Raw genomic sequence first — 60,948 nt, 5'->3', positions numbered from 1 at the left:
AACCTCAATCTACACTGTTAATAATTCAGAGTTGCAGACCCAGCAAGCACGGTCAGGACCTGGATGAATTAGTGACGTCTCTATTGGGGCCAGATCAAGTCAAGCCAAGACTAGTCATCTGGCCCAAAATATCACATGATTTCAACCAACATAAATTCTGCCCACTAAAACGGACGTCCCCGGATGAATCAGAGAGAGTCTGATCGAGGCCAGATCAACTTAAGTAATCATAAATAGTCAGACCTGGCCCAGAATAAGCTATAACTGGTGAAGACGTCCTGGAAATGACGTAAAGATCATCCCCTGTGATCTGGCCTAGTCCTGAACGTCACCAGAGTCACTGGAGGACGTCATCATAACGTTATCTTGACGTAATTTGGCTTGCTGGGTTAAGAGTCCATATGGAATGTGGTGGACCCCCTGTTGATGTGCTTTAAGCCAGTGTTTCCCAAAGTGGGGTCCGGGGACCCCCAGGGGTCCTTGAGGGAGTTCCAGGGGGTCCCCAGCTAAATGATAGTTTGGAACCAAATGGATTCTGATGGGTCTGTAACTCTGAGAGTGTACAAATGGAACCACTCTCAGAGTTAAATTAACATTGATTAACATTGATTTTACAATATAAATTAGGAGTCCCAGAGATAGAAATGCCATTTAAATGGGGGTCCGTAGCCCTGAAGGCATATCTTTTCAAATGGGGGTCCGCGGGCTAATTAGTGTCAATTTGGGGGTCCTTGACATGAAAAACGTTTAGGAACCACGTGCTTTAAGCTCATTATGGGATCATTTTTTTGTGGAGCTGTTTTTGTGCTTTTATGGTTTGAGTGTGTGTGGTTTTTCAATCAAGTGTCATGTGGAGTCTGTGGAGCGACCCTATAGCTGGATGTTTAGGGTACTGTACTGTACATACTGTACCACATGTTGGGCTCTAAATGCCTGCAGTGAGTCCCTGGCTGCTTCCATCCAATGAAAGCCTGGGTATACCGAGGCCAGGGACGTGCAGAGAGTGTTAGAGAGGCAGGGGCTGAAATCCCGTTAAGAGGGTGCACTTTTGGACAAGAATTGCGAAAATAGCAGATCTACAAGCTCAGAGCTTGTAGATCAGCTATTTTCGGGGGTGGGGCAACCCAGCACTCTTTAGCTAGTGGAGATGCGGCGTGTAACGACATTGCATTTATAAACAAATTTGTTCAAAGCAAAAATACTGTGTTCAAGTTCAGGAGACTTCGGGGGAAACAAAGCAATTCTCCTGAATGCTGCCTTCCGGCATGGCATGGAAAGGAGAGGACTGGCATTTCTTTCACCATATAATAGTAAATGCAGCATTCGTGGTCTGGAAAGGGCAGTTGTTTTACAGACAAAAAGAGACACGCACACTGCTGTATGTTTGCAAACATACAGTAACATAAGCCTGTTACAGCCCCAACAATACAGTGAATACTGTACTGTGGGCTGTGGTTCATATGGTCTGTGACAGAACCTGCTAGAATTAGATTCAGAGCTGCATGGGTGTGACTCCTACACACCTGCATCAAACGAATCGATGCACAGCAAGATTAATCTGCCACCCCCACCCCACCCCTACACACACACACACACACACACACACACACACACACACACACACACACACACACACACACAGGGGTCCGTGAGGGAGTCCCAGGGGGTCCCTAGCTAAATAATTTGGAACCAAATGGACCCTTATGGGTCTGTAACTCTGAGAGTGTACACTCGGTTAATAACATTGATTTTACAATATAAATTGGAGGTCCCAGAGATAAGTCAAACTGGGGGTCCTTGAAATTAAACGGGTTAAGAATCACTGCTAGAGCCGTATATATCTTCTCTTATGGGGGTCCCTGGCATATATTTTCAAATGGCGGTCCACAGGCTGATTAGTAATTAGTGTCAATGTGGTGGACCTTGACATGAAAACGTTTGGGAAGCACTGATCTATCTACTTTTGAGCAAGTCACAATTACACTTTAAAAAACTATGTATCTGTTGACCTAATAGTTATCCCACGGAAATAGGTGGACTAGCATGATGAGTGACGTTTGGTAAGTTTGGTAACAGACCTTTGGTATTTTTCGGAACAGAAAGGGTGGATCGAGGACAACAATACAGTGGAGAGGTGGGTTGGATTATAGGCTGAATATCAGCGGATGTGTTACAGGCAGATTCAATCAATGTGGCGCAAATCTTTGAATATATATTATTTCAGAGCTTAAGTTTTTAACTCAAATCTTTGCTTCTGAGGGGGTCCCTGGAACTACATATTTTCAGACGGGGGTCGGCGGCCAATTACATATATTTTTGGGAGTCCTTGACATGAAATTGTTTGAGAACGACTGACATAGAAACGAGGTTTTTTAGAACACTGTCAGGATTTGTAGAATCGTCCTCAGGTCTAAATGGGTTGAGAGCAGCAGTGAAACTGTGCTGTGTGTTCACACAGTGTTGTTGTGTAAGAAAAACATCAGAAATGTATACTTTCTCACAAGAACAAACATACGTTCTCCCACACAAGGACGTTTAATGACCTTGTGTGGGAGGTTCATCGTCAACAAACCTATACAGCACCTCAAACAGACAAAGGTACAGATGATCTGAAATGATGTTGGGAATGCAGTTCATATGTGTCTGGGAAGCCTTTCAGAAGAAACAGTTAAAGGGATGATGAGCGCAACAGAACCTGGCAGAGTGTGTAATAATCTGTCTAGACCGGTCAGTAAGGCTTTTATGAAGACACAACCTAATATGGTCTCTTGTCGGGTGGACATCTCATGTCAAATATATGTCAAAACTGTTGCTGTTCAAAAAATGAAAATAGCAAAAGTAGCAGATCTACAAGCATTGAACATTCAAACTAAATTAAAGTAATATAATAATAATAATAATAATAATAATAATAATAATAATAATAATAATAATTTAAAAAAAAGAAAGCTGACATGTTTCGACTCCTTCTTAGACTTACAGTACACAGTACTGCATACAGTACATGCCCTGATGAAGAGTGAAGACTGATTTTATATCTGTCCTCTCCTCCTTTGCAACCACTTCATTAAGTAGCTTTGTGTGTGCCTGCCTTCCTGCCTGGCTGGCTGCCTGGGAGTACGAAAATAGCATTTGGTTGGTTTTCAAAACCAAGTGTCACTGTTGTCTACTGCAGCCTAACACACACATACATATTAACTGTATATATGATGATTTCAGGTGTATCAGTACAGTACAGTAGAGGGACCCCCTGGGGACCCCCACATGGTAACACTGTCATTTCTCGACCGTTTCGGACGCGGGCCGGCTCGCCGGAACCGGCCTGGCCCCGTTCCTGGGGGTCTGGGGACCCCGCGGGGACGCTCACACGGAGTTGCACCACTTACTTCACACAGGTGTGATTTTTTTACCTTTCTGTAGTGCTCGGATCATTCCTCTTTCTTGTTCTATAGTGCCATTGATCCTTTTCGCTTGTGGCCCTTTGGCTGACTGACCGGCTTATTCACTTACACAATCTGTTTCCTGCCGTGAATTGCGTGTGATTGACAACTATAGTTTACCATTGTTTTGGCAATTTGATTGAATATTGACATTTTTCTAAGGAAACCTCACTTTTTAATTACCTAATAATAATAACATACACTCTTACCAGCTTGTCAAAACAATTCCATTTACTATTTTTCACTGTTTCTTTTATATAGAAATAAAATGTATATTATGCAGAATTGAGTTCATGCAGCCTTTTGGCCCGTCCCTCAACAATATTTTTTGTTTCTCATTTGGCTCTTTGGGGAAAAAATATTTCCCACCCCTGCTTTAAATTAAAGTAGAATCGAATGTGTTTTCTTCACCAGAGCCAAACAGCATATTTAAGAGCAGCTTTTGTTAATTATTAGGGACTTAAGAGTTATAAAACAAAAATATTCTTATAGATTCAATCAAACTTTTCATAGAGGGTCATATAATGCTTATGCTACTCTAGCCATATTACACATGCTTCAACACTTTTGACTTAACAGTAGCTGTGAAGACGCAATAGCAGGCAATGTTCCTTTGGGAGAGTCTAATTGATGGTTGGCTCGAGGCAAGGAGGCAGAGTTATGAGTTCCCTTTTACATGTCGGTGTGATGTGCTCTGCTTCCCGCTGTGAAACCCGCTGGTGTTTCTCACCCACTGCGAGAGTGGAGAATGTCTTTGCATTATTTAACACCAGCCTCCGGGTGCAACCTGCAAGCCAATTGGAAAATTATACTTTCTTTCTAAAGGAAAAACATAATAACAACCTGTTATGATCTCTGTTGGATTTCATTTGTTTGGTTTTTTTATAGCTCTTTTTTTCCCTTGGACCACACACACACACACACACACACACACACACACACACACACACACACACACACACAGAGACAGTGTTGATTTCGTCGACTAATACTATGACAACAAATGTTTGTCGACTTCACCTTTTTTCACTGCAGAAAACTAAATGAAAACTAAGCTATGATGACCTAAAACTAAAGACTAAATATATTGACAATTTTGTCAACAAATAAAAACTAGTCTAAAATGTTAGGAAGGGACTAGTGGACAAGAGAGACTTTTGGTCATAACAACATGGGACTAGAACCTGTGGTACATGTACCCACTGGTGGTACTTGAGCCCCCTCTGGTGGTTTGATTGATTGATTGATTGATTGATTGATTGATTGGATATTATAACTTTTGTTTCATGACAGTACAGTTCTCTGGTACAAGGTCAAGAGAACCACTGCACTAGAGCGTTTTGGAAAGGCCCATTTTGTTTTATTCCTTCACTTGTTCAACAACCTGGTATTAAAGAGCATAAAGAAAGATCTTGTGTATATCCTCCTTATTAGGATTATACAGATTTGTTAAGTGGCAAATTGTGTGACAATGCATCGTAGTGTAACTAGTTAACTTTTTCCAGGGAGTAATCAAGTAATGTAAGTCATGGCTTTTTTCAAAAGTAATGCATTTTCATGATTTTTCAAAAATAGCAGACCTACAATCTTCTATTTTTCACTAGCTTAAATTATAACATAATGCTTAAAACACCAAAGAGGGATTCCCGTCCAGAATGGGTTAACCAGAACAAGAACAACTTCCAATAATGTACAAGATCTGACTGCATGAGTAAACAACATGAAGTCAACAAAGGACAGCACCGTAAACGGTCATGTAAATAGAGTGCAAAGAAAAACAATTAAGGGTGCTATTATGTTTTCTGATTAAAACAATGTCTACTCTGGAAGCACACATTATGTGCATCAAACCTATAAACCTAGCATCTGTTATTGGCATTAGTTACAACACATCTGAAGGCATGGCATCAAAAGAAACTTTGAATCTGAGAAGAAAAACACCTCATACAGTCCACAGTAAGAGTAGATTATAGCATAGTGTTTTCATTTAACTCAGAATAATTATACAAATGGAACCAAATGGAGGGTTCAGCTCAGAGTTTCATCATTCCATCATTACGTATAAGAGCGCCCCTCACTAGTCACTTCACACGGGTGTGATTTTGTCATTTTATATTCAGCTATTAGTGTAGCTTTTCATCTTACACAAACATTACATTCCCATTGACAATGAATGGAGATTTTACGACCGATTTGTCTGAGCAAATCATCTTTTCCGTCCTATACACAAACAATAATTCCCATTGAATTATAACAATTATAATACCAAGATACAGTCAGGCAGAAAATAGCAGCCTAGACAATGGGACTAACAGGACACTGCCAAAGACATCAAGAACTGCCAGCATCTATCACATGGAAGTCCCACACTCAGGGCTGCGGGAAGGTACAGTATGTACAGTAGCAGGTGCTGAACGTTTAGGAGGGGGGGTACGCACATTTTGCGTGCATTTCCATTTCCATGCAGAAATGTGGCTTTTACTTTCCCTCTCCACACCAAGTTATATGAACAAACTGACACAGGCAATTAACCCATTAGAAACCCATTAGGGGAAAGAGTGTAAGTGTATAGGCTATGGCAAGGCTCCGATTATCAAAATATAAATGATAAAAGCCTATATATTATTATTATTTCCCCCTTCCTGTCTGAGGAGGGGCTGTGCCTGGGGGGAGGGGGTGCTCCAGCCCCCCCAGCACCCCTACTTCCCTCAGCTATGCACATGCACACTAACATAGATGTAGCCTACTGTATAGTGGGTACCAACGGACTGGTCAGATGTATAGAGAACCGGGATGACACACACACACACACACACACACACACACACACACACACACACACACACACACACACACACACACACACATTTATTAACAGTTTGCAGAATTACAGTACATTTCAAGACAAACTCAATACAAAGACTGTTAACTGTGAGTGGACGACCCAATTACGCATTACACTTGTTTACAACAGTGTCCACCATGTTCAATTCATCAAAACATTTAGAGACGTACAAATAGACATTTCTATATAGTTAAAGAACAGAACAGGAATTCATCATAAAGGAAGCAAAAAGGGAAAAGAAGCATACAGTGAGGGGAAAAGGGGGGGGCGGTGGGGGGGAATTCAGATTTTATGGGGGCCAGTTTCGAATTGCAGCCGTCCGTAGGTGCCCTTTGAGAGCGGTTTTGAAGGAGCCAAGGGATTCACATGTCTTAATGACTGTTGGTAGGGCGTTCAACATTTTGGTGGCATAGGAGCGAAAATAATGTAGTCCCTTGTTTGTGCCGAATCTGGGTTGTAGGCCTACATGGTTTGTTGCACTCCCTCTGGTGTTGTGGGTGTGGACTTCGTTTACATTTACACACAGAGAGAGAGATACCGTTAGAACCGGTTTTAAAATATTTTCTTTTTCTTTTTAAACAGTAGATTGTAATGAAGCATTAGCTAATCTCCCCCCCCCCACACACACACACACACACACACACAAAACAGGAGGGAGGGAGGCGACAGCAGCAGAAAACCTGCTGTTTTTATGGCTGGTGGGCGTAACTATACAGCCCAAACAGTCCGTAGTAAAGACGGTGGCGCTTCACGCAACACAGTCACAGAGAGACAGTGCGCGATGAGTATGAGGCTTTTACGCGCGTGTGTGCACACACACCGAATAGCAGCAGCCTACTGCCTACCTACCTTAACGACTGTCACTGAATAGCCTAGGCTATTATAATATGATCGGTGCAATCGTGGTGGATCTGGATTTATGAAAACAGAGACTCACTGGGACACATCTATAGATCTGCACGTCACAGAATAAGGATTCGAACGACTGTTGGCCGGGATTCTCTAGAGGACACGGCGTTGTTTTGTTGCGGTAAGAATAGATGCGATTCTTTCTATATATTATTTGGCTTTAAACTAACTGGCTTGACAGGCATTCCTCCGGGGCGACGTTGCATAGACTAATTATTACCACGTGCTATTGATTTGAAATCAACGAATTTCATTTCAGCAGTTTTTCATCATTTCATGTACCTAGTCTACTGAAAGTGCTTCTGACGCGCGGCAGGTTAATCGCAACCTTACCGAACCTGCAGCAGTATATTATTATTTGACTGATGGAAGCATATTGTTCAGGAGTTGCCGTCTAGTTAAGTTGTGTGTGTGTGTGTGTGTGTGTGTGTGTGTGTGTGTGTGCGCGCGCGCGCGCGCGGCATATCGATTCGTGTCCCAATAATAACAGACTTTTATTGAATACTGAAAAGAAGTTACAATTCGGAAACACTTACCGGTAGGCTATATATGTCCACTTTCAGCTTATTAGATTTAGTGAGAGTTTATATTAAAATCTTAAGTTTATTAGGCCAGAATATTGCTATTTCGAGTTTTCTTTTTCTTTAACATACGTAAATTATATGCCAGTTGTTGAAGTTTAGCTTTGAGAGAACCAGAGTTTCTTCACTCTCAAATTAAGCTAAACTTCGAAAGTCGAAACACTGATGATATGACTGCCAGGTGTCGTGTGTGCGTGTGTGTGTGTGTGTGTGCGTGCGTGGGAGTAAAAGTTCAGCTGTAGGAAAATGGAGAAGAGTAACATAGAAAGGTTTCAATTAATGGATGCTTTAAGCTTTAATTATTTGCACCAGCACTGCAGTGCTTATGCATATTAGAAAATGATTTTAGAGTTTCAGAGTTCATGCTCCAAAGTTCGATTATGATGATTTTGATGTAGTATCTCATTTATAGATCCTAATCTACATAGATCCAATTTACTTTAATGAGCTAATTTGATATTATTTATAGAATGAAGAGTTTTGTTTAACAATTTCATGATTTAATTTTAACTATTTCTCCCCTCTCACCAAATGACTCCACACCACAGTCCTCAATTAACTTAGGCTAATTAACTTAATTGTCGCATTGTTTTTTTTCCCTAGTTTAGTAGCTCACTAGTTCAATCTTTGTGCCTTTAACCACGCAGCAGGCCTCTATATACTGTTGCTAAACGTTGTGAGCTTTAACACATCTGCTATATTTTCAGAATATTTTGCAGAATGTTAGCCATTGTTCATGTGCCTTTTGGGCACTGGGGTAAAGCACTTTGAATGGCTTCGGGCCAGGGTTCATCTCATGTTGGCTTGTGGTGGACATTTTTGTCAACATTCCATTTTTGCCACAAAATGAGTGGACAATAATATTACCAGAAACACATAAATAGATAGCCCTGAATGACCATAACAGCGGGTCCATTTGAACACTCAGAGTTAAGGGAGTCTTTGCAAATAAAACATTTGAGAACCACTAGTATACTATATGGACTCCTAATGTGACAGAAACCTTGGAGAGTGAAGTGGGTGTTATGATCAAAATAAGAACATTATAATGGTGTGTAAAACAGAAAATCAAAATATTTGCCACGGACAAGACCAATCATTTTGAATGCCTTTGTGTGATTGAAACTGTGACTTACTTACAGTACAAGTCTGTTGGATAATGCACCATGCTAAAGGACGTACATATCTAGATTGAACATGCACTATATTTATTTAGATCTGTGGTTCTCAAACTTTGTAATTTCAAGGACTATACCATAACACAGACCTGTAAAACCCCCCGTCCAGGAACCATGAGGGGTTCCCCCCCCCCCCCCCACCTCCAGGAACCCTGGGGGGGGGGGGGGGTCTTCCACTTTGAAGACCTCTGATCTAGCTAGATGGTGTGAGCGCGCGCCAATGTTTTCTGGTCACGTGATTCACAGATCCATCTGTCCCCCTCCTTTGATTTGATCTATTTGTATCTGTGTGCGTGCGTGCGTGCGTGCGTGCGTGCGTGCGTGCGTGCGTGCGTGCGTGCGTGTGTGTGTGCGTGCGTGCGTGTGTGTGTGTGTGTGTGTGTGCGTGCGTGTGTGCTGCCTCGCTTCACAAAACCGTTGAAAGACCATCCAATGCCAATATAATCACCACAGGTCAGGAAGCACGCTGCTGTGTGGAGCACTGCGTGCACTGTGGTCACCATGCATGGTGCACTGGTCACATTTATATAGGGCCTTTATCCAAGGCGCTTTAGATAGATTGTGCATTACATTCACCCATTCACACACACATAACATTCATACACGGATGCAGGCGGTGGAAACCATGCAAGGCACCAACCTTCACATCGCGAGCAATTAGGGGTTCAGTGTCTTGCTCAAGGACACTTCAACACTAACTCTGGGGGAGCCCACAGGGTTCAAACCATCCGGCCACTCTACCCCTGATCCACCGCCGCCCGTTAAGATCCATGTGGGTTAACCACACGAATATTACCATGAGCATTATGCAAAATGTAATAACGAGCAAACATTCCGTAGACTGGATACTTCTGCGAAAGTAGCAAATCTATACAAGCTCATGAGGTTGCTGTGAGGTGGTAGATCAGGACATTTCGGTGAAGAGATTATAGGGCCGTGATGAAAACGAGTCCCCAGGAGTGTTTTGCGCAATCATTTCTGAGTAATAAAGTATTCAATCAATCAATTAATCAATTTGATGTAGAGAGCAAAAAAACGAGGAGACTAGTATAGACCCCTGGGGGAACCTGTTTACCGGTTAAGTGGTTATAGCAGGTTGAATCTCAGCACTATACCTGATTACAACTGGTTTTCTGAACAAAACAAGTCTGTGATTAATCTTCTTCTGTTTAAAGAGTCATCTTTTTTTGCCAGGTGCTTGAAAAGCATCCTGACCTACATTCACCACAACAGTATGTCTAGAAGCCACCTCTTCATGATTTTCTGCCTCGTCTCTAGGCTGCCATGTCTAAGCCAATGGGATACCATAAAACCCCATAGTCTGAACAGCATAAAACCCATACTCTAAGCGGCGCAACGTGAAGCTGTGAGCTGAGGCAGAGGCTGCGTCACACACACACACACACACACACACACACACACACACACACACACACACACTGATTATACTGTTCATAAACAAGAGCTTTCTGCACCTGGCAGTTATGACTCGTCATTCTTGTTTTTACACTATTAGGATTAAAGTAATTAGCTAATGAAGAAATCCTACGACAGACGGAGTGATATGGCACTCTCCTGTCGTAAAAAGGCTGTTTCTAGTAATAACATAAACGCAGCATCCTTGAAGCCGCTGATTAAATGACCACCACGCTTGAACAATGCCTATTGACATGCAGGGCTTTCCCCCCCCAAAAAAACACACACTGAGAGGGCACATGATGCTAAATGCTAATGCTCGGCTGCTTTTTCAAAGACTTCCACTCATAATGAGATTAAGTTGCAGTCAAACTGAATTTAAAAGCAGATGGTCGCCCTGTCACCCTGCACAGAAGACCTCCCCCACCCCACCATGTCCCACCCCCCCAAAAAAAGACAGAGCACTGTTGCTGTTCAAGGTTCACTGTTTCTTCGTTGTGTTAGATCTTGTGTACTTACTGGACTACCGGTATATAATATTCAACAACAATAGCCGTATAGCCATAGCCGTCTTCACAAAATGTGATGAGGTAAGTGGCCATGACCGTTTTTAGCCCAAGTTTTTAATGCAAAACGAATGCTTGGAATGGGTTGAGAATCATGAATAACCCTTAGTTTGACACGTCACATGCTACTTAAAGCATCATTCAATTTTTTTTTTCAATGGTAACCCAACGTTCAACCACTGAATTTACCATGATCCACAATTTATATAATAATCAATTTTGAATTTTGGATGACCCTAAAGATCATAAAATACCTTGAACGATTACCATTGCAATTTATTTTGGGTCAGATTGACCGGCCTATGCAGGGGTTATGAGCCAGTGCTGTTTCACCCTGCAGGGATAATACTGTATGTCATCATGCATGTGGTATGAATGATAACTGGTTTTACTGCTGCGCTACACACAACCAAACGCATTCATCTATTTTACTACCGAGCTACAGCTGAGACCCTGCGATTAACAGCAGGGTCTTGTTACAGTATGAAGCACCCATAGAAAATAACCCCCCCCCCCCCCCCCCCATCTTTATTTGCATTCACATTTAACAAGACACTCTTGAGCACAAACAATAGTGGATGCGCAAACTTGTGGAAAACTCTACAACAAGTGCTTCAGGATACAGGTCACGGCGGGTACAGGAAGCATCGCCCTCTCCATATATGGCGACTGCCAATTATCGCAGACACACTGAACATAATTTTGCCAATTCCTTTAGCTCTCGACTTGGGCATGCCTGCAATCACACACAAACATGTTTGTATTAGCTACTATACTTCACGTCACAATTTATTTCATTAGTTCTTTAATTGTTTGGGGCTAAACTAAAGGTGCAATCTGAAGTATAAATCATGCATGACTCCAACCCACTCCCTAAATCTACCCTCCTAAACTACAACCCGCCCCCTAAATCTAGCCTCCTAAACTACAACCCACCCCCTAAATCTAGCCTCCTAAACTACAACCCACTCCCTAAATCTAGCCTCCTAAACTACAACCCACCCCCTAAATCTAGCCTCCTAAACTACAACCCACCCCCTAAATCTAGCCTCCTAAACTACAACCCACCCCCTAAATCTAGCCTCCTAAATGCCTAATCTCTAAAACGCTAAAAATGGTCTCACAATGTCTATTTCTCAATATTCTACTATACTGGTTGGGGACGCACGTCTCACACGCATGTGAGCACACACACACACGCACGCACGCACGCACACACACACGCACGCCCGCATGCGCGCACACACACACACACACACACACACACACACACACACACACACACACACACACACACACACAGACACACACACACCAAACGCCCCCCCCCCCCCTCCCCCCGTATGTTCATAGTGTGTCCTCCAGAAACGGAACCAGATGGCTCTGGCTGTTACAACGCGGTCTCCCTGTGTGGTCCTTCCTGCAGGTCCTCTAAACACTAGTGCTCCAATGGCTCCGTTAAGAGTTGCATATAACCTGTAGGAAAAGGTTCTGATGAGAAACCCACCCGTCCATAAACTCTGCATGGTGATCCATCCACACAGCAACTGCCAACATGCACCTGGTTGCTATAGCGCATTGGTTCCCAAAGTGGGGTCCTTGAGGGAGTTCCAGGGGGTCCCCAGCTAAATGATAGTTTGGAACCAAATGGACCCTTATGGGTCTGTAACTCTGAGAGTGTACAAATGGAACCAAATTGACATGAAATACAAGTTGTGCACGTATATAATAATAAAAATCACACCCGTGTGAAGTGAGGGGCGCTCTTATCATCGTACATCATCATGCATCATCTCATACTGCCAAATCAGAATGCCTGTTGCCAGAAAGTTACGTCATATTTGGTGGACATTTGACCTAATTTCTCAAATATTGAGACGTGTGGGGACAAAAGCTGTATATAGCGCTCCTCAAAAATCATGTAAAGTGAGTGATGATCTCATCATCATCATCATCATCATCATCACACACACACACACAAACGCACGCACGCACGCACGCACACACACACACACACACACACACACACACACACACACACACACACACACACACACACACACACACACACACACACACACACACACACACACACACACACACACAGGCTCAACATATTGATACATATATATATTAGCATGCTCAGTACACAGGAGGTGAATTGGCTCCTCTCCGGTCCCCACAGTGCTGTGGTTTGTGCCTGCCTGGAACTTGAACCAAGTCAAGTCCCTACAGACTGAGCTGCTGCCTAGAGCCTACAACCTCCAAACATGACAGTGCTTTGAATTATCCAAGTCCTGTTGCATAAATTCTTCAAATGCCTTCTGCAGGAATATGAATCATGAAAAAAACAGCACTGTTGAAGTGATATTCAGAAGTGATTTTCAACATTTACAGGCAGCACAACAAAGCTTTAGCATTGACATTCATCAAAAAAATGCTTATTAATGAAAGGCACAAACCTAAGCTTTCTGTATTTTGTTTTGTTATGTATTCGCAAATTTAATTGGAACAAAATGGTTTCGTTATCAGAGACAGTTTTTTTGTTGGACTGTAAATGTGAAATAGATACACAGAGGGGGCTGCAGTGGAACATGAAGTGAGTAGAGCAGTGGTTCTGTTTCCCAAACCTCTTCTGGATTAGAGCCAACGTGAAAACATGGAAAGCGTTTGTGCGGCTGTCACGCTAAGTGGTCAGATGGGTGGGCCGCCAGTGTTGTTTTTGGCAGCAGATTTTGATTTTAGTCTTTGGAATAGTTTTCCTTTAGTTTCAGTCACATTTTAGTCACCTTGAATGTTATAGTGTTTAGTCTATTTTTAGTTGACTAAATATCATAAGATTTTAGTCGACTAAATCTACAGAAGATTTTGTCAACTAAAATGTATTTTGGCGGGCCTTGATGCCATCATAATGGCTGTAGATCGGCTATTCTCAGCATGCAAACCAAGTGTAAAATGACATACTGTATACTGGATCTCTTGTACACTAGTCCCTTCCTAACATTTTACTAATAGATTTTATTTTTTCACGGAATTGTCAATATCTTAGTTTCTTAGAGAGAATCTTAGTCTTAGTTTTAGTGATCACAGCTTAGTTTTCATTTAGTTTTTGCCAGTGAAAAACTGTTTTAGTTGATAAAATCAACACCGCCATCATTTTCATAGCATGTTTATTGAGGGGCGCAGGTTTAATGTTTGTGTTGTCTTAACAAATATTAAAAACTCCATTGACAATGTACAGGGTTTAATGTTTGTTTTGTCTCCAACACAAACATTAAATGCCATTAACACTTTAATTGCCCGGGGTTATTTAATCCAGGGGTTCCCAACCTTTATATTTTCACGGACCGGCTGACGGTTCATAAAATGTTCACGGACCGGCAAGGGGGGGGGGGGGGGGGTGTTCACGCTACCAAATCCTCAAAATAAGCTCGGATCGAAGTTTATAATTCATGAGCACAATATGGGACCATGTCACAATGTACTTTACTTCAGTACTGTACTTAAGTAAAATTTTGAGGTATTTGTACTTTACTTGAGTATTTCCGATTTCATTTTACTTCTACTCCACTACATCTCAGAGCCAAGATGTTTGCTTTTACTCCACTACAATTATTTGAAAACTTTAGCTACTAGTTACTTTGGAGATTTTTTTTTTTTTTTTTAATTAGAAAACAAAATCACACCCGTGTGAACTGAGTGGTGCAACTCCCCTCTCTCTCTCTCTCCCCCCCTCCTCTCCTCTCTCTCTCTCTCTCTCTCTCTCATTAGCAGGCAACAGTGCAACACTAATACTATCTCTCTCTCTCTCTCTCTCTCTCTGTTTCTGGCAAACAGCGCCCCTTGTCACATTCTCTCTCTCCCTCAGGCCTGGGCTATACGTACTCAATCTTTAATAAAACGGATATTTTCGTACTCCGTTGTCGTATGGGCAGGGGCCCATATGACAAAGATATCTGTGTCCACACATACAACCCAAAACGATCATTTTTGACTCCAACAAGCATGCCATGCCAGTAGGTGGCGATAAGAAATATGTAACGCAATAGAAAAATGTTCTGAGCATGCGCGGTGAGCTGGTTTTCTTGGAGAAATCCCCCACGTAACCCGGTAGTACGTGCAGACAGGGCTCCGTCTAGTGAGCAACTTTATAACTCACGTTCTAATATAAACACATACCCAGTTTTCCCAGCTGCCTTGCTAGCCTACTGGACTACTACGCACACTTGTAATATATGCTTTGCTTTGCTGGTTCGCGCCCCACTGCCGCCACTGTTTCTACAGCTGCAGACTTTTTAATAGTTTTTGGATTAAGGTTGCATTAAAAAGACTGGATTAAGGTTGGTGAAGGATGTGTTGCTCCCCTGCTTGCATACATAACCGCAAGCAGGGGAGCAACGCATCCTTCACCAACCTTAATCCAAAAACTATTAAAAAGTCTGCGGTTGTAAAAACAACGGAGGCAGCGGGGCGCGAACCAGCGAAGCGAAGAAAAGCAAAAATTTCAAGTCTGCGTAGTAGTCCACTAGGCTAGCGAGGCAGCTGGCAGAATCGGGTTTGAGTTACATGTATTAGATGGTGAGGACGGTGGGTGGCGCTAACTGCCATCGTGTTTGTTGTCGTTTCTATTGTAACCTCGCGTTCACCCCGGAAGTTGTTCGTTTTTCAACCCATGAACTGATGCGCATGCTCAGTGTTAAAAGCAACAAAACGAACATGCGCGACTAGGGAGGTGACGTCATCCTTCCTCAAAAACTCCGTTTTGCATGACTACACAGCTCCACCATCCGGATCTTTTCGAAAATCTCCACTTATTTATCCGTTGCCAAAAACCTCCGTTTGAGTGGCCGAAAACGCCGTTTGCGTCTGGCTGAAAGGCCCAAACGCACATAGAAATGTGCGTTTCAAAAAACACCCAGAGTCGTGTAGCTGTACTCTCAGTCTGTGACTCCACACTGGCCACTCCCATATCCCATTCCAGCACACCCAGTTCCATTTACACACCTGTCTTCAACTACCTCATCAGCCCAGCAGTGAACACTTCTCCAATCAACCTGCTCCCTAGTCCCTATAAAACTGGACTCAGTGCAAACACTCATTGTCAGTTCATAACCTGTTGTCATGGATGTCCTGCCTGTTCCTGTGTTGACTTGATGTCATTCTGATTCATGCCTGATTCCTACCTGCATTCCCCTGTGTAAGAAATATCCTTTATTAAATACTTTATTATTCTACTCTTGTTTGTTGTGACTTTGCCTTGGGTTCAACTCTCTGTCTACATCCGTGACAGTATGAACTGACCATAAAAATGAACCCAGCAGAGTTACAGCATTTTAAGAAGAAGGTGGTGGATTTTGAAATTGTGGTTGATCAGCTCATTGCCTCACCACCTAACCTGCGTGCTGAACTTCAATGGCAGATTTCAACCCACCAGCAGTGGTTCAAAGAGAAGCCATGGGTTGGCCATTTTGTTCCTCATTTGAATGTTGTCCGTGGGAGGCTTAATGACTTTGAGACCGGATCGCATCTTGCTCCCCAGCCAGCTCCCCACACTATACGGCTTGGAGTTACGAGTCTGCAACCCATCAGCCCTGTTGAGCAGAATACTGCGGAGTCTGAGTATGTGGACTTGTTTTCATATCTACGCAGCCGTGTGAAGATACCTGTTTATCCCGAGCATGTTCAAGTCAAGGAACCATAGATTGGCACCTGTCTAGCTCTGGGAGGTCCCCGTAGTGCCAACAAACGGGGGAAAGTCTCCCTGGATCGCCAAACCACCAAGTCCACCCGGCCAGCCATTGCCAGTTTAGCTCCGCCTCCTACCCAGCGACCACCTGTATCTGCTCCTAGGTCTCCGGTCTCGGCCTGCTTCCAAGCCTGCCCTTCGGTCTGCCATCAGTGTCACTCAGCCTGCTGACACCCAGCTAGCAGCTTTGCCTCCTGCAGCCCCAGCTCCTGCAGCCTCAGCCCTTGCTCCAGCTCCTGCAGCTCCAGCTCCCGCTGCTGCAGACCTGTTTCCTGCAGCACCGCCTGCAGCACCGCCTGCAGTTCCAGCTGCAGCACTGACTGCAGCTCCGCCTGCAGCTCCACCTGCAGCACAGCCTGCAGCTCCGCCTGCAGCACCGCCTGCAGTTCCAGCTGCAGCACCGCCTGCAGCTCCGCCTGCAGCACAGCCTGCAGCTCCACCTGCAGCTCCTCCTGCAGCTCCACCTGCAGTTCCACCTGCAGCTCCACCTGCAGCTCCGCCTGCAGCACCGCCTGCAGCACCGCCTGCAGTTCTACCTGCAGCACCGCCTGCAGTTCTACCTGCAGCCCCGCCTGCAGCTTCATCTGCTCTGCCTGCAGCCCCGCCTGCATCTTTGTCTCCTCCGCCTGCAGCTTCGTGCTAACGTAAGTAGCATTATGGCTCGATTGATCGAATGCACTATAAAAACGCAATTGGCACAAATACGCGGAAGCTGTTAAGTGGTTTCTTCTCGACAGCAGAGATTTTTCAGTGTTTAACGTCGCTAGCAGTGAGGCTCTTAGGATGGCTGTTGTCATTCTGTTTATCCATCTGTCTGTCCAACACATTGGTCCCAATTTAAATTACATATCTCGGCAGATTGCAAAATGCACTGTTTTCCTGTCAAGACACTTTACACACAGAGCAGAGACCCAACATTTCCCCCCCTGAGCAAGCATTTGGCGAAGGCAGCAACTGGCAAAGAAAAACTTGAGTTAAGTAAGAATGGAATTGGCCTGTTATAGCTGTTATATACTCCTGAAAGGTTTAGAAGCCTATCGTAGCCACCTATCAGGGTGGATTATGAGAAATCAAACAAACGCGTCTTGATCACATGACTATGGAGAGCATGTGTACCGATTTGCGTGAAATTATTAGAAAAGGTGTTTTACATATGTCGGCCTCCTGGTGGCGCTATAAAGAGCAGGTGTAAAGAATTCCAGGCAAAGGTTTTTCCTTGGCCTCTAGGGAGTTGGCATACAAAGTTATCCACAGATCTGTGCAGTTAGAGGTAAAAACACTTTTTGGCGAGTTATAGCTCCACCATGAGGCTGAGTTGAAAATGTTCACGTGGCATTTCTTCCTCGGCCTAGTGGGAATGTGCGTGCACAATTCCACGGAAATCACATGATGTGTTCATGATTTGCAACATTTTGTTTGAAACTGAGCACTCCTGAGCACTTTGGAAGCCAATCTTAGCCAACCAGGATGGAGTCTGAAAAATCTGAAAGACCCGTTTCGTTGAATGGCTCTAGAGAGACCGTGTACCAATTTGCGTGATGCTTGGACAAAATCTGTAGGTGTACTGTCCAAAAACTTGTTTTGCACAAAGCGGCCTCCTGGTGGCGCTATAACAGGCCGTTCTGGAAATTCTGGCGCAGAGGTTCATCGTTGGCATCCAGGGAGTGTGTGTCGACCAGGTTAACGGTGCCGGAAATTAGCTGTTCACAGACGGACGGACGGACACATGGACAGACGGGCGGACGGAGTGCAAAACATACTCTCTCCCCATGCCTTCGGCCTGGTGGAGACAATAAAAGAATATACATTTTGAATCATTCTTTTTTTTCCTTCTTTTTTCCCTCTCCTTCCAACTGGCCGTCTTGGTGCCCCCAAGTTGAAACCCAACTGGTCAAGGTCACAGTGTATATAAGTTATAGTATAGTGTGAATCCACTAAGAAATGTTTCATCATTGATGTGAGAGCCTGGGGCGTTTCCTAGATAGCACATAGCATCACAAACATCAGCATCCATCATGATTCTGTCCTCCTTTCATGTGTTGGTTTCTATAGAAACAGCCGTTGCCGATGTAGCCTGCATGCCCTTTATATTACATTGTGTGAATTCAGCTGAACCTCCGTCCTGAGGGAGGGAGGGAGGATAAATTGTTAAACTGTGGAAGTATGTTGTTAATCTTATTGAATAATGTGATCATGTTAGTAATACAATATGTACATTTTATAGGCACGCACACACACACACACACACACACACACACACACACACACACACACACACACATCACACACACACACACACACACACACACACACTTTCTGTTGCTTCTCAAGAGCAACATGTTATTTAGTCTTCAGTGATTCAGTCAAATTGGGGGTCAAATCAATTATTGATGATCTGTTTTTTTTGCCAACCTTAACAGAAGAGCGATAGAATAGAAGTGTTAAAAATATACAGTAAGTCTGCTCATCCCCCCCCAGTGGGAGTAATGGATGTACAGTATATCGCTACAATAGCTGAGCCTCAGGGTCTCACATTAATTCAACTGCCCTGTTACGTACACTGGCAAATATCACTTGACAATCGACACTTTCCTTGCCTTTATCTGTTTGGATTTGGAATTCAGAAAACACTTACTGGCATTTACGTCTTTATTTAACAACATACTGGAGAGCCAGAGATCCTGGGTCATCACTCACAAAGACAGTACATGTACATACAAATATTGAACATAAAGTTTTACATAAATGTTGTCAATTAAGTTATCAATTTATTTAGTTAATACTGTGCCTCAATATCTGAGTAGCAGGATAGCGTAGATTGTCGTACAATTCTTGTAACACTGTGAATGGTGAAATCACAAAAGCACTTGAGTTGAATTAACAATTGCCGTCCAGTTGCCATCATTCAATATTGTTCTCTAGACTAAAGCGAACAGGACGTACTTTCCCTCGGAATCATGCACGATTCAGAGGAAAGTAAACGCTGCTCGTATGACACAACTACTCAGCCTATAACGACTTCCAGTGAGGCAATGGCAGAACAACTTCTCACCTATAAACCAAGCTGATCTTCTCCTCTGGGAGGGAAAGGGGGGTGTCTAATCTTGATGACTCCTCTGGGGAATAGAGAGCAGTTAATCAGCTATTGATCGCTGGTGTGGAGCCTCATTTATTGATTCCACTGCACCACAGGATGAGGGGAGGGGGGTCTTGCTACAGACCTAACACATGATGAGTTGTCACATTATGTCCATCCTCGTTTTTCTTTTATACAATGTAGCGATCAATATGTTAGATTAATGACTTGTTGATGTGAGACGAACAAACAGACAGGTCTGACAGACATGCAGCTCCTGTCCTCTTCAGAAATATTTGTTCAACATTAAGAACATATGGTAGACAACAATATACCATTTGCAGACTGTGGCCATCTTGCCATCAGAGTTTGGAAGCACTCGTTTTTCCGTAAAGCAATGTCCTGCTGCCTCCTGTATTATGTGTAAATTCAAAACGGGTGGCATGCTACGCAGGGCAGTTGAGTGATATCTAACGAGCACTTCCAAACTGCAACACTTAAAAAAATTATCACCTGCAAGGACAGATAATAACATTGTCTACAGTGGATTTTTATGAAACAAATACTTTGCAGATAGAAAGAGAATAATTCAAAGTAACTTTCTGCACAGCTGCAATGTTGGTGAGTTTGACGTTGTGTAATACAATCAGATAGGACTTTTCTGTTTGGATGAATCGGCTGCCAATGGGAAGTTGCACCTTTTTAGCACCTTGCCATTAACTTATATGGTAAGATGGCCGCGGTCTGCATATGGTCCATGGCACCCCAAGTAACAGACTGTTTGTGACATTGTGACCTGGAAAGTGCCGGAGGTGTCTCATACTAGCCCGGAGCTCAAGGCTCAGAAAGGTTTTTTCCCCCCCTGTGGCTATCAGAGCCTATAGCCCCTCTCGGAACACTACATAAAGTTTCTGACATTTGGATGACTTTACATAGGGTCCCTATGCATCTATCCCACGCGAAATGGTATACAGACGTACATACCCTCGGAAAAGGCCAAGCTGCGGCTGTCTGGTGGTGGTGAGATGTTTCAAAAGAAGCATATATCGGCTATAGGAGACAACGGAAACGTCAGTGAATTTTAATTTGGCACAGAAGCCGTCAAATTTTGTTTGACCGTTTTGGCTGCTGTGAAATTCTCTCTTCCTTCCTTCCTTGACTTCCTTATTGACATCCCATTGTACCGCCTCCAGCACCGGGGCTGGCTAGCTGTGCGTCCCTACGTTCCTGCCACTGATCTTCTCTGTCGCTTCTTTTGAAACATCTCACCACCACCAGACGGCCACAGCACGGCCTTTTCCGAGGGTATGTACGTCTGTATACCATTTCGCGTGGGATAGATGCATAGGGACCCTATGTAAAGTCATCCAAATGTCAGAAACTTTACGTAGGGTTCCGAGAGGGGCTAATCAGAGCCCTGAATTAGGAAGGACATCTGGTATCTTGTTAGTTGTTACCTATCATCCTTCGCATTGCTATTTCTATGCATTTGATGTATTATCTTGAGTTTTTCTTGCATACTGTAAATCGATCTGGATTAAGAGCGCTACTGTAAATGGGAATGACAAAAATACTTAATTGTTGTCTCATGTACCCCCGCCTCTCTCCATCCACCCACTTTTTTTAAATTTGATGTCAATCTTACCATGGTTGCCTGTTTAATTTTAATGAAGTAGCCTGATTTTATATCCACCCTCCCCTCCCCTCCCCTACCCTCCCTTTTTTTTAAACCTTTTTGCAGTGCTCGGATCACCATGGTCTTTATCTATCTGAAGCGTGGTGGCAGGCCCTTAAAGGTTGTGCTATTGCGCTATAGCAGAGAGAGAGAGACAAACAAAAGGTTCTTTGAAAAGTCCCCCTGTGTCTCGATATTCAAAGCTCTCTCCAATACTCTGAATTGGTCTAAAGCACATTGACCCTTAAATCATTCGACACTACAGTGATTTACTGGTTAACAGGAACCACAAGGAGAAGGAAATCTGTACTTCAGTTTCACGAAGCCAACATTATCCCCCCTCAAGGAACCCCCTCAGGGTTCCTTGAGGGGGGTCCAACTGGACCTTTTACACTAGGGTCTGTGACTCTGAGAGTGCACAAATCTCAGAGATATATGGAGGTCCTTGAAATGTTTTTGTTTTTTGTTTTTTTTAGTTTGCGAACCACTGTTGTTACAGAAATGCCAGACTGGGAATCCTAAACACTGCAGCTGTGATGTGAGGTGTCATATATCTGACCACACACTCGCTGGTATCATTCAGTGAGCATTTCCCTCCTGTTTTGACTACAGTAGTACAGCATGGTTTCTGTCTCCAGCAGGGAGCAGAAGGAAGGGGGTTTCCAAATTGAAGCACTAGTATTCTTGAGGCTTTAGTCCATCAGCCAACATCATGATGGTGGAATTCTTGTCTTGTCTTCCACTTTCCCAAGACATTTTAGACCAGAACATTTTCAGTATATGCGGTCAAATTCACACTGCTGGACATAGTGTGTGAGGGCAAGACATCTGTTTGTTAGTAGAAATGAGAAAAGTAGTTTCTCAACAACAAAAAAGGCAATAGGCCTATGTTTCTGCTTCCACTGTCTTTACAATATACTGTACTGTATATTAAAACAAGGAAGAAAAATGTTCTATTTGTGGCTTGCCAGTACCAGACCACTGATGCTAGAACAATTCACCCCCAAGACTAACATACGCTGGACACCACATACAGTAGGTAATTAATCATAATGGTTTATAATAGCAAAATGCCAGGAAGATTGACCGTTTACATAAAACATTCCTTTTGCGCAGAGAAAAATAAGAAGAAAGCCTTGTTGTTTTATTTCAGATGAACCATTATAGGGGTCAATGGAAGATTGCATTCAGATTTACAACCCTATACTTTGTTGACCATGGGGTCTATATTGACCCCTTCCTTTTTTCCTATCTACATCAAAGCTGCCAGATCTATTTCTGCTGAAATTGCGCCTTAGTTTTAGTCAGAGGGCTGTATATTGCGTGTCTTAAGTACCAGGTCTTATTACTTAACTTAAGACCTAGAGGCGTGGTCAATGCTCTTTGGCCACTCAGAATAGCCAAATGGCATTGATCACGCCTCCAGGTCTTAAGTTAAGTAATAAGACCTGTTACTACGCAAAATACAGCCCTATAATATAGGAACTAAATGAAAACTATATTCAAGAGACTATATTATAGTCTCTTGAATATAGTTTTCATTTAGTTTGTCACATTTTAGTCACCTGGAATGTTTGTCTTGTTAGTCTAGTGTTTTAGTCATCTAAATATCATAATATTTTAGTCGACTAAATCTACAGTTGATTTAGTCGACTAAAATGTATTTCGACGGGCCTTGATGCTGTCGTAATTACTGTTTTTACACTTGCTGACAATAGCTGATCTACAAGCTCACAACGCATCGTAGCGTGACGCGTTGATCTGCTATTTTCAGCATGCAACCAAGTGTAAAATGACTTATTGGATCTCTTGTCCACATTTTTGTCTATTTTTTTATTTGTTGACAAAATTGTCAGTATATTTAGTCATCATGGCTTAGTTTTCATTTAGTTATCATTTCGTTTTCGTCAGTGAAAAAATGTAGTCGAAAATGTTTTCGTCTTACGAGTTCTAGTCGACGAAATTAAGATGCCCAGAATGGCTATAGGGGTTTATGTGGTTAAACGCAAAACCCAGCCGGACAGGTGGAAATGCATTGAAAGATAACGGGGCAATCCCACAGCGAGTCTCCCCTCAATGTGTTTGCGATTAAAGCCAGCAGGTCACGATCACGTGACGTCCACACGGATCCACCTTGTCCTCCCTGTTCGATACGGCACGTACGCTGCTGTCCTGATGGATGAAACCATTCCCAGCCCCTCTGACATTGATTTATTATGTTCATGTCAAGGAGGACCCCCGAATTGGTATCTATGCATTTGGCCGCAGACCCCCGCCTGGAAAGATTTTTGTGTCAGACAGAGATCCCCATAAGAGAATATGTGTTTAATTAAAAAATCACACCCGTGTGAAGTGAGGGGCGCTCTTATCATTCTCATTGAATCTCATCTCATTATACATCATCTCATGAACAACTGAATTTATGTGATGACTTATACTCGATCTCTTGTCCACTAGTCCCTTCCTGACATTTTAGTCTAGTTTTTCTTTGTTGACAAAATCGACAGTATATTTAGTCATAGTTTTAACATAGCTTAGTTTTTATTTAGTTTCCATTTAGTTTTCGTCAGTAAAAAAAGGTAGTCGACACACTGGTTTATAGTACTATACTGTACATACTGTATTGTATCCCACTATGGCTGGATGAAGTCCAACACCTCAAGGGACAGACGGTACTACTACAGTATTGTACCGCAAGAAATATCCCTGGAGAAATATGCATGAAGATGACTGAACATCAGCAGAGCTGCTCTTGTACTGGTTGCATGAAACTGGAATTGTGTGTGTGTGTGTGTGTGTGTGTGTGTGTGTGTGTGTGTGTGTGTGTGTGTGTGTGTGTGTGTGTGTGTGTGTGTGTGTGTGTGTGTGTGTGTGTGTGTGTGTGTGTGTGTGTGTGTGTGTGTGTGTGTGTGTGTGTGTGTGTGTGTGTGTGTGTGTGTGTGTGTGTGTGTGCGCGCGCGCGCGTGCATAAATGTTTATAAAGGCAAAGCTGTATTTATCAAGACTAATCTCAACAGAATAAAGGACTGCCATAGTAGTCTCTCGAAGCCAGACTGTTACAACCCACAATGTTCAAATGCCTCTGTCACACAATCTGGAGCATGGTGACGCTGAATATGATCTCAGGGTAATAACCGGCCAAGGAGGATTCATTGTAATGTAGAAGTCATCAACAGACAACAGTAGAGCTGACATTGGCTACCAAACGTACCGTTAAAGGAGAATTTCATGCTAGAAGGCTTTCTTACCTTTATTTGTAGTTGTTACGTCCCCACCAAAGAGGTCCAGGTGTTATTTGTAGTTGTTACGTCCCCACCGAAGAGTTCCAGGTGTTATTTGTAGTTGTTACTGTACGTCCCCACCAAAGGGGTCCATGTGTTATTTGTAGTTGTTACGTCCCCAACAAAGAGGTCCAGGTGTTATTTGTAGTTGTTACGTCCCCAACAAAGAGGTCCAGGTGTTATTTGTAGTTGTTACGTCCCCAACAAAGAGGTCCAGGTGTTATTTGTAGTTGTTACGTCCCCACCAAAGAGGTCCAGGTGTTATTTGTAGTTGTTACGTCCCCACCAAAGAGGTCCAGGTGTTATTTGTAGTTGTTACGTCCCCACCAAAGAGGTCCAGGTGTTATTTGTAGTTGTTACGTCCCCACCAAAGAGGTCTAGGTGTTATTTGTAGTTGTTACGTCCCCACCAAAGAGGTCCAGGTGTTATTTGTAGTTGTTACGTCCCCACCAAAGTGGTCCAGACCTGTGTTGTTGCAAAAGTGGATTATTGGCTATTTCCCCTAATATAAGCCCTGAATGTTTTTTTTGTTTTTTGTTTTAATCGAAATAAGTAGTAAAGTGTGCCGCTTGGGATACTATTTACATTATGAAGAGGGGATATATACAAAAAAAAGATTTTTGAGCGATGGAAATAAGCGAATTAGCACAACAACCCAATGCCCCAATGCAATTCAATTCATTGAGGGCTTATGGTAGGGGTAAATTGAGATTATTATAGATGATGACAACGCTGCGGACCAGGGGACAATTAATTGCACATACTGTACTTCAAACCGATAAAGTTCATGTCTGTTCAGAACTGAACAGAACTCTCTCTCTCTATTTGTAATGTGTGCCTCCAAAGCAGACAATATTTTTTTGTGATTGCAACAATGCTTTGTGTAGCCTACTCATGTACTTGAACATTATTCACTGTCATGTGCTTTCATGCTTAGTGTTTCTTGTCACACATTAGCTATAATTGTGCCTTTTCTTATCTTTTTTAACCATGTTGTGGTGGGCGGCTTTGCTAGATAACTCATGTTCTTGTGGCGTGATTCATATTGTACTGTAGCTGTCTCAGAATGGTGTTTATAGTTCTGTGCACATCTGACTATAACACATTTTCAACACAGGTGGTCTTTCTTCGTTAACCCAAATCTCACCCAAAGGCGACGTAATTATCCTGAGTGCACTGTCTGCATTTAAATGCACCAAGCATTTACTTCATTAGAGTAAGAGGAGAGGCTAGCTCACACAGACTGGTCAAATAGGCAGTAAATACACAACTTACACAGCGGAGTGCCCACTGACAAGATTGCAATTAAGAATGAATTACCAGCACCAACGAGCATTGTGTCTGTGCCTTTTACAGATGGCTCTGAAGGCCTCATTCACACGTATCAAACACAATCAAACAAATGTTTGATTGTTTTAGGCCACCACAATGCTTTTCCAATGGGAGTCACATGGTTTGATCAAACATTTGTGTTTGATTGCTGATTGCCCCCCATCAAACAAACATGTTTGGTCAAACCATGTGACTCCCATTGGAAAAGCACTGTGGTGTCCTAAAAAAATATCTGTGTTTGATCGGTGTGAATGAGGCCTCACACGATATCAGCTTGGTTTTATGACCTCAAAATAGCCACACAACCTGAACTTTGAACATTCAGTGGGTGTTCTGTGGTCTGGGGTTTTCGCTGTGTGTTTTGAAGCCTTTTGAGCTGCAATGAAAACAGGCAAAGATTCCCTCAACAGTGACATCTGCTGGCAAATTGTTATGTCATATATGGGATTTGTGGACTGTTACATCACAGTCCACAGGCAAATCAAAGCACGTGTTTGAGCCAGAAAACCCCAGACCACAGAAAATCTACTGAATGTTCAAAGTTCCGTTTTTTTGTGGTCAAGCTTTATAGCTAAACCAGTGGTTTTCGACCAGTGGTACTGGTCCATGAGGGGGTTCCAGGTGGTCCCCAGACAGAACAGTTGATAACTAAATGGACCCTTAGATCTTTAACTCTTCAGAGTGTTTCATTTTACGCTCCAAAGAGTTAAATTATTGTTAAACATCTACATTACTCAATTTACAAAAAGTCACAGTTAGAGAATATTGAATAATAGAACAAAATATTCGAAGTTTTGCGTCTGAAAGGCTCGATCTCATCGAACGGTACGTGGTCCGTGGCTCAAATACTGGAAAAAAAACAATGGGCCTTGATATGGAAAAGGTTGAAAAGCACTGATCTAAAACAGCAGCAGGGCCAGTAGTAGTAAATGCACACAGCACAGTTGACCGTCTTCACACCCTCGCTGATGGCCAACTTGAACATGCCATCCTCCTCCTCACATGCCCACTCGTCACGTACGTTGCTGGCATCAGAGGGGACAGGCTGTCCGTGTCGCGCCAAACAAAGAGTGTGCCATGACTGCCATCTGACGGTTTGCTAGCTTGTGCTCGCAGGTCCATCGTGTTCCTTTTGTACTGGTGGCCACAGCCACTATTAAAGTACATTTACTTAATGTTTTGAGTGTACTTTACTTGAGTGAGTATAACAGGACCCCCGGAATCCAAACGTACGATTTGGCTATACAAAATAAACCAGTAAGACTACCTGAGGGCGAGAAGTGATTTCGCTGCGTGCACGCATCCGCCTGGGTGACGGCAGACTGGCGCTTTGGCATGGGGGGGGGGGGGGGGGGGTACAGGTTACAGGGTTTGATGATGTCTGGCCATTTATGGAGCATGTCTTGAGTGTACAGGGTTTGATGATGTCTGGCCATTTATGGAGCATGTCTTGAGTGTACAGGGTTTGATGAGGTCAGATCAACATTATGGAATGGCAGAACAGGTCAGCTCCATATATGGAGATCTAAGCGTGGCAGCGGGGGCAGTGTCCTGAATGTACAGGGTTTGATGAGGTCAGATCAACATGGAAATAATCTGTATTGGCCATATATGGAGCATGTCACGAGGTGTGACGGACGGACGGATGGGTTTTCATAGTTTATTTATTTAGCGAATGCAAAGTCCTTAAGCCAAACGGTTGCCTCCTGGTCTGCTGTGTGGAGGGTAATTAATCCTCCTTCCAGTCTTTGGAGAGGACACACTTCTATGATGTGCTTCATAGTTTGCTCCTCACCACACGCACACAGTGGGCTTGGGCTACTGCCCCATTTGTGGAGGCTGGCCAAGCAAGGGCCATGGCCAGTCCTGAATCTATTGAGCGTAGACCACTGTCTCCTTGGGAGGGTGGTACCAGGGACCTGTTGGTTGGGGTCTGACACCAGGTGTTTATTTGGGACCTCATTGGACTCCCATTCCCTTTTCCAAGCTGATTTGATGGTGAAGTCAGCTGATGGGGGGTTCCTCCAAATTGGTCGTCTCGATGGGAGTCGAGCAGTGGGTGGGTTGAAAATGTCTGCATGGATTGGTAGATGGGGAGAGTCTTTGACCTTTTGAAGCATCCTTTGAGAGACTGCTGCTCGCCGGATGTGTGGGGGTGCTATGTTTGATAATACTGGGAGCCAGGGGAGTGGTGTGGAGCGAATAGTCCCGGTTATGGTTCTCATGGTGGTATTGAGCTGGGTGTCCACTTGGTGTGTGTGTGATGACCTAGACCAGTTGTCATAGTAAACTGCGACCTAGACCAGTTTTCATAGTAAACTGCGACCGGGTCCGTAAACACCATATTTCCTAGTTTTGAGATTTAGTGAAAATGTCTACATTTCATTTGATATCGTTGCTGTCTGGAGGGAACCACCTAATTAAACTTTTGAGGTTTTTGATTTTTGTTTTGCATATAAATCAGTGCTACCATCTTTACGTCTGTGTGTGTGTTGAACCAATGAAAAGCAGTAAAAAGTGCTTTGGCTAAAACCTCTTAACTCCATTGGACCCTCAAACTGCTTGCTAAAGCAACAAACTGCACCACCTCTCTCGCCCTCTCATGGAAGCTGACAATATATAAAGTCACAACATCAACTTTGATGAGGCAGTATTGCTTTGTTTTTAAAATATAAGGTTTTCTTAATTTCCCACAAAAATGTATATTTTTTCTGAAACATTTTGGAGTTGGGTAGTTTCTTCCCGACAGAGATATTAGAAATAAATTAGATTTGTACTTTTCTACTTAAGTTTTAGTTCTTTCCCCAAAGCATGCTCTTTTGAATATTGATTGATTGATTGTTTATTTATTTTCGTGTCCTGCACACAATGTGCCCAACCCTCATGGGTTTATAAGACACCATTTCACAATTGCATTTACAGCATGTGTTTACATTACATAATTCATTACAATACAACTCAGATTTATACAGAGTAGCCTACTCTGTCTTCTTTCCCAAGCTTGACAAATAAAATCTGCCACAACAAAAGTCCATTTGGCGAAGCATATCTCCATTTTTACATAGTCATTTAATAGAAGACATCTTATTAACCAAAATATCCCTTATGTCAGCATATTTAGAGCAGTAAAACAAAAAGTTAACTTCGTTTTCAATTTCATCAAGATCACAGAACAGCAATATCTCTCTTCTTCAGTGGCATTAAACCTGCCATTCTCCAGTGCTATTCCTGACCGTATTTGTGCACAGAGAGATCGTTGTCTTTTGTTTAAATTATACTTCGCATAAGGTTCTACAGTGTATATGTCCTTTTATAAGGCAGAATACTTAAGTATTTGTAAAAGCATGAAGTACTCCAGTACATTAACTCATGTACAAATTTGACTTTCACTTGGAGTGGAGTAATATCTTGACCAGGAGTATCTATACTTTGACTCAAGTACAGTATATATTTGTCTCTGTGCATCTCCAACCATGCTTAAAGTGTGTGTGCATGCGTGCGTGCGTGTGTGTGTGTGTGTGTGTGTGTGTGTGTGTTTTTGTTTGTTTCTATCCAGGGCCAAGGGGAGGTTCCAGCCATGGAGGGAGACTGTCTCAGCTGTATAAAATACCTCATGTTCATATTCAACTTCTTCATCTTTGTGAGTTCACTAAATGCATACTCTGCGCACACACACACACACACACACACACACACACACACACACACACACACACACACACACACACACACACACACACAGACCATTGAAATGCCATCATTAACTTTATTCATTATGAGATCGTTTGTAATTTGTTGGTGAGTTGTGGCTGGCTTTGATTAAATGCTAAGCTATAAAACAGGACTATAAATCATATATTCTATTGTTGTCTCCCCCGTTGAGCAAACTCACCTTAGGACAGCTAGAGACCATGGGACTGCCTAAGGTTATGTCTAAAGCTAAACCTAACCTTAAGGGGACACTTCACCCTTTTTGCAAAACAATATATGTTAATGAGGTTTAGAAGATTTAGAACACTTTCCTGAGGGTCTTTATGTGTGTAATATGTTGTTTTAGATATTTTAGTTACTTCCTGGACTACATCAAGGACTATTAAAAGAGGACAGGAAGTGAAGACCGTACGGCGGACTCCGTGTTGCTCCCTGGAAGGAAAGAAACATGCGCAATGGAGACCAAGGAAGCTGAACACGGAACTGCATATAGCCCATTGTTGCGCATGTTTCTTTCCTTCCAGGGAGCAACATGGAGTCCACCGTACGATCTTCGCTTCCTGTGTTCATTTAATAGTGCTTGAACTACATGTTGTCTCAGTAAGACAACCCTATCCACAAGGAGGAGCAGTGCACCAAAGCATAATTGGTCCTTACTAATGTAAATGTAATGTAAAATGCCAAAACTCCTACTCGGTCTGTGTCTCATAGGAGGGCTGTTGGCAGTGGCAGTTCAGAAACCCGTCCACCAGTGACATCATCGTTATGCAGATTTGATTTGAAACAAGATTTTTACAAAAAATATTTAGATTTTTATTATCGTGAGAACGATGGCTTCCAGGAATTCTTATTTCCAGGAATAGAAAGCCTGCATGCGGTTTCTATTAGCTTGGAATAATCCCTATCAATGATGTCATTGGCCTACAGCCCTCCTATGAGACACAGACCGAGTAGAAAACAATTGTGAGGACCAATTACATGAAGATAAGTTGAGAAGTGGTCCTTTAACCCTAACCCCGGCCTTAATAGGGTTTACTGGAAAGGGCATTTTTTGCATATTTGCAGAACAATTATGTAAAGTGGATTGAAATGCATGGCTTTACATTGGGCTATCTAAGACTTACCAGCACAGAGCGGGAAAGCCGTTAACACATGGAACAACCCTATAACCTATTTAGACCTGAGGACGATTCTACTAATGTCTTCTAAATCATGACAGACCCTGAGAAACCCTATGTTTCTATGTCAGTGGTGCTCAAATACTTGTCAAGGACCCCCAAAAATTATATGTATTTGGCCGCGGACCCCCATCTGAAAATGTATTGTTCCAGGGACCCCCCACCCCAGAAGCAAAGATTAAAAACGTTCGCTCTGAAAGAATATATATTCAAAGATTTGCACCACATTTTCAGGATAAAAAAATAAAAAAACAGATCTACAAGCTCGTAGCACGGCACTCTGTGCCGCACTACGAGCTTGTAGATTAAGTATAACATAATGCTTAAAATAAAAACACCAAAAAGGGGTTCAAGACCGTCCTGAATGGGATAACCCTGCGTTGTTCTCAGACAGTCAACATATACAGTACTAGAGTAGGTGTAGGTATTAAGCATTTAGGGCTATGGACCAGAGCTAACGTAATTACCCCCTGTCTGTCTGTCTGTCTATCTGTCTGTCTGTCTGTCTGTCTGTCTGTCTGTCTGTCTGTCTGTCTGTCTGTCTGTCTGTCTGTCTGTCTGTCTGTCTGTCTGTCTGTCTGTCTGTCTGTCTGTCTGTCTGTGCCTCTCTCTCTCTCTCTGTGTCTCTCTCTCTCTCTCTCTCTCTCTGTGTCTCTCTCTCTCTCTCTCTCTCTCTCTCTCTCTCTCTCTCTGTGTCTCTGTGTTGCAGCTGGGTGGCTCTCTCCTGCTGGCGGTGGGTGTCTGGGTGCTGGTGGATCCGATGGGTTTCAGGGAGATCGTGGCTGCCAACCCGCTGTTGTTCACCGGCGTCTATGTGGTTCTGGCCATGGGCGCCATGCTCTTTCTGCTGGGTTTCCTGGGCTGCTGTGGAGCCGTGCGCGAGAACAAGTGTCTCCTGCTCTTTGTGAGTCATTCTGTTATGTTGTCAGCAGAGATGTTTTGTCATTCATATACCGCAGAGTAGGATATATATATATATATATATACACACACAACAAAATACATGCCATACTGTTGGCTTTTGTAATGCTGAAAATATACATGGTGAAATTCTGCCCCCTGGAGGAGTTGAAATTAAATGACATCCAGTGCCACAACAGGACTTTTTGTGGTGCATTTCATGGGTTCGCAAAGTAGGGGTCTGGGGACCCCCAAGGGTCCTTGAGGGAGTTCTAGGGGGTCCCCAGCCAAATGGTAGTTCGTAACCAAATGGACCCTTATGAGTAACTCTATCCAAATGGACCCTAACGGGAGTTAAATGAACATTAATTTCACAGTACAAATTGGGGGTCCCAGAGATAAAAAGGACATTAAATAGGGGGTCCGCGGGCTAATTATTGTCAATTTGGGGGTCCTTGACATGAAAAGGTTTGGGAACCACTGATGTATTGTATTTTATATATCTGGTATGAAATAAATAGACATTATTTAATTTTATTATCTAGACCAGGAGATAATAAAGGTGAGTGACGGTTTTCTGAAAAACATTTTCATGTCAAGGACCCCAAAATTATATGTAATTGGCCGCCGACCCCCATCTGAAAATATGTTGTTCCAGGGACCCCCCCAGAAGCAAAGATTTGAGTTGAAAGCGTTCGCTCTGAAAGAATATATATTCAAATATTTGCACCACATTTTCAAAAAATAGCAGATCTAGAAGCTCATAGCACGGCACGTGCTATGAGCTTGTAGATCTGCTTCATGTTACTATATGTAACAATAAATAATCTTGACTGTATAACCTACAGTAGTGCTGCACAATTAATGGAAAAAAGGAAAGAAATCTAGAATCAGACACCTGTGCAAAATCTAATTTTGTGAGGAATGGTGAAGAACGGTGCAGCTCTAATTGGCTGTCCAATTCATTTTAGTTACTCTTATGTTTTTTGTTTTTTTAATACATGTTTTCGTGCAAAAAATGAGAATGGTGTGAGAATCGTTGTACATTACAGAGTTATAAATCATATTTACACTTTCTCTCTAATCAGTTCTTCATGCTCATCCTCTTCATCTTCCTCACTGAGCTGGCAGCGGCCATTTTGGCTTTCCTCTTCCGGGAGCAGGTGAGTTTGTGTGCCTGTTCAATGTTTCCCTTTGGATCAATAAATACATGAAATGACAAGAGACGCTTTACGACATGGCTCTGAAAGAGGCAAACTGTTTGTGTGTGTGTGTGTGTGTGTGTGTGTGTGTGTGTGTGTGTGTGTGTGTGTGTCTGTCCCATGACTGCCAGCCAAATCTAGCCTGAATCAGATCTGTGCCTCATTCAGATTGGAATCTGATTTGTTTAAATAAATAAGATGCAGACAAATCACATACAAGTGTGAAATGTGACTTAAGCCACATTCAGAGGTGGTTTCAAATCTGATTTCAGGAGATCTGTCTGAATGCAACAACCTGATCTAAATCGGATTCCATGTGACTTTTTTCGCATTTAGACTTAATTAAACAAATCGGATTCCAATCTGGATATGGCACGGATTTGATTCAGGTTAGACTGCCAGTCTGAACACACAGATTGGATCTGGTCATTTGCACAAAATGGCAGTGTGAAAGGTCAGGCCAAAAGATCAGATTTGAGAAAAATATCAGATTTGAATCGGATTTGACTTGATGTGACTGCAGTCTAAATGTAGTGGCTTTAAAATATTTTTAAGATTTTCTTTCTTTTTTTTGCTTTTTCTGCCTTTATTGATAGGATGAAAGTATTTTAATATGATGATTTTTTGGAATTTTCGTTTTGTCATGACATATGAAAGTAGGGAATCATAGCTTCAAATTGACATATTGGTTGTTGAGAAAACAGGCTTGAAAGGTTCACTTCTGTGGTCTCTAACAATACACTTAGCTACATGTTTAAGCATTTATTTCATAATTCCATGTCGATTTCAGCTCTGACACTAGTATGTGTATATATATACTGTGTTACAGTATACTTTATGTACCTGTGCTATCGTATGTACTTTCTGTGTACCTGTGTCTATGCAGCTGAACAGAGAATACTTCACCAGGGAGTTGAAGCGTCACTATCAAGGCCACAACACCACCGACGTCTTCAGCTCCACCTGGAACGCCGTCATGACCACGGTAAGATGGTTTCCTCTATCGCCATGGTAACCTTAACTTACTCTATCGCCATGGTAACCTTATTACTACTCTAATGTTTATAACAACAAAACCATGTGACCTTTCTCGGTTCCAAATTTGCATCATTCCCAAGTATGCTGAATGTTCCATTTCAAAATTCTTCAGAATAGCAGATCTACAAGCTCATCACAATGCATTATGAACGTCCATTTTCAAAAATACAAAAGCATAAAACAGCGCTTAATTGATTAATGTAAATGTTGTAATAGTAATGTAAATTTGGTCACATAACTCGACTAAAGTGTGGCATATAATATTTTTTCTTGGCGTTCGGCTCTGCAAATTCTTTCTCCCTGCTCGGCACAATTAAACACCATCATTAAACATTAAGAGCAGGGACATAGCTAATAACAACCCCCCATGGTGAACATAAATAACAGAGCCCACCGGTGGTGCTGGGCACCGGTGGTGGTGGGAGCAAACAGTGCATAACAAGAAACAGGAACCATATGCAGAAGGAAGGCAGGAAGAAAGCATGCAGTCTAGGTGAGCTTAAACACTCAATTCACCCTTTGTCAGCCTTTGTCAGCCTTCTGATTGGTTCCTGACTGACTAACCAGCAGGCTCTTTCTGCCTTGTTCCGCCATGGTTCCACCTTGTTTATGTTGAATTTGCTAAAACATCATTTTTGGAATAAACTAAAAACAAACCTAGTCACAATGCTGCACTAGTGATGTTCCTTTACACTGACACCAAGTTTAACATAAGAATTTAAATCACAGAATATCAATACAAACTACAAAGCAACTGAAAAACATGTTATTTCAATGGTAACGACAACCAATGGGTGCGAAGAGGGGCACAACCACGGGCGGGACTTGACAAAGGGTGAATTGGTCAATTCCACATCAGCTAATGACATGTGGGTCTTGCAAACACTGAATACACCCACATAGTAGCAGCATATTAACCCCTTGAGTAGAGTACATAATATGTGGCTTCATGCTGTGCTCAAGGGCGCATATTATATGTACAGTATGCGCGCTTGAGCACATCATGAAGCCGCTCGAGTATATCTGACTGAACTTACTCCGCAAGCTACATATCATTCTTCAAAATCACTAGTAGCGAAGGTTTTCAGATAATTGTAGTGGAGTGAAAAGAAATATGGAAATACTCAAGTAAAGAAATAAATACCTCAGAATTGTGCTTTAGTATAATACTTGAGTGCATATACTTTGTTACTTTCCATCACTGGTTCCCGTTTCTTTGCACAGTTTGACTGCTGCGGTGTGAGCAGTCCGGAGGACTTTGAGGAGAGCATGTTCAGGCTTATCAACCCCAGTAAGATGGTGCCTGAAACCTGCTGCCAGAGGGCCGCTTACTATGTTGACATGGAGCAGTGTGTGGGCGGGAGCATGGCCTTCCGCTACAACAAGGTAACATACTAACAACACATTCACGATTAGCATTGATTCTCAACCTTTTCAATTTGTATATGCATTAGAGACCATAGACCCCCATTTGATAGCTTTTGTTGGACCCCAAGCTAATCTCCTCAGTGTTAATTTAACTCTGAGACAATAATCAGACTAATCAATTTAGTCAGTTTGATTGATTAATATATTAAAAGATTTAAATAAAATATTCCCCCAAAAATAAACAAGGGGGATAAAGAGGGGAAATAGACCCGCAGCAAAGGCCGTCCGAAATGGTACTCCAACGAGTGGACACGCTGTCAGGCTACATCAGAGCGTACTGTAAGTGCACGGTCTGATAGGGCTGATTCATACTCCTATTTTACCGCTGTAGTGCCGAAATGATTTCGGCTCGTCAGAAATTTTCAGTATAGCACCGAAGAGACGACTTTAGGACGGTACCCGCCCCCCCCCCCCGAACCTCAAATGACGTCACATTGTAGGCTCTACAGAGCCGAACCAACTTTTATTCGGCTCTAAAATAGGAGTATGAATCGCGCCATAGACCAGCAATACGGGCTTAAAGCGGACATTTTTAACTCAAATCCTTGTTTCTGGAAGCCCCTGAAACATCAATTTATTTTAAGATGGGGGTCCGCAGCCAAATACATATATTTTTGGGGGTCCTTGACATAAAGAAGTTTGAGAACCACTGATATAGCAATATATGTTTTTTAGAAAAAAGACTAAGAACCTCAGGTCTTAGTGGGTCGTGCTGTCGGTTTGAATGTTTTCTTTTCTTCTAATTGTCACATTTCCATGCAGGGCTGTTACTCAGCGATGATGGACTACTTTGAAACCTACATTTACATGTCTGGAGCTCTGGCCATCATGGTGCTGACTATCGAAGTATGTTCACAGACATCTTTATGATAATGATAATCGGGGTTGGATATTTCTGTGTTTGATATCCCCACATTTGTCAAAATGTATCAAAAATATATATTTTTATTTATTAATAGCACATTTACAAGCTCACAATGGTCCTCATTCACCAAAAAGAAATACGCCACAGTGTAACGGTGGCGTAAACAGATATCGTATTTATCCGTCCGATCAAGCTACGTTGAGAGGACGTGTTATTCAGAGAAGCCGGTGTAATCACTTCATTTGTGCGGATCGCTGAGTGTATCCTTTCCGCATTTTTCCCAAGCGATTCGCCTGGTGTCGCCTGGTTAGTTGGAACATCCACGCCCATTCTACACCATATAAGGCAACAGGAAATCTCGAAATACGTCATCAGAGGATTTAAATTCTATACAACAGCGCGATGAGCTTGTAGAGTAGTTCATTTTGACAGGAGGTTCTTTGCACGGACAGATCTTCAAGCAAACAGCGCGAGTTATATGTATATAATTGTAAACGAAACTTGCCAACTTGGCACGCATTGCTTCACTCCTTGTTAAATGTCAGAACGTTAATAAGTTAACTGATGTTACAGTTACTTTCACATAATTAGAAAGAAGTTAATTTGTACTGTTCACCACACGATCAAATGCTATATTACAACTCGGCAATGATAAGCCCTTACTGATGAATGCACTGCAGGGTTATAAAAAAAAGAAAGATATATTTTTTTTAATCAGAGCTGCATTGATTCATGCGGGGAATAGATTAATATCATCTCACTGTAATCTGTCTGAATGCCATGTGGAGAATGGATTTGTTCTGATCATGGACACATACGCATAGCTATTTAAAATTTCAACCATATACAGCGGGTAGCCTATATCCTCTGTCAGATGTAAGTGCAGGTTCATTTCATGATGTCGTCATATTAAAATGATTTGTGGGACACTTGGCAAACTTGATTGATCTCATGATGAGATCAATGTAGTAGCCTACAGCCTACACAGCTACAACGTTGCCCATATTATAATTAATTAAGGTGAGCTGGCTTAAAACTAACTGGCCAAATTGCACGCACTGATGCCATAATGTGGATTTATAGGGCTAATTAGCCCTCGTGACTGCTGTCTGTCTGTCAGACCGGCATGTCTGTGAACCATAGAATGCCATATACCATAGAATGCCAGTCGGGCCGGGCCATGTTCTGTCCTGGCCGGGCTCACCGCGCCGTTATATTAATTTTCCAATGTAATTTTCACCCAGATTGGACTCACGCCCCGCCCCCCCACACACACACACACACACACACACACACACACCGACAGTCAGAGAACTGACTCACTAAACAACACTAACACACACTAAACAACGTTGGATTCGTACAGTGCAGAATGCAGATAAGTGTAGGCCTATGTTCTTATTATAATTGTATCCGCAGAAATGTTTAAAAGGTGTATCCCATGGTGTACGCGTGGTGTTGTTGTTGTTCCCAAAAATAAAATAATCCACACTGAGATGTCCATAAAGCTGAACAAAAAACTTTACTTTCAATTGGGCAAAAATAAAACATAGTAAGACAGAGCATGTCACCAAAAAGCAGAGATTCCAAAAAGTAACGGAGCCCAACAGAGCACGGTACAAAACCTTTTGACTCTACACCAGGGGGGCAGTCAGACGGATATTTTGTGAAGCCACTAAGGAAATGAAAGTTCATATAATGGCCTGTTGTGGCGCTCTCATTGGGCTCAAAAAAACCCATAGCCCCATAGAAGTCCATGTATTTGGGCCCAACTTCACCTAGACTGTATTACCTTAATAAACATGGTCATGAATACTTTTTGCTTCCAGTCACTAGTTTAAAGTCTCATTTCTAATGTCATAATATTCTTTTTGGAAAATTATGGTACGGAGTTTCCGACCAACCAACGTGAGCGTCAAGTTCACGGCCATTTCCATGAATGCCAAATTAATGTGGGAATCCACGTAAATGCCTGTCCGCTCACTTTACATAACGTTATGAGTGTAAACGCCGTTGTGAATGAGGACCAATGTGTGGTGTATAAATGAGCCATGTCCAATTCTTGTCTTTCTCGTTATCTCCCCAGCTCTTTGCCATGGTTTTTGCCATGTGTTTATTCCGAGGAATCCAGTAACCTACGTGCGCCCGATGCCATGAGCTGTCAGACGAAACAGACCATGAAAGAAACAGAAGAAACGTTAAAACAACATAAAAACACATGTTTCTGTAGTATTGTTTACCTCTCATGTGTCTCGTGGAAGTGAGAGTTTGGATTTGTTCCTCACGGTCGGCCATTAAGCTACAGCAGGGCTGGGCAATATATGAATACTATATCGTTATCGTGATATGAGACTAGCAATATTGTGATATGGCATAAGTGTTGTCTTCTCCTGGCTTTAATCATTTAAGCCCTATTTTATACTAAAAATCGTCAAAAATATCAGATATCAGATATTGGTCACAATTGGTATTTTTGGTCAAACAGACTGTATCATGATATTGGATTTTGTCCATATCGCCCAGCCCTAGTTTTAGGTACAGCTTACAGCAGACCTGGAGAATGATGTGAAGTGAAGCTGGAACTGTTCTGACATCTAACCTACCAAATGAAGTGTCTTGCAGTTGAGGTCACTCCTACTCTATCTGCACTGTTCAAAAAACATGGTTGATTTTAGTGCTAAAACATGATATAAACTACACTATTTGGACCAGTGGTTCTGAATCTGATTCTATTTCAAGGAAGGATCCCCATAACTGTGAGAGCGTGCAAATGGAACCGGGTCCATTTGTACACTCTCAGAGTTAAAGACTTCCATGGTCCATTTAGATCCATCCACCAAGGAAGGAACCCTAATAACCACTGAGTTAGACCATTAGCGGAGAGGGTTTGTACATTCAAGGTTCTGTGTGAAGTATTATGAGTGTTAACTACTATAATGTCATGGAATGCCTGTACATTGATACATGTCCACTTAAAGGTGCTGCAAAGGTGCTGTCTCCTTTTCTCTCCTCTTTCTAATTCACTTGTTTGTTTTTCCTGGTCCTGTTCTCTCTCTTGATTAGATTAAATTGGTATCCCAACCTGAAAATAAATGTTCTTTATTAAAGAGCTAGGGAGACAGACAGGGAGACACTTGTTACTGAGCAAACACTGTACAGTAGTGGTTACCATCAGAGTATTGAGTGTATATTTCAACAAGAAAATCAGTTGCGCCCTCTTTAAAGTGTGTGTGTGTGTGTGTGTGTGTGTGTGTGTGTGTGTGTGTGTGTGTGTGTGTGTGCGTGCATGAGTGTGTGTGTGTGTGCGCGTGCGTGGCGTGTTGGGCTTGCATGAATTTGTGCAAAATTTGTAGATATTAATAAGCAGGCCTGTGCCAGTGTACAGTGTTGTTTTTTCATCTGCCATATTGCGTAATGATGTTTATCGCATCAGTTGTAAAAAAAGAGAGACTTTTTAGCTACGATCATTTCTGTACATGTGTTTTAAAATTTCTCAGAATTTGTATGTCAGTTGGTGAATTGACATTAAAATATCTCCTGCGATGTTAACAGTGGTACCAGTTTTTCATTTAAGCATAAATACACTGGAAGTAGTCACACACACACACACACACACACACACACGTACAGCTTTGGTGTAATTCCACTCTTTAATTACATTATTATAAGTAATACTATTAGAGTTGTACTATTACTCGAACGAAAATAAAAGCTTGGGGGGGGGGGGGAATTGCGGAAATGGAAATTGCGGCAATTGTAATTGCGGAAATTGAGGAAATTGCGGAAATGGAAATTGTGGAAATTGCGGAAATGGTAATTGCGGAAATTGCTCTTCACTTATAGCTATCTATTTTCAGGTAGATTGTTTTATTTTACTCAGTCAGCCATATCACTACTCATTTTTTTTCATGAAAAAGGTCATAGCTGGGTAATCTATTTTCAGGCAAATTGAGTTTATTGTATTTTATTTTACTCAGCCATAACAATTTATTTTCTGTTAACCAACTTGCTGGCTGGCAGGCAGGCAGACAGCTACTCATAGACAGGCAGACAGACAGACAGCTACTCATGGAGAATTGGACAGGCAGGCAATCAGACAGCTACTCATAGACAGGCAGACAGACAGCTACTCATGGAGAATTGGACAGGCAGGCAGACAGCTACTCATGGACAATTGGACAGGCAGGAAGGCAGACAGCTACTCATAGACAGACAGACAGCTACTCATGGACAATTGGACAGGCAGGAAGGCAGACAGCTACTCATAGACAGACAGACAGCTACTCATAGACAGACAGACAGCTACTCATGGACAATTGGTCAGGCAGGAAGGCAGACAGCTGCTAGATGGCTGCTGGTGCTCATTTGCCTGATTGAACACCTGTTAAAGGCTGATGGTGGTGACACTCAAACAAATATCAAACAAGATGGCGGAATAAACAAACCTATAAAGGCTGATACAGACAGCCACAGACACACACGTCCTTGTGTTTATTAATATAAGCCTTTATAACCAACCAAAGTGTGAAATAATGCACGTGCGTGCGTGCGTGAGTGCATGAGTGCGTGTGTGTGTGTGTGTGTGTGTGTGTGTGTGTGTGTGTGTGTGTGTGTGGTGCACACAGCAGTTACATCAACAGTGGATAATCCAAACACAAATCACTCTGACTAACGGACCAATGACGGACGGACTAGTTGAACAGGTGACCGGATCCAGTGGGCGGGGCTTTGGATTTAAATAGGAGCGGCCATGTTTTTTCCCAGCATGCTGTTTGGTTTGGGATCCATTTCATGCTGTCTGTGAGCAGAGCTGTTTGTTCCAAGGTAAGAAGCGTTTGTTTGAGAAACACGGTTTTATCCTTGAGCACTGTTGTTGTTTAGACATTAAGATGATTTATAGGACTGTTTATTGTTTAAACAGAGTATTTATAAGACTTGTTTATTGTGACACTAAATGGACAACAATGTCAGCAATGTTTGTCCTTTTATAGGACTCGTTCTTTGGCCTTGGGCCTCGATCACACAAAAAAAACATCTTGTCTGTTTAATGGCCGCCCCAATGCATTTCCAATGGGAGGCACATGCTTTGACCAAACATTTGTGTTTGATTTTGGGGGGCAATCAAACACGGGCAGAGCCCAGAACATATGCTTATGTATGACTGAGGCCTTGGGCCTTGATCGCAAAAACAAAAGCATTGTCTTGTCTGTGAAAATGGCTGATCTACAAGCTCACAATGCATTGTGAATGTGATGTGACACATTGTGAGCTTTTAGATCTGCTATTTTCAAAAGGTTTTTTTCTGTTCAAAATGACCAAGTATGCAGATTGTCCCATTTGAAATGTTTAAGTACATTTTGATGCCAAAACCTTTTAACTTTGACTCAAGTTATATAATGTAGATTTTGAAGTTTAGATTTTTTTTTACCAATATCTTAAAGGGACAATTCACTTTAAAAAACTAACTTTTTGTCATTGTATTATCTACTCGGGTTTATGTGAACACTACAGACAGTTTTTAAGTTAAAATGCTAAAAAGCTAAAATGAATATTTAAATACTGAATCAAGCAACTTAAAAGCTGTCTGCAGTGTTCACATAAGCCTGAGTAGACGATAAAGTGAAATATCCTTTTAATATTATATGAATTTTACAATGTATGAAATCTGGATAAAGAGTAATGTTGTTTTTATTTATGTCTTGCAGGTTAATCATGTGACCTTGGTGTCATGTGTGACCTTGGATGGGGTCATCAGGAGATGGCTGGTATTGATAATAGAGTGTCTACTCGGCTGAGCTGAAACGTATAACGGTGTCAACGAACGCTCCCTGAGATTACGAGGCGTACGGTGCTCGGGACGTATTGTGCCATACAACCTACGCGGCTCTATTAATACCGGCTATCTTCAACTGAGCGACGGAAGCCCCCCCATGGTATGTACCTGGATTACATGTGGCTGTAGTAGAAACAAGGGCAGTGTCACCATTACATGTCAAGTTGACCATTCATTGTCATACATATGATTTTACATATGTTTGGGTGAAAAACATTACTGAGGTTTTTATGTGTTTTTAGTATTTCAATGTGTCCATGATTTCATGGACACTTCCTACCCAGACTACAATTCCCATAATGCTTTGGTGCACTGCTCCTTGTGCATAGGGGAGGGCTGTCTTACTGAGACAACATGTAGTCTAGGGAGGAAGTGAGCCCATTGTCCATGACATCATGGAGCCCATGGACACTTTTGAAATACTACATATCTAAAAACGACGATTACCCACATAAAAAACCCAGGAAAGTGTTTCTTGTCTCCCAAACATCATTAAAATAAGCTCTGGTTGCAAAAGGGGTGAAGTCGCCGTTTAATGGGTTGAATCATTAAAGCTGCTATAAGCAATATGTCAAATGTAATTACTTTAAAAAAAAATGGTATTCAGACTGCCAGCAATGGGTAAAACAATATTGTCTCTGACACATCTTGGGGCCACAATCTGCATTCAAAGATGTTCCTTTTGTCATTGGTCGATTTGCCAGTCTACTTCCTGATTGGTCAGTCATTTTGACCGGGTTCTTTTTTTTCTCTGACCAATGACAAAGCTTCTAGGAATATCTTTGACTGCAGATTGTGGCCCCTAGATGTATCGCAGAGACTAAATCATGTGTGTTTTACTCATTGCTGAATGAAATAAAAATCATTAAAATTGACATTATTGCTTATAGGAGCTTTAATCACAATTTGTGACAATAATAAAGTAAGATATTGGTGACACAGCTTTCAGTGACTGTTATGACTTACAAAATATCATCCTGTAGGCCGACAACTAAATAGATATATTTTTTTCTTGTCATTTCAGAACGTGAAGCTGACAAGGCGACGTCGGTATTGAAGGTACAGTGCTGTTGCCACTCCTGGGTGCTGTTGGCAGTGAAGGTTAGTAATGAACCTTTTGATTCCTGATGCTTGTGTAAGTGGGCTACATGCTACATGCTACCATACCATAGGTTGTCATTCGCACCGTGTATCGTTTCACGTAATCTGTGTATAATGCCACTCTACATCACATGCCGCAATGTGATTTATGTATTGTTTAACATAATTTACGGGTAAAGCTGTCGCGTCACGTCACATCTCATTATGTATGTTCTGTTGTAGTCTTTCTGTGCTGTTTTCTGTGTCGAGTTATTAGAATTTCTATTTCCTTTCTCTTTTAATTAAAAAAAGTATTTTTTTTATTTCTCCTTGCCCATTGCCCTAGTTCTTCACTAGTGGACTGTGTGTACAAAATGTGATTTGGCGTCATGCGACTTATTTCCGGTATCATTATGGTAGCATGTAGCCTGCTTAACACTGTTTACAGCCTTCTATGCTGTAGATCTGTCCAAACTAACAGGAAGAAAATTATGGCAGATTTTCTTCGTTGGTTAGTTTGTTTTGTTTAGTGCTGATATTGAAGGTAAGTGGGCGTAGTTTATTATCTTTTGATGTCGGGCAGAAACCTTGTATCTCCATAGTTCAACCTTTTGTAAATTAATTTCCTTACTTGGTCATGCTACAGTGTCACACACTAAAGTAGCAAATAGCTGATCTACAAGCTCACGATGCAAAGATCATCCATTATTGAATATAACCTATTAGTATCAAACATGCACGGTTTCTACCCCGACCTTTCATCTTCTCTTCTATTCTTTGCTTTAATAAAGTTATTGTTTTTTCTGGTCAGAGTTTTTAATCGCATTTTGCTTTATTTTTCATAAGTCATTTCTTTCTTTCCTATCTATCACTAGTTCTTCACTAGTGTATGTGGTGCGTGTGTCGGGTCGTGTCTCTCATACAGTTTCTAATCATTTGATTGGAGCTGTATCGTTTCACGTCATTTGCGTTGTGTCATTTGCTGGTAAAGCGCCATCACGTCAGTTCACATCAGATATGAACACAGGCCGGTATGTGATGTGCATTTATGTGATATTTTTATGTGATTATTTCACAAATTGCGGATAGCTCGTTGCACGCCATGCACTCTGTTCATTGCTCTTGTGTTCTAATGTCATCCTCAGTGTTGTATGTATGTTGTGTTCTCATGTTCATAGTGTTGCTGTATTGCTGACAAATACTGGGGTCCAAAGAATGCTTCTGCCATTGCATAATTTGCACCTCGTATAATTTGTCAATCGTCCACAAATGGCATAAATTGTAATGTATATTTAAATGTGGGCAATTCTTTTGAAAACATGTAGATTTTAAAATAGAAATGTGGGACAACTGGCTAGAAAGACTGGCCACAAACCTAAGGCCAACTGCTTGGGCGGAGACCAAGAATCTTTTTGTTTTGTTCATGTTCATAAAGCGCTCCAAGTGCTTTAAGTGAGAAGTCCAGCAGCAAACCTCTAGGTCATAAGAGCATTGTTTGTGCTATATTATCAGATCCAATTTGTGAGTATAAAGCTTCATCTAAGCCCACATCACATATGAACACAGGCCCGGTATGTGATGTGTGTTTATGTCTCGTATCATTTCACATTGGTGAGTAAGGCTTCATCACGTCATCCCCACATCACATGATGAATTTAGGGTTAGGGCTAGGGTTAGGTATGTGATGTGGATTGATGTGATGTATGTCTTTTATAATGTGCGAGTGAAGCTTCATCGTGTCAGTTCACATCACATTATGTGGTGTGTATTGATGTGATTTATTTATGCTGCCATTTGCAGCTAAAACTTAATTCATGCCGGTCAGTAGGCGAGGCATTGACGATGGGCCTATGACCCAAAGGTTTTCTGCTGCACTTTTCACTTTTAGCACTTTGCAGCTCTTTATGTGCACGGAAAAATAAAATATTTTCTTAGTTTGTCTGAGGAGTTTTCCTTAGTCTTCTTCTCGATTTCAATTGTAAGACATAATCATGGCTATCATTTATAGTCCATTATGATTCAAATTATTATGAATGTGATTGCTTTTGGACCTGTAAATTACAACAAAACAAACTAAGGCACTGGTGTGGTACTACTGGTTTACCAGAATGGGGTTCAACTCCCTGCGGTGCCCTCAATTTGTTGTATTTACATGGTTCATTTTCTGCTCATTGTTGCCTTTTCAGAGATGATAACCCCCAGGTTCTTTACTGCGTTTGTACTCTCTACATTTGGGTTACAAGTCTATTTAGGGACAAGCCCGAAGGTACTCTTGGTTTTCTCTTCTCCTTCCACCAAAAATGGCAGTCCACGGTCACACTCGGCAGTCAGTTGGGGGTTGGGGGTCCATATTAGAAGTCCATGGAACTATTTTTCAAATCCTCGTTTTTCAGTATGCCGTTTTTCATTTTGGAGGATTTGAAAAAATAGACTAATCATTCCAAGATCATGGACTATAGCCCATGGTCTCGGAATGATTTTCGTTCCATAGTGAGGCGGCATAGCTAACCTATCGTTCATTTTATGACGTAAGCGCCAAATTTGGCAGAAGTTTTGACAGATATATTGGTAACGAAACTGGATATTGGGCCATCCCAAATTCTTATTCTGGTGGGTGTGGCAGCCATTTTTCAAAATGGCCGCCAGCGGTTTTGTCAAATCTTCCTAAACGTCCCTCTAGCAGCTACAATATTTGCTGTAGAAGACTGAAATGTTGCATGAAGGTCATGTCCTTTCAGACCAATTGGCTAAAAGGGGTGGGGGAGATGCAATGGGAGTGGCCTATCATAAAATGTGCATAACTTCGAAGTAGACATACAAATTTTGTTTTCATTATTACTTTCTTTTTCCAAAAATGATGAAAAACGGCGCGCTATAGTATGCCGTACGATATAGGCTATAGCCCATGGTCCAAAATGATGAGAAACGAGGATAACTTTTTTTTCAAAAAACATGGGCTATAACCCATCGTTTTTTTTCATTTTTGTCAAATCATCAAAAATGATGAAAAATAGCACGCTATAGTATGCCGTACGATATGGGCTATAGCCCATGGTCCAAAATGATGAGAAACGAAGCTAACTTTTTTTTTCAAAATTTCAAAAAACATGGGCTATAACCCATCGTTTTTGTAATTTCGTCATTTTTTTCAAATCCTCAAAAATGATGAAAAACGGCGTGCCATAGTATGCCGTACGATATGGGCTATAGCCCACGGTCCAAAATGATGAGAAACGAGGCTAACTTTTTTTTCCAAAATTTCAAAAAACATGGGCTATAACCCATCGTTTTTGTAATTTCGTCATTTTTTTCAAATCCTCAAAAATGATGAAAAACGGCGCGCTATAGTATGCCGTACGATATGGGCTATAGCCCATGGTCCAAAATGATGAGAAACGAGGCTAACTTTTTTTTTCAAAATTTCAAAAAACATGGGCTATAACCCATCGTTTTTGTAATTTCGTCATTTTTTTCAAATCCTCAAAAATGATGAAAAACGGCGTGCCATAGTATGCCGTACGATATGGGCTATAGCCCACGGTCCAAAATGATGAGAAACGAGGCTAACTTTTTTTTTCAAAATTTCAAAAAACATGGGCTATAACCCATCGTTTTTGTCATTTCGTCATTTTTTTCAAATCCTCAAAAATGAGGAAAAATAGCGCGCTATAGTATGCCGTACGATATGGGCTATAGCCCACAGTCCAAAATGATGAGAAACGAGGCTAACTTTTTTTTCCAAAATTTCAAAAAACATGGGCTATAACCCATCGTTTTTGTCATTTCGTCATTCTTTTCAAATCCTCAAAAATGATGAAAAACAGCGCGCTATAGTATGCCGTACGATATGGGCTATAGCCCACAGTCCAAAATGATGAGAAACGAGGCTAACTTTTTTTTTCAAAATTTCAAAAAACATGGGCTATAACCCATCGTTTTTATAATTTCGTCATTTTTTTCAAATCCTCAAAAATGATGAAAAACGGCGCGCTATAGTATGCCGTACGATATGGGCTATAGCCCACAGTCCAAAATGATGAGAAACGAGGCTAACTTTTTTTTTCAAAATTTCAAAAAACATGGGCTATAACCCATCGTTTTTGTAATTTCGTCATTTTTTTCAAATCCTCAAAAACGATGAAAAACGGCGTGCCATAGTATGCCGTACGATATGGGCTATAGCCCACGGTCCAAAATGATGAGAAACGAGGCTAACTTTTTTTTTCAAAATTTCAAAAAACATGGGCTATAACCCATCGTTTTTGTCATTTCGTCATTTTTTCAAATCCTCAAAAATGAGGAAAAACAGCGCGCTATAGTATGCCGTACGATATGGGCTATAGCCCACAGTCCAAAATGATGAGAAACGAGGCTAACTTTTTTTTCCAAAATTTCAAAAAACATGGGCTATAACCCATCGTTTTTGTCATTTCGTCATTCTTTTCAAATCCTCAAAAATGATGAAAAACAGCGCGCTATAGTATGCCGTACGATATGGGCTATAGCCCACAGTCCAAAATGATGAGAAACGAGGCTAACTTTTTTTTTCAAAATTTCAAAAAACATGGGCTATAACCCATCGTTTTTGTCATTTCGTCATTCTTTTCAAATCCTCAAAAATGATGAAAAACAGCGCGCTATAGTATGCCGTACGATATGGGCTATAGCCCACAGTCCAAAATGATGAGAAACGAGGCTAACTTTTTTTTCCAAAATTTCAAAAAACATGGGCTGTAACCCATCGTTTTTGTAATTTCGTAATTTTTTTCAAATCCTCAAAAATGATGAAAAACGGCGCGCTATAGTATGCCGTACGATATGGGCTATAGCCCACAGTCCAAAATGATGAGAAACGAGGCTAACTTTTTTTTTCAAAATTTCAAAAAACATGGGCTATAACCCATCGTTTTTGTCATTTCGTCATTCTTTTCAAATCCTCAAAAATGATGAAAAACGGCGCGCTATAGTATGCCGTACGATATGGGCTATAGCCCATGGTCCAAAATGATGAGAAACGAGGATAACTTTTTTTTTCAAAATTTCTAAAAACATGGGCTATAACCCATCGTTTTTGTCATTTCGTCATTCTTTTCAAATCCTCAAAAATGATGAAAAACAGCGCGCTATAGTATGCCGTACGATATGGGCTATAGCCCACAGTCCAAAATGATGAGAAACGAGGCTAACTTTTTTTTTCAAAATTTCAAAAAACATGGGCTATAACCCATCGTTTTTGTAATTTCGTCATTTTTTTCAAATCCTCAAAAATGATGAAAAACGGCGTGCCATAGTATGCCGTACGATATGGGCTATAGCCCACGGTCCAAAATGATGAGAAACGAGGCTAACTTTTTTTTTCAAAATTTCAAAAAACATGGGCTATAACCCATCGTTTTTGTCATTTCGTCATTTTTTTCAAATCCTCAAAAATGAGGAAAAATAGCGCGCTATAGTATGCCGTACGATATGGGCTATAGCCCACAGTCCAAAATGATGAGAAACGAGGCTAACTTTTTTTTCAAAATTTCAAAAAACATGGGCTATAACCCATCATTTTTGTAATTTCGTCATTTTTTTCAAATCCTCAAAAATGATGAAAAACGGCGCGCTATAGTATGCCGTACGATATGGGCTATAGCCCACAGTCCAAAATGATGAGAAACGAGGCTAACCTTTTTTTTTCAAAATTTCAAAAAACATGGGCTATAACCCATCGTTTTTGTAATTTCGTCATTTTTTTTAAATCCTCAAAAATGATGAAAAACGGCGTGCCATAGTATGCCATACGATATGGGCTATAGCCCACGGTCCAAAATGATGAGAAACGAGGCTAATTTTTTTTTCAAAATTTCAAAAAACATGGGCTATAACCCATCGTTTTTGTCATTTCGTCATTTTTTCAAATCCTCAAAAATGAGGAAAAACAGCGCGCTATAGTATGCCGTACGATATGGGCTATAGCCCACAGTCCAAAATGATGAGAAACGAGGCTAACTTTTTTTTTCAAAATTTCAAAAAACATGGGCTATAACCCATCGTTTTTGTCATTTCGTCATTCTTTTCAAATCCTCAAAAATGATGAAAAACAGCGCGCTATAGTATGCCGTACGATATGGGCTATAGCCCACAGTCCAAAATGATGAGAAACGAGGCTAACTTTTTTTTTCAAAATTTCAAAAAACATGGGCTATAACCCATCGTTTTTGTCATTTCGTCATTCTTTTCAAATCCTCAAAAATGATGAAAAACAGCGCGCTATAGTATGCCGTACGATATGGGCTATAGCCCACAGTCCAAAATGATGAGAAACGAGGCTAACTTTTTTTTTCAAAATTTCAAAAAACATGGGCTATAACCCATCGTTTTTGTAATTTCGTCATTTTTTTCAAATCCTCAAAAATGATGAAAAACGGCGCGCTATAGTATGCCGTACGATATGGGCTATAGCCCATGGTCCAAAATGATGAGAAACGAGGATAACTTTTTTTTTTTAAATTTCAAAAAACATGGGCTATAACCCATCGTTTTTGTCATTTCGTCATTCTTTTCAAATCCTCAAAAATGATGAAAAACAGCGCGCTATAGTATGCCGTACGATATGGGCTATAGCCCACAGTCCAAAATGATGAGAAACGAGGCTAACTTTTTTTTTCAAAATTTCAAAAAACATGGGCTATAACCCATCGTTTTTGTAATTTCGTCATTTTTTTCAAATCCTCAAAAATGATGAAAAACGGCGTGCCATAGTATGCCGTACGATATGGGCTATAGCCCACAGTCCAAAATGATGAGAAACGAGGCTAACTTTTTTTTTCAAAATTTCAAAAAACATGGGCTATAACCCATCGTTTTTGTCATTTCGTCATTCTTTTCAAATCCTCAAAAATGATGAAAAACAGCGCGCTATAGTATGCCGTACGATATGGGCTATAGCCCACAGTCCAAAATGATGAGAAACGAGGCTAACTTTTTTTTTCAAAATTTCAAAAAACATGGGCTATAACCCATCGTTTTTGTAATTACGTCATTTTTTTCAAATCCTCAAAAATGATGAAAAACGGCGCGCTATAGTATGCCGTACGATATGGGCTATAGCCCACAGTCCAAAATGATGAGAAACGAGGCTAACTTTTTTTTTCAAAATTTCAAAAAACATGGGCTATAACCCATCGTTTTTGTAATTTCGTCATTTTTTTCAAATCCTCAAAAATGATGAAAAACGGCGCGCTATAGTATGCCGTACGATATGGGCTATAGCCCATGGTCCAAAATGATGAGAAACGAGGATAACTTTTTTTTCCAAAATTTCAAAAAACATGGGCTATAACCCATCGTTTTTGTCATTTCGTCATTCTTTTCAAATCCTCAAAAATGATGAAAAACAGCGCGCTATAGTATGCCGTACGATATGGGCTATAGCCCACAGTCCAAAATGATGAGAAACGAGGCTAACTTTTTTTTTCAAAATTTCAAAAAACATGGGCTATAACCCATCGTTTTTGTAATTTCGTCATTTTTTTCAAATCCTCAAAAATGATGAAAAACGGCGTGCCATAGTATGCCGTACGATATGGGCTATAGCCCACGATCCAAAATGATGAGAAACGAGGCTAACTTTTTTTTTCAAAATTTCAAAAAACATGGGCTATAACCCATCGTTTTTGTCATTTCGTCATTTTTTTCAAATCCTCAAAAATGAGGAAAAATAGCGCGCTATAGTATGCCGTACGATATGGGCTATAGCCCACAGTCCAAAATGATGAGAAACGAGGCTAACTTTTTTTTTCAAAATTTCAAAAAACATGGGCTATAACCCATCGTTTTTGTAATTTCGTCATTTTTTTCAAATCCTCAAAAATGATGAAAAACGGCGCGCTATAGTATGCCGTACGATATGGGCTATAGCCCACAGTCCAAAATGATGAGAAACGAGGCTAACTTTTTTTTTCAAAATTTCAAAAAACATGGGCTATAACCCATCGTTTTTGTAATTTCGTCATTTTTTTCAAATCCTCAAAAATGTAGAAAAACGGCGTGCCATAGTATGCCGTACGATATGGGCTATAGCCCACGGTCCAAAATGATGAGAAACGAGGCTAACTTTTTTTTTCAAAATTTCAAAAAACATGGGCTATAACCCATCGTTTTTGTCATTTCGTCATTTTTTCAAATCCTCAAAAATGAGGAAAAACAGCGCGCTATAATATGCCGTACGATATGGGCTATAGCCCACAGTCCAAAATGATGAGAAACGAGGCTAACTTTTTTTCCCAAAATTTAAAAAAACATGGGCTATAACCCATCGTTTTTGTCATTTCGTCATTCTTTTCAAATCCTCAAAAATGATGAAAAACAGCGCGCTATAGTATGCCGTACGATATGGGCTATAGCCCACAGTCCAAAATGATGAGAAACGAGGCTAACTTTTTTTTTCAAAATTTCAAAAAACATGGGCTATAACCCATCGTTTTTGTCATTTCGTCATTCTTTTCAAATCCTCAAAAATGATGAAAAACAGCGCGCTATAGTATGCCGTACGATATGGGCTATAGCCCACAGTCCAAAATGATGAGAAACGAGGCTAACTTTTTTTTTCAAAATTTCAAAAAACATGGGCTATAACCCATCGTTTTTGTAATTACGTCATTTTTTTCAAATCCTCAAAAATGATGAAAAACGGCGCGCTATAGTATGCCGTACGATATGGGCTATAGCCCACAGTCCAAAATGATGAGAAACGAGGCTAACTTTTTTTTTCAAAATTTCAAAAAACATGGGCTATAACCCATCGTTTTTGTAATTTCGTCATTTTTTTCAAATCCTCAAAAATGATGAAAAACGGCGCGCTATAGTATGCCGTACGATATGGGCTATAGCCCATGGTCCAAAATGATGAGAAACGAGGATAATTTTTTTTTCCAAAATTTCAAAAAACATGGGCTATAACCCATCGTTTTTGTCATTTCGTCATTCTTTTCAAATCCTCAAAAATGATGAAAAACAGCGCGCTATAGTATGCCGTACGATATGGGCTATAGCCCACAGTCCAAAATGATGAGAAACGAGGCTAACTTTTTTTTTCAAAATTTCAAAAAACATGGGCTATAACCCATCATTTTTGTAATTTCGTCATTTTTTTCAAATCCTCAAAAATGATGAAAAACGGCGTGCCATAGTATGCCGTACGATATGGGCTATAGCCCACGGTCCAAAATGATGAGAAACGAGGCTAACTTTTTTTTTCAAAATTTCAAAAAACATGGGCTATAACCCATCGTTTTTGTCATTTCGTCATTTTTTTCAAATCCTCAAAAATGAGGAAAAACAGCGCGCTATAGTATGCCGTACGATATGGGCTATAGCCCATGGTCCAAAATGATGAGAAACGAGGATAACTTTTTTTTCCAAAATTTCAAAAAACATGGGCTATAACCCATCGTTTTTGTCATTTCGTCATTCTTTTCAAATCCTCAAAAATGATGAAAAACAGCGCGCTATAGTATGCCGTACGATATGGGCTATAGCCCACAGTCCAAAATGATGAGAAACGAGGCTAACTTTTTTTTTCAAAATTTCAAAAAACATGGGCTATAACCCATCGTTTTTGTAATTTCGTCATTTTTTTCAAATCCTCAAAAATGATGAAAAACGGCGTGCCATAGTATGCCGTACGATATGGGCTATAGCCCACGGTCCAAAATGATGAGAAACGAGGCTAACTTTTTTTTTCAAAATTTCAAAAAACATGGGCTATAACCCATCGTTTTTGTCATTTCGTCATTTTTTTCAAATCCTCAAAAATGAGGAAAAATAGCGCGCTATAGTATGCCGTACGATATGGGCTATAGCCCACAGTCCAAAATGATGAGAAACGAGGCTAACTTTTTTTTTCAAAATTTCAAAAAACATGGGCTATAACCCATCGTTTTTGTCATTTCGTCATTTTTTTCAAATCCTCAAAAATGATGAAAAACGGCGCGCTATAGTATGCCGTACGATATGGGCTATAGCCCACAGTCCAAAATGATGAGAAACGAGGCTAACTTTTTTTTTCAAAATTTCAAAAAACATGGGCTATAACCCATCGTTTTTGTAATTTCGTCATTTTTTTCAAATCCTCAAAAATGATGAAAAACGGCGTGCCATAGTATGCCGTACGATATGGGCTATAGCCCACGGTCCAAAATGATGAGAAACGAGGCTAACTTTTTTTTTTCAAAATTTCAAAAAACATGGGCTATAACCCATCGTTTTTGTCATTTCGTCATTTTTTCAAATCCTCAAAAATGAGGAAAAACAGCGCGCTATAGTATGCCGTACGATATGGGCTATAGCCCACAGTCCAAAATGATGAGAAACGAGGCTAACTTTTTTTTCCAAAATTTCAAAAAACATGGGCTATAACCCATCGTTTTTGTCATTTCGTCATTCTTTTCAAATCCTCAAAAATGATGAAAAACAGCGCGCTATAGTATGCCGTACGATATGGGCTATAGCCCACAGTCCAAAATGATGAGAAACGAGGCTAACTTTTTTTTTCAAAATTTCAAAAAACATGGGCTATAACCCATCATTTTTGTAATTTCGTCATTTTTTTCAAATCCTCAAAAATGATGAAAAACGGCGTGCCATAGTATGCCGTACGATATGGGCTATAGCCCACGGTCCAAAATGATGAGAAACGAGGCTAACTTTTTTTTTCAAAATTTCAAAAAACATGGGCTATAACCCATCGTTTTTGTCATTTCGTCATTTTTTTCAAATCCTCAAAAATGAGGAAAAACAGCGCGCTATAGTATGCCGTACGATATGGGCTATAGCCCACAGTCCAAAATGATGAGAAACGAGGCTAACTTTTTTTTCCAAAATTTCAAAAAACATGGGCTATAACCCATCGTTTTTGTCATTTCGTCATTCTTTTCAAATCCTCAAAAATGATGAAAAACAGCGCGCTATAGTATGCCGTACGATATGGGCTATAGCCCACAGTCCAAAATGATGAGAAACGAGGCTAACTTTTTTTTTTCAAAATTTCAAAAAACATGGGCTATAACCCATCGTTTTTGTAATTTCGTCATTTTTTCAAATCCTCAAAAATGATGAAAAACGGCGCGCTATAGTATGCCGTACGATATGGGCTATAGCCCACAGTCCAAAATGATGAGAAACGAGGCTAACTTTTTTTTTCAAAATTTCAAAAAACATGGGCTATAACCCATCGTTTTTGTAATTTCGTCATTTTTTTCAAATCCTCAAAAATGATGAAAAACGGCGCGCTATAGTATGCCGTACGATATGGGCTATAGCCCATGGTCCAAAATGATGAGAAACGAGGATAACTTTTTTTTCCAAAATTTCAAAAAACATGGGCTATAACCCATCGTTTTTGTCATTTCGTCATTCTTTTCAAATCCTCAAAAATGATGAAAAACAGCGCGCTATAGTATGCCGTACGATATGGGCTATAGCCCACAGTCCAAAATGATGAGAAACGAGGCTAACTTTTTTTTTCAAAATTTCAAAAAACATGGGCTATAACCCATCGTTTTTGTAATTTCGTCATTTTTTTCAAATCCTCAAAAATGATGAAAAACGGCGTGCCATAGTATGCCGTACGATATGGGCTATAGCCCACGGTCCAAAATGATGAGAAACGAGGCTAACTTTTTTTTTCAAAATTTCAAAAAACATGGGCTATAACCCATCGTTTTTGTCATTTCGTCATTTTTTTCAAATCCTCAAAAATGAGGAAAAATAGCGCGCTATAGTATGCCGTACGATATGGGCTATAGCCCACAGTCCAAAATGATGAGAAACGAGGCTAACTTTTTTTTTCAAAATTTCAAAAAACATGGGCTATAACCCATCGTTTTTGTCATTTCGTCATTTTTTTCAAATCCTCAAAAATGATGAAAAACGGCGCGCTATAGTATGCCGTACGATATGGGCTATAGCCCACAGTCCAAAATGATGAGAAACGAGGCTAACTTTTTTTTTCAAAATTTCAAAAAACATGGGCTATAACCCATCGTTTTTGTAATTTCGTCATTTTTTTCAAATCCTCAAAAATGATGAAAAACGGCGTGCCATAGTATGCCGTACGATATGGGCTATAGCCCACGGTCCAAAATGATGAGAAACGAGGCTAACTTTTTTTTTTCAAAATTTCAAAAAACATGGGCTATAACCCATCGTTTTTGTCATTTCGTCATTTTTTCAAATCCTCAAAAATGAGGAAAAACAGCGCGCTATAGTATGCCGTACGATATGGGCTATAGCCCACAGTCCAAAATGATGAGAAACGAGGCTAACTTTTTTTTCCAAAATTTCAAAAAACATGGGCTATAACCCATCGTTTTTGTCATTTCGTCATTCTTTTCAAATCCTCAAAAATGATGAAAAACAGCGCGCTATAGTATGCCGTACGATATGGGCTATAGCCCACAGTCCAAAATGATGAGAAACGAGGCTAACTTTTTTTTTCAAAATTTCAAAAAACATGGGCTATAACCCATCGTTTTTGTCATTTCGTCATTCTTTTCAAATCCTCAAAAATGATGAAAAACAGCGCGCTATAGTATGCCGTACGATATGGGCTATAGCCCACAGTCCAAAATGATGAGAAACGAGGCTAACTTTTTTTTTCAAAATTTCAAAAAACATGGGCTATAACCCATCGTTTTTGTCATTTCGTCATTTTTTTCAAATCCTCAAAAATGAGGAAAAATAGCGCGCTATAGTATGCCGTACGATATGGGCTATAGCCCACAGTCCAAAATGATGAGAAACGAGGCTAACTTTTTTTTTCAAAATTTCAAAAAACATGGGCTATAACCCATCGTTTTTGTCATTTCGTCATTCTTTTCAAATCCTCAAAAATGATGAAAAACAGCGCGCTATAGTATGCCGTACGATATGGGCTATAGCCCACAGTCCAAAATGATGAGAAACGAGGCTAACTTTTTTTTTCAAAATTTCAAAAAACATGGGCTATAACCCATCGTTTTTGTAATTTCGTCATTTTTTTCAAATCCTCAAAAATGATGAAAAACGGCGCGCTATAGTATGCCGTACGATATGGGCTATAGCCCACAGTCCAAAATGATGAGAAACGAGGCTAACCTTTTTTTTCAAAATTTCAAAAAACATGGGCTATAACCCATCGTTTTTGTAATTTCGTCATTTTTTTCAAATCCTCAAAAATGATGAAAAACGGCGAGCTATAGTATGCCGTACGATATGGGCTATAGCCCATGGTCCAAAATGATGAGAAACGAGGATAACTTTTTTTTTCAAAATTTCAAAAAACATGGGCTATAACCCATCGTTTTTGTCATTTCGTCATTCTTTTCAAATCCTCAAAAATGATGAAAAACAGCGCGCTATAGTATGCCGTACGATATGGGCTATAGCCCACAGTCCAAAATGATGAGAAACGAGGCTAACTTTTTTTTTCAAAATTTCAAAAAACATGGGCTATAACCCATCGTTTTTGTAATTTCGTCATTTTTTTCAAATCCTCAAAAATGATGAAAAACGGCGTGCCATAGTATGCCGTACGATATGGGCTATAGCCCACGGTCCAAAATGATGAGAAACGAGGCTAACTTTTTTTTTCAAAATTTCAAAAAACATGGGCTATAACCCATCGTTTTTGTCATTTCGTCATTTTTTTCAAATCCTCAAAAATGAGGAAAAATAGCGCGCTATAGTATGCCGTACGATATGGGCTATAGCCCACAGTCCAAAATGATGAGAAACGAGGCTAACTTTTTTTTTCAAAATTTCAAAAAACATGGGCTATAACCCATCGTTTTTGTAATTTCGTCATTTTTTTCAAATCCTCAAAAATGATGAAAAACGGCGTGCCATAGTATGCCGTACGATATGGGCTATAGCCCACGGTCCAAAATGATGAGAAACGAGGCTAACTTTTTTTTTCAAAATTTCAAAAAACATGGGCTATAAGCCATCGTTTTTGTCATTTCGTCATTTTTTTCAAATCCTCAAAAATGAGGAAAAATAGCGCGCTATAGTATGCCGTACGATATGGGCTATAGCCCACAGTCCAAAATGATGAGAAACGAGGCTAACTTTTTTTTTCAAAATTTCAAAAAACATGGGCTATAACCCATCGTTTTTGTAATTTCGTCATTTTTTTCAAATCCTCAAAAATGATGAAAAACGGCGTGCCATAGTATGCCGTACGATATGGGCTATAGCCCACGGTCCAAAATGATGAGAAACGAGGCTAACTTTTTTTTTCAAAATTTCAAAAAACATGGGCTATAACCCATCGTTTTTGTCATTTCGTCATTTTTTTCAAATCCTCAAAAATGAGGAAAAATAGCGCGCTATAGTATGCCGTACGATATGGGCTATAGCCCACAGTCCAAAATGATGAGAAACGAGGCTAACTTTTTTTTTCAAAATTTCCAAAAACATGGGCTATAACCCATCGTTTTTGTCATTTCGTCATTTTTTTCAAATCTTCAAAAATTATGAAAAACGGCGCGCTATAGTATGCCGTACGATATGGGCTATAGCCCATGGTCCAAAATGATGAGAAACGAGGCTAACTTTTTTTTCCAAAATTTCAAAAAACATGGGCTATAACCCATCGTTTTTGTAATTTCGTCATTTTTTTCAAATCCTCAAAAATGATGAAAAACGGCGCGCTATAGTATGCCGTACGATATGGGCTATAGCCCACAGTCCAAAATGATGAGAAACGAGGCTAACTTTTTTTTTCAAAATTTCAAAAAACATGGGCTATAACCCATCGTTTTTGTAATTTCGTCATTTTTTTCAAATCCTCAAAAATGATGAAAAACGGCGTGCCATAGTATGCCGTACGATATGGGCTATAGCCCACGGTCCAAAATGATGAGAAACGAGGCTAACTTTTTTTTTCAAAATTTCAAAAAACATGGGCTATAACCCATCGTTTTTGTCATTTCGTCATTTTTTCAAATCCTCAAAAATGAGGAAAAACAGCGCGCTATAGTATGCCGTACGATATGGGCTATAGCCCACAGTCAAAAATGATGAGAAACGAGGCTAACGTTTTTTTCCAAAATTTAAAAAAACATGGGCTATAACCCATCGTTTTTGTCATTTCGTCATTCTTTTCAAATCCTCAAAAATGATGAAAAACAGCGCGCTATAGTATGCCGTACGATATGGGCTATAGCCCACAGTCCAAAATGATGAGAAACGAGGCTAACTTTTTTTTTCAAAATTTCAAAAAACATGGGCTATAACCCATCGTTTTTGTCATTTCGTCATTCTTTTCAAATCCTCAAAAATGATGAAAAACAGCGCGCTATAGTATGCCGTACGATATGGGCTATAGCCCACAGTCCAAAATGATGAGAAACGAGGCTAACTTTTTTTTTCAAAATTTCAAAAAACATGGGCTATAACCCATCGTTTTTGTAATTACGTCATTTTTTTCAAATCCTCAAAAATGATGAAAAACGGCGCGCTATAGTATGCCGTACGATATGGGCTATAGCCCACAGTCCAAAATGATGAGAAACGAGGCTAACTTTTTTTTTCAAAATTTCAAAAAACATGGGCTATAACCCATCGTTTTTGTAATTTCGTCATTTTTTTCAAATCCTCAAAAATGATGAAAAACGGCGTGCCATAGTATGCCGTACGATATGGGCTATAGCCCACGGTCCAAAATGATGAGAAACGAGGCTAACTTTTTTTTTCAAAATTTCAAAAAACATGGGCTATAACCCATCGTTTTTGTCATTTCGTCATTTTTTTAAATCCTCAAAAATGAGGAAAAACAGCGCGCTATAGTATGCCGTACGATATGGGCTATAGCCCACAGTCCAAAATGATGAGAAACGAGGCTAACTTTTTTTTCCAAAATTTAAAAAAACATGGGCTATAACCCATCGTTTTTGTCATTTCGTCATTCTTTTCAAATCCTCAAAAATGATGAAAAACAGCGCGCTATAGTATGCCGTACGATATGGGCTATAGCCCACAGTCCAAAATGATGAGAAACGAGGCTAACTTTTTTTTTCAAAATTTCAAAAAACATGGGCTATAACCCATCGTTTTTGTCATTTCGTCATTCTTTTCAAATCCTCAAAAATGATGAAAAACAGCGCGCTATAGTATGCCGTACGATATGGGCTATAGCCCACAGTCCAAAATGATGAGAAACGAGGCTAACTTTTTTTTTCAAAATTTCAAAAAACATGGGCTATAACCCATCGTTTTTGTAATTACGTCATTTTTTTCAAATCCTCAAAAATGATGAAAAACGGCGCGCTATAGTATGCCGTACGATATGGGCTATAGCCCACAGTCCAAAATGATGAGAAACGAGGCTAACTTTTTTTTTCAAAATTTCAAAAAACATGGGCTATAACCCATCGTTTTTGTAATTTCGTCATTTTTTTCAAATCCTCAAAAATGATGAAAAACGGCGCGCTATAGTATGCCGTACGATATGGGCTATAGCCCATGGTCCAAAATGATGAGAAACGAGGATAACTTTTTTTTTCAAAATTTCAAAAAACATGGGCTATAACCCATCGTTTTTGTCATTTCGTCATTCTTTTCAAATCCTCAAAAATGATGAAAAACAGCGCGCTATAGTATGCCGTACGATATGGGCTATAGCCCACAGTCCAAAATGATGAGAAACGAGGCTAACTTTTTTTTTCAAAATTTCAAAAAACATGGGCTATAACCCATCGTTTTTGTAATTTCGTCATTTTTTTCAAATCCTCAAAAATGATGAAAAACGGCGTGCCATAGTATGCCGTACGATATGGGCTATAGCCCACGGTCCAAAATGATGAGAAACGAGGCTAACTTTTTTTTTCAAAATTTCAAAAAACATGGGCTATAACCCATCGTTTTTGTCATTTCGTCATTTTTTTCAAATCCTCAAAAATGAGGAAAAATAGCGCGCTATAGTATGCCGTACGATATGGGCTATAGCCCACAGTCCAAAATGATGAGAAACGAGGCTAACTTTTTTTTTCAAAATTTCAAAAAACATGGGCTATAACCCATCGTTTTTGTAATTTCGTCATTTTTTTCAAATCCTCAAAAATGATGAAAAACGGCGCGCTATAGTATGCCGTACGATATGGGCTATAGCCCACAGTCCAAAATGATGAGAAACGAGGCTAACTTTTTTTTTCCAAAATTTCAAAAAACATGGGCTATAACCCATCGTTTTTGTAATTTCGTCATTTTTTTCAAATCCTCAAAAATGATGAAAAACGGCGTGCCATAGTATGCCGTACGATATGGGCTATAGCCCACGGTCCAAAATGATGAGAAACGAGGCTAACTTTTTTTTTCAAAATTTCAAAAAACATGGGCTATAACCCATCGTTTTTGTCATTTCGTCATTTTTTCAAATCCTCAAAAATGAGGAAAAACAGCGCGCTATAGTATGCCGTACGATATGGGCTATAGCCCACAGTCCAAAATGATGAGAAACGAGGCTAACTTTTTTTTCCAAAATTTAAAAAAACATGGGCTATAACCCATCGTTTTTGTCATTTCGTCATTCTTTTCAAATCCTCAAAAATGATGAAAAACAGCGCGCTATAGTATGCCGTACGATATGGGCTATAGCCCACAGTCCAAAATGATGAGAAACGAGGCTAACTTTTTTTTTCAA

General features: G+C 40.7%; 1 protein-coding gene across 1 annotated transcript; it reads left to right on the top strand.

The window, feature by feature from the left end:
• The first annotated feature begins 7,057 nt into the window (after positions 1-7,057).
• LOC308313258 (tetraspanin-18B-like) lies at positions 7,058-39,871 on the top strand. Its single transcript, XM_080760289.1, has 8 exons — positions 7,058-7,315; positions 29,602-29,685; positions 31,644-31,838; positions 32,923-32,997; positions 33,923-34,021; positions 35,299-35,460; positions 36,265-36,348; positions 38,454-39,871. The coding sequence occupies exons 2-8, from the start codon at positions 29,623-29,625 to the stop codon at positions 38,499-38,501; spliced, it is 726 nt and encodes a 241-aa protein (XP_080616415.1). The 5' UTR covers positions 7,058-7,315; positions 29,602-29,622; the 3' UTR covers positions 38,502-39,871.
• Positions 39,872-60,948: the final 21,077 nt, after the last annotated feature.

This window comes from Protomyctophum bolini (genome assembly GCF_963924005.1).
Source record: "Protomyctophum bolini genome assembly, chromosome: 1".
NCBI classification, from domain to species: Eukaryota; Metazoa; Chordata; class Actinopteri; order Myctophiformes; family Myctophidae; genus Protomyctophum; species Protomyctophum bolini.
This window is presented reverse-complemented; position numbering and strand designations above follow the sequence as displayed.

Coding starts and splice junctions, on each gene's coding strand:
- LOC308313258 (XM_080760289.1), top strand. CDS start 29,623: ATGGAGGGAGACTGTCTCAGCTGTATAAAATACCTCATGTTCATATTC. Junction 32,998..33,922: donor CTTTCCTCTTCCGGGAGCAG/GTGAGTTTGTGT, acceptor GTGTCTATGCAG/CTGAACAGAGAATACTTCAC. Junction 36,349..38,453: donor TCATGGTGCTGACTATCGAA/GTATGTTCACAG, acceptor TTATCTCCCCAG/CTCTTTGCCATGGTTTTTGC.